The 72,089-nt window shown below is 30.7% G+C and overlaps 3 protein-coding genes and 2 pseudogenes across 3 annotated transcripts; 2 read left to right on the top strand and 3 right to left on the bottom strand.

Moving 5' to 3' along the window:
• Positions 1-23,980: 23,980 nt before the first annotated feature.
• On the top strand, positions 23,981-29,484 carry LOC120090749 (4-coumarate--CoA ligase 1-like). The gene is made up of 4 exons (XM_039048459.1): positions 23,981-25,067; positions 27,684-28,096; positions 28,195-28,297; positions 29,134-29,484. Exons 1-4 carry the CDS (start codon positions 24,069-24,071, stop codon positions 29,257-29,259), a joined length of 1,641 nt encoding a protein of 546 aa, XP_038904387.1. The 5' UTR covers positions 23,981-24,068; the 3' UTR covers positions 29,260-29,484.
• Positions 29,485-32,315: 2,831 nt separating this feature from the next.
• Positions 32,316-35,778, bottom strand: LOC120090750 (ACT domain-containing protein ACR11). Its single transcript, XM_039048461.1, has 10 exons — positions 35,340-35,778; positions 34,728-34,785; positions 34,505-34,630; positions 34,256-34,350; positions 33,704-33,788; positions 33,537-33,596; positions 33,150-33,205; positions 32,893-32,998; positions 32,739-32,807; positions 32,316-32,651 (listed from the first exon to the last, which is right to left on the bottom strand). The coding sequence occupies exons 1-10, from the start codon at positions 35,498-35,500 to the stop codon at positions 32,589-32,591; spliced, it is 879 nt and encodes a 292-aa protein (XP_038904389.1). The 5' UTR covers positions 35,501-35,778; the 3' UTR covers positions 32,316-32,588.
• A 3,159-nt stretch (positions 35,779-38,937) lies between these two features.
• Positions 38,938-40,258, bottom strand: LOC120090697 (annotated as a pseudogene).
• Positions 40,259-48,068: 7,810 nt separating this feature from the next.
• On the top strand, positions 48,069-49,292 carry LOC120091523 (annotated as a pseudogene).
• A 157-nt stretch (positions 49,293-49,449) lies between these two features.
• On the bottom strand, positions 49,450-51,590 carry LOC120091522 (beta-hexosaminidase 2). The gene is made up of 2 exons (XM_039049600.1): positions 50,762-51,590; positions 49,450-50,513 (listed from the first exon to the last, which is right to left on the bottom strand). Exons 1-2 carry the CDS (start codon positions 51,543-51,545, stop codon positions 49,564-49,566), a joined length of 1,734 nt encoding a protein of 577 aa, XP_038905528.1. The 5' UTR covers positions 51,546-51,590; the 3' UTR covers positions 49,450-49,563.
• Positions 51,591-72,089: the final 20,499 nt, after the last annotated feature.

Genomic DNA, 72,089 nt, shown 5'->3' with positions numbered 1-72,089 from the left:
ATACATACATACATACATACATACATACATACATGCATATATATATATAATTCTCCTTCCTCCATGCATACTCTCTCTTCCCCATGCACATTCTCTCTCCTTCATGCATATATTCTCTCCCCAATGATTCGTGCCAATTTCTTCCTCTTTCCTCTTTTTTCTCCTTCCTCCTCCCTCACTTTTTTCTTTTCGATAGTGTGAATTACAGGCGGGAGACGATGGTGTGGGGTGAGTAGATCCGACGATGAGAGATGACCTGCATGGGACGAATTGACGGTGCAACACGAGACAACACGAATAGCTTAGGACAAATTGATGACACAGATGGTATGGGCTGAATTGACGACGACGGGGTGAGTAGATCTAGTCGACAGTAGGGGAAAAGAGATTCATGGCGGCCATGGCTAAAGAAGAAGAAGATGTGAAGGTGGAGAGTTATGTGTTATAAACCCCCATATGAAAATGGACTTTGTTCGTGCCGCCTATATAGATCCGCTACACCAAACCAGGGAGTACTTTTCTTTTTCTTTTAAACCCTAAATATATATGTTATAAACCCCCAAGTCAATATACATTTCTTTGTTTGATATATGTGAATGATATAATGTGATATATACCTTTGTTTATTTGATATATACTGTGATTTATGTTGAACATTAAGTCAATATATGATTTATATACTGTGGGATAACTGATAAAGAAAATCAATTAAATAATATATACTCTTAATTTTGTATATTGTAATATCTACTCTTAATCTTGTATATTGTAATATCTACTCTTAATTTTGTATATACTATAAAGTAAATTGACAATGTTCCAAGGTATATTGACAATGTTTCGAGGTATATTGACATACATATTAGAATATGGGAATATATTACTATCACATGTATATATAAAAAACTGGTATATAAACTAAATAAACAATGGAATATATTACGTTAAAACAAATATACTAAAAAAAAATAAGGTTATGTATCACATAATATTAAAAACCAAACATGAAAAATGAAGAGCGAGAAACTGTGATGGAAAATAAAATAATGCATTTTCTCTCTCCAATTGAAAATGAAAAAAAAAATTATATTAAATATGTTTTTTCTCTCCAAATAAAAATGAAAAAAAATCATATTAAATTCATTTTCTCTCTTCATAATAAATCATGTATTTCTCTCTCCATTATTGAGAAAACTTCGAAAATAGAGAAATAAAGGTGGCTCATTAATGAAAAAGTATAATTATGCGATTAACATGATGAAAAAGGAAAATAAAAAGAAAATAGAAAAAGGGCAATTTTGTCCAAAAATAACACTAAAAGTATTTATTGAAAAAATTCAAAATTAAAGACATTTTTGAAAATATATGGCCAAAGATGGTTTCTTATATAAAAATCCCTTTCAACTATTATAACCTACAAAAATACTATTTGAAATCTATTTTTGCTTCCGTGTTTACTATTTCCTATTCATACTCTCTTTCTTTGTTACCGTATTTACAATTTTCTAGGTAGATTTAATAATTTACACCCCAAAAATAGACTATTATAACTCACATATTAATATAATCAACTTAGTGCTCCAAACCGTCCCTTAAATATGTAGAAAAATAGTTACAAATTTAAAAGTTGATATACTAGACTTACACTTTAAACATAGTTTTTTATGTTTTGTTTTTCAAAAAAAAAGAAAAAAAAAAGACTATTTTTTAAAACCTAAATTTCAAAACATGCCTTATAAACGTATTTAAAGATGAAAATAGACTATTCTATGTAAACTTATTTACAAGAAGTAGGTCCCACACATTTCAACCCTTTGATTTTGACCTTGTGGAAAAGCATGAGATTGATGATTAATTTTGTCAATTAGGATTCTATAAATATTTGCAAATATTTATCCCAAAAGTTTATTATTAGATACCATGAATATATCCGGTATTTATTATAATTTCAAAAGGAAAAACAATAGATCGAGTAATAATATTTGTATATATAGAATAAAAGATTTGAACTTTTAATCTTTGGGTCAAGATATACATATATTAAATTAAACTAAGCTGTCGTTCGTATTATGATGTTTAAAAATCGAATAGATTTTTTTTTGTCAAACATAAAATATTTTTAATTCATTTACAAATTATTGTCTCAATAATATCTTTAGAAACAAATAATACGACGGGTTTCTTTTTTCAACTTTGTTACTTTCATATTTATTTATACATCAATGCCCGTTTTTGAACAACTTATAAAGTTTTTATGGTAGTATCAAATTCCCCCATCACTATTTGTCCATAATTAAAGACATGACCTAAAGCTACTTGTCAATTAATTAATCTAAATATTGTAAGGACAAAGAGGTGCCTAAATTAGACTAGGGTTTGACTTTGAAAATACAAGAAAATACAAAATTAGAATAAAGTGTGGCATAGCTAGAATTGGAAGGAACCTAACTTGAATTTCTGTAGGAAAGGAAGGACATCAAAACTTGAAAATTTCCCATTTTTAGTCTATGGTTTGGTTGGTAATTAAAAAGGTTAGGTTGTTTTTTAAGTGACTGATTCAAGAAAATAGAGATTGCTACTATATGAAATAATGACTTTTGTAACAAGTTGTATACATTTGCCCTTTTTCTTCCTTTGTATTTTTGGTCCTATTTTAGTTGAGAACAAGAAATATTGTTGATTGGGTTCACTAAAGATGTTTAGGTCTGTTTGGATTAGGTTTGCAAGCGTAAAAAGTGATTATAGGAACTTTTAACTGTTTAAGTTGTTTGATAAAACAAATTATTTATGGCATGTTTTGGGGTGATTTTAAAATAGCTAAAATCATTTTTATCATTTTCAAAATCAATCTTAAACAAGTTTTTAATTATTCAAAACCAATTTTAATATATAAAAATTACATTAAAGAATATTAAATTAAACGTTAAATTAATTTTGAGTGATTAAAATCGTGTTTTGGAATGGTTTTCAATATGACAAAAGTGATTCTATTCATTTCAAAATCATTCTCAAAACATGCATATTAATTTATTCATAATCACTTTTTAATTTATTCTAATGGACAAAAAGTATTAGATATACCTACTTTTAAATTTAGCTTTTCTAAAAATTTGCTAGCTCCCTAACTTTTTACCAATAGTCTCATATTTATCATTTCTTATTAATTTCCCTTGTCAAATCTATTTTTAATTGATTCAATTTTTATAACATTTTTTAAAGAAAAACTTTTATCAAATCATTTAGATAAACAAGATCAGTTTCAATTCCAATCCTATGAATTTTTAAATAATTATATTATAATACATTATAAATTAAATATCAATATGAAAATAGTGGAAATAATAGTCTATTTTAGTTCATATAATCAAAGTACACAAATTTAGTATTAATTCACTAAATCCGTAACTAGTTATTTCTAATTTAAAATTAAAATTAATTAAATATTTTTTTACTTCATCTTTCTAAAAACACAACTACTAACAATTATTTTAAAAGCTACAGTAATCTTAAACTAGGTCTTAGCCTTTTAATTAAAAAGTTTTATTGAAGATTTGATTCTCACTTTGATTTTTGGTATGTTTGGATTGATTTTCTAAGTGTTTAAATAAGTGTTTATAAGTGCAAAAAAAAAAATGTTTACAACACTTAGAAAGTTCATCCATAAAGACTCTTAGGGGGTGTTTGACGCATAGGTTTTGGGGATTTGATTGGGAGGTTTAGGTAGCCTAGGTTTAAAAAAACAGTGTTTAGAGTGCAAGTTTTGAAAGTTTGGGTTTAAAAAGTCTGTGTTTGAAGTGAGCCCGGGAATGAAGTGCATATTTATAAATATTTAGTCTGTGAAATATTTTCTTGTATTTAATCACCGGTTAGATTTTAGATTAGTTTAAATTTGTTATTTTAATTATTTTAATATAGTTAAGTTTATTTTCTTTCTTGTATTCTTTCGTTTGAATGAAGAAGGATTACTCCAATCTTCGGTCACATCGGTCGCAGAATAAATTCCCTTTCTTGTGATGAGGAAGCCGGCCAATCAACCATGTAGACGAAGAAAGAGAAGCGGAACTCAATATTCAACCAACCTATGATCGATCCATTTATTGTTTCAACTTATTTTAAACTAAAAAAATTTAGAAGAATATTTAAAAAATAAAATTGAAATAGAATTTTTGGCTAAAATTATAATTTTAATAATTTGATATTTTAATCTTACTAGATTTTGAAATAAAATCTATTTTTGTCACTTTAACTTATTTGAAAATGATCAATTTTTTTTTACCACAATAAACTGACTTAAAATTGAAATAAACTAGTATTTTAATATTAAATTCAAGGATTGAAAATCTATACATTTTTTTTCTTATCAAATTATATTTGAGAAATAAAAAATCATAAATTTTGAGTTTTAGTTTTTATTTGGTCGCTAACTTGTTTTAAACCTTTTAAATCTTTATGTTTAGAAAATGATTCTAAGTCTTCGAGTTATTTAAATTGACCAACAAAAAAAATTAAAATGTTATTAAATTAAATTAGAGCTTTCAAACATATATATAGTTTTATACGTATAACCTAAATAAATATAACTATACAATTGCCGTCTATTAGCGTGTTTAGAATGGCATAAAAAAAATATCTTTCAAAAATTCATTTTTAATTAAACACTTTTGATAAAAACTCATTAAAATAAAAAAAAATACATATATTGCAATTCTTTCTTTAAAGTGTTTTTATATACAAATTTGTCTAGATTTTTATATATAGAGTATTTTTATTAGTGTTTTTCAAGGTTGGTTGGTGGCGGTCGGCCAGAGGTTTTGGGTAGTTGGAGGGTGGTCAACGGAGTTGGTGGCAGAAATTTTGCCAGTATGGGAGGTAGGTGGTTGCATGAAGTTGGTCAATGGTGGTCAAAGTTGGCCAATGGCGACTAGAGATTGGCCGACAACGTCACCAAGGTGGCAGCTAGAGTTGGTCGGTGGCGATCGCCGAAGTGGCCGATGACGATCGCAAGAGGTGGTGGATGTAGTTGGTCGGTGGCAGTCGCTGAAGGTGACGGTCGGAGTTGGTCGGCAACGTCGTCGAAGGTGGTTGCCGAAGTTAGCCGACATCGTTTGCTGAGGTGGCTGTCGGAGTTGGCCCGCGACGATTGTCGAAGGGAGGTGATCGGAGTTGGCCGCGATGGTCATCGAAAGTGGTGTCCGGAGGATGGCCTATGTACTTTCTAGATAAATGGAAAAAAAAAAAAAAAAAAAAAAAAAAAAAAAAAGGGTAACACATTAAGTTGAATAGTTTGAATAATAAACACTATTCAAACCCATGGTAAAATAATGTAAGAAGCAAGGCTTCCTAAATCCATGTCCCAAACAAGGGTTGGGCTTAGGATGCCTAACTCATCCTATCTCAACCCTTGAAACAAACACCCCCTTAGTTTCCTTTAACATAAAGTATTCATGTTAAGAATGGTTTGTTTACTATTATAGGTGGCTGGCATGTCTATAATTATAGTTAGCTTTCTATACTATCGATCTTATTCACATCATATTCAGATTAAAAATCACACTTTTTTATCACTATTATTTTGATAATATATAATGTAAGAATCGAACCTTAGATCTTGAGTTATTGGATAGTATAAATTTGGTGACAATTGAATTATGCTCATGTTGGTATTCACGATTTTAATTGTTGAGAGTACTTCATAATAGGTTGGATGCTTAATAAACTTGTGACAAGATAACTACGTTAGTGATACTCTTGTTATGATTGGACTATATTTTAGGTACCTTCTTTGAGAAAATGCACATGACTCTAGTACATGGTATATTATAGCCACTATCATAGGTGTCTACAAATGTACAGACACACGTATATATATGTATGTGTTGCTAGATTAGTGACCCTCTTGATCTAACTACTTCTTAGTATGATTGGAAGGCAAAATTGAAAAAAATAGATGAAACCAACCAAATTTGACTCTTTTTAATTGATTCTTTTTTTATCCATTGAATCATACCAAACTCCTCACATCAAGATCACATCTAGAAATCAACCAATTAAGAAAATTAGAATTCCACATAAAGGAAACCCTAACAAAATCTCAACGTGTCAAATCGATCATGAGCAATGTAATTTCAATTCTATTGCGCACATAGTGAAAGTTAACGGAATTGAACGAAGAAGCCAAAAAGTAAATATGCTCAATTAAATGACGAGCCTCCAAGTAAGGATTAATCGAACGATTAAGTAGGTTAATAAGTATCACGCAATAAAAAAAGTAGTAACAAAATATAGTTAAAGCATATAATTGAAAGGACAAAATATATATTTGTTTGATTCATGTAAATTTCTACTGCGCTAATCTGTTACTTGTTGTTCTAACTTATCGGAAGATTATTCTACTTCAACCAAGCTCCGTTTTTGTCGCCGTAGGAATTGCTTCCATCACTAACTAGTTTTGGCTGGTGTTCATTTTAGTTTTTTTTTACGGTCATTCTTTGATCAGGTTTCTATCCTTAATTCAACATATATATGTCAGTTTAGTATAGATGATCTCTCGATCCAATTTGTTTAGCCCTTTTACTCCTTTTAGACACAAATTTAAATATATTATAAAGAAAATTTTGGTCTTGTACATGGGTTAGTGGTAACTTTTATGAACAATAAGCAAATAAAAATTTCAAGAGTTTCTCTATGTTATGACTTCACACAAAGCTTAGCTTGCACAAGTTGGTGTAGGCCTTCCTTGGAAGAACAAGAGAACGGAAGAAAGAATCATTCTTTTCTATTTTTGGCTGCCAACCTTAGAAAGAGGGGAGAGGGAAAGTTTTAATTTTCTTTAAACTCTTGTGGGAGCTTTTGCTGCAAATATAGATATTTTAGCAAAATTTGTTTTAAATAAAATAATTATAAAATTTTAGGGTCGTTTGACGGCATACCTATACATGCTTATCCATTTCATCGTGATTATATTAACAATAGACTTATCGAATGAGATTGTGTAGAAATAGTTCTAACTCCCTCATAATTAAAATCAAGTCATATATAATCTTTATTTTTGAAAAAAAAAAAGTTTATTTTGTAAATTTATATTTATAGATTATAAAATAAAGGAATGAATATTTGAACTTACCATATACACAAAAGAAAGTATTTACTATATATGTTGTATGTTCTTTAAAGCCATTTTAATGAGATATTTTATTTATACTTATTTATCAATTACTATTTTTATAAAACAAGGAAAGGATTATTATTAATGGGGTTATGCTTTTTCTTTTTTCTTTTTTTTTTTACTTTTTTTTAAAATTCAATATATAGAGAAATCCAAAAGAAAAAATATCAATAATGGCTCAAAGCTTTGCTCAGCCTGACCTCATAGAGCCACTAACAAGGTGGGTTTATAAAGATTCTAAATCAAAGAAAATCAATTAATTTGTTGGCTAACCACCATTGATTTCATTTGTTTGGTACTATTAATTATCATATTTTTGAATAATGTCAATCATACTTTATAAAATGAGATCATTTTAACACTTATTAATTATTGTTAATTCCCATTCAGGATGGTGGCTTAGCTTTTTTGGCATGTGGCCAGGGATGATTTTGTCATGTAAATATATTATAAAAAATGATTAATTAAGTCATTAAATGAACATATTATTTGTATTTTGTACTTGAAAAGGAGATAAATATTACTAGGATTGTTGTTGAATTAGAAACATTATAATTTAAATGCTTTTTTGCAATTTGATTTAATTGATCCTCCCATTATTTTATAAATTGAAAGAAAAATTAATGATGGAAAAGAAGTTAAGAGAGAAAATTTCAGAATTAAACTTGATTAAAGCAGGAATAGGTTTTTTTGGAATATTATTTCAGATAACTTGAAAAAATGAAAAACAAAACTGTAAAAAAAAAAATTAGACAAAATTTTATGTTATAAAAGGAAAGTAAGAAATAAATTTTCATTTCTTTTTAGGCAATACTTGAGATTAAAACCTTAATTTTAAAATAAAATAAAAAAAACTAAATTTCATTAAACTAAAACCTAAATTTGAATAAATAAAGTTGATATAAATATCTTTCAACTATGCTTAGTTGGATAATTATATTTTCTTTTTTAAAAAAATAAATTAGTATCAAACATGCCAAAGAAACATTTTTTCTTCCAAAAATAAAAACAGTTAAATACAAATTTAATGTATAAACTTTGGTTTCTTTATTTATCAGGTCCTAAACTTTAGGAAATATCTAACTTGTTCAACTTTCAATTTTATGTCTAATATACTAGATTCTTAATCTTTAAAAAAAATAAATAAATTGTTAATCTTCTAATGTTGTGTCTAATATTAGTTCCCAAGCCTACACTCTATATTTTAAAATTAAAAACTCTATTTGACATAAATTTGAATTTTGAGTCTTTAATAGGACATTATACTTTTAATTTTGTGTCATTTAGTTCCAGAATATTAATTAGGCGAAATACCCATTGAAGCAAAAATAAAAGTTTCAAATCTTATCAGACATATAAAATAAAAAACTTAAAAATTTATTAGGTATTTTTAAAAATTCAAATGTTACACGAAATTAAAAGTTGGGAGATGGATTGGACATAAATTTAAAATGCACTCACTATTCTCTTCCTTTCTTTAATAAAATTAATTTAAAGAAATCATTATTTACATTTTCTAGATGATGAAAGAAGAAACACAAAAAAAATACCATTGGAAATGAGAGGTTCTCCTAAGTTGTTAGTGATGGCTAAAGGGTCAAAAACATCTCATTAATATAAACCTCTAAAAATGAGTTCAAAAGAAGTGGCTTTTCTTGAGTTTATCTTTGATTATTCCTTTAATAAGCCTTCTTAGTCAATTACCAATTAATTTGCTGGGTTCTGTGCCCCTCTTCTGTTACAGGGATTTAACATTTTATGTTTAAATTCTACTTTATATTGTATGGTTGGTTTTTTCCTTAATTTATTTATTCATTTCTATAGATTTTTAGAGGGGAAAAAACTCAAATCATAAAAATAAGGAAAATTTTCACAGAAACTATCTATAAAAATAGTAAAAAAAAAAATATTGATAAAGGTTGATATACTTCTATCAACGTCTATTAGTGATAGACTTGTATTAGTTTTTATCACTCAATGACACTGATAGACTTCTATCAGCCTTTATCAATGATAGACTTTCATCAGTTTCTATCATTGATAGACACTAATAGACTTCTATCAGTGCATATCTATAATGGACTTGTATCAAATTGATGATTTTATGCCCTTTAATTTTGGTTCTTGGAGTCTAAATTAAGGTAATTTGAGAAGTTAATTGAGTTACTAATTTGATAAAATCTTTGGAGATTTTGGACATATTGTGATAAAATATTTTATTTATCTTTTTAAAATTTGAAAAAATGAAAGAATTTGGATGTTTGAAATTAAAAGAGAGTGAAAAAAGGAAGAAAATCGGAGAGAAAGATAACAGTTCGGTTTTTTAGCGACAACTTCCACAAAATTTTCGATTGTCGGAGTTTGAATAGTTGGATTATGCTGAAATTTGGGGTTCGAGATATATAGAGTCTCGTTTTGAATGGTTGGATCGTTGTTTAGAGTACTAGTTTGTCCATAATCGCTACTGAATAAAATCTGTAAAATTGAAACTCTCTTTCTCTCTCACTCTCGCAAACCCTCCTCATGCAAGACCCTTACTACCAGCCACTGGTCTAAAAAAATTATGTCATCCGATAGCAACACCCGCCGCCCATCTATGGTTGTCGCTGTCGCCACCGCCGCTAATGCAATTGTCTCCGGAATTGATATTTCCGATAAGTTATTTGGTATTTTATGGGTTTTCTTGGAAGATCTTAAATACCCATCAAATTTTTGTTTAAGTTTTGGCTTACCCATATTGTGATGTTGAAATTGGGTTTTACATACTCTCAAGATGCTTTCCGACAAGATTAAAATTGTCCAATGTCCTTTTTTTGTAAGGTTTATGGGCTTTGTTGAGAATTTTTGGATACCAACTAAGTGTCGGCTTAACTTTCATTTGAATAGTGATTTTTGGAGGTTGGATTAGAAGGTCTGAAACTACTATTCATTAGAGTTAAAGGTCGATTTTGGTGATATAGTTGTTGGACCGTGTTGATTTTGAAGCTTCAAAGTGGTTTTGGATCAAACCATGTGTTGGGTAAGTTGTTTGGAGACATTCGGGTTAAGTTATGATTTGAATTGTGCCCTAAATGTTGGATTTAATTTTGGTTTATATTTTTGGATTTATTCAGGATTCAAAATTTTGCAAAGTTGAATTGCTAGCTATTTGGACTTAATTCCAAGGTAAGTATCGTACTACTAGAACCGCTTTTGTGTCGGACGATACCATTAGGATAATTTTAGAGAGAATATATGAGCATTATGATAATTCTGCTTGATGCATGTTATGTGAATATGCATGACCTAGAATTTTATGAAATATTTTATGAGGATGAATATGCATGAACTAAGTTTTATATGATATGTTATAAGGATGTATGAGCATGATGATATATTTTTATGATTATGGAACTCTGATTCTATTGCATGATATCTATGTTAGTAATAGTTGCCCCCTACCCGTAGTCGTGTACCTACCAAAGGTTGTGATTTCCTTGAGGATTTCACTAGAGGTTAGTGATCTCCTTTGGGATTTTACCAGGGGTTCATGTTTCCTTCAGGATTCACCAGAGGTTAGTGATCTCTTTCAAGATTTCATTAGAGATTTGTGTTTCCTTCAGGATTCATTAGAGGTTAGTGATCTCCTTCAAGATTTCACTAGAGGTTTGTGTTCCTTTAGGGATCACTAGAAGTTTATGTTTCCTTTGGGATTCACCAAAGGTTTGTGACTCCTTCAGGATTCACAGAGGTTGTGATTTCCTTCGAAACTTCACCAAAGGTTAGTGATCTCCTTTGGGATTTCATCAGAGGTTTGTGGATACATCTCACTTATGGTAGGACAAGTTCAATTATCCACTAGATGACCACTTAGGAGTCGTAGAGGTTTTTTTATGTCTCACTAGAAAATTTCATTTATTAGACATAAATGCATAGCCTAACCCCGGTAGTGAGGTTATTAACTGAGTATTTTATACTAATTCTTTATTATGTTATGTTTTCAGGTAGGATAAGGACACAACGGCGAATGACAGAAGAAATATGTGACTGCCCATTGGGACCAGAGAGATGCCTCCACTCATGTTTTTATGTTTTGATGTTTTAGATTTCATTCTTAATGTTTGAACTTAGAGTTTCATTGTTTGAAATTGTTAATTAAAACTTCGTGAAATTTATTTTTATTTCAGGGGGACCCCAACTATTTTCAGTTATTTAGATTTTACAGAAAAAAATATTTATTTAATAAAAATATTTTGATTTTAGTTAACATTTATGAGAGAGTCATTTTGAGATTTATGCAAGCATGTAGTAACGATCTAGTATAAGTCCTAGAAAGTTGGGTCATTACAGTTGGTATCAGAGTCCAAGTTTTTAAGTTTTGTAACTGACTTACATCGTAAGTCCAGAATGTCCCTATGGCTCATCAACGGATTCTTCATCATCGCCAAGTACGTCTGAGCAATAAAAATATTACCAAAATTTTTACATAAAAATATTTGTTCAATTTAATATCACAAGTTATGTTCTACTGCTTGGTAATGTCGTCTTTATAGAAGCTAGTATGAGATGATTATTCAATTATGACTTCAAAGAAATCGATAGATGTTAAAAGTTACTTAACATCATCTTATCTTATGAAAGGACTGCCAAAAAAGAATAGACAGTTTAAAGATCTTTAAACCTGATGAACTATATAGTGTTATGATATGACGTTGTAGATAGTAAAGGATGTATCTATCTAAGCCAGAAAATAGAGTAGTCCATGAGAATTTACTAAGGAACGGTGATATGTTTTGGCATTAGGTAATGAAGTTGGTTGTAGAACGAATAAATCCCTCTCACAAGGCCCGCACTCGAAGTATAAGATTATAGTAGCTTTATAAATAAGAAAGAGAAGAAGAAGAAATTATAGCTCTATTAAAGGCTACTAGATATTAAAGTCAAAATGTTTCAAGAGAAATTGAAAAGATTAATAGGTCATGATTGTATTTTTTTTTTTTTTTTTTTTTTTTTTTTGTGGTGTGGGAGATTGGGGGGTTGAGTAAGATGTTTTGTTTTGATTTTTCATGTAACGTGCCTAAAAGGAAGAAGAATTACTAGTTGGAGTTGTTGGCTCTTGATTAAAGCTTTTGATAGGTTATCATTGCTCTTGTGATATTTAAGGTGAATGGACTAAATAGGGTACCTTGGATTTTTTCATGTACTTTGCCTTGAAGGGTTGGAAAGGTTCGAGTTGGAAAGTAAGTGTACTTAAGTTGAAGAATATCTTCATAAAAGCACCTAGTTTAATTGATATGATTAAAAAAGAAAGTTATAATTTGAAAAGTACTTAAGACTTGAAGTGGAAAAAAAGGATAAGGAGAGATAATCGAAAGTGAAGTTCTTAGTAACGAAGATTGTCCAATATAGAATGTGCTATGAGTTTGCATTACAATTTTATTGTGAATAATGAAAGTTTGGGTGCAAAAAGGAAGTTGTGCCAATGTAAAACACGTGTCAAGCATGAAACTAAGGTTGTTGATGGATGGAAAAAAAAAGTGGATTTGTGAGGTTAAGGAATTGTAAAGGATTGAATTCAAGATACTTCAAAGGTGCTTATGTTTTGTCTATGCCTTTGTTGTGATGAAAGGACTCGAGTTTAATTAGCTATATTTTGGGCGGATAAGTATTTGGAGTTTAAAAGCAATGTTAACTTGTGGAGGATACTCTCTTCTAAAGTTTGAAGTTTGGAATTGAATTGTAGATAATCACATGACTTACTTGATATAGAGATTATATTTCACTTGGGAAATGGAAAACGCACCTTAAAATTTTTTGGTCTCAATAAAGATAACTGTGAAGAAAATAATAGTATTTAAGAATTGTTTTATTATATTGATAAGATAAAGAAAAATCATATTTTGAGATTAGAGACTATGTTTGGTTTGACTTTCTAAATTAAGAGTTGGATGTTTACGGGCTTTTGAGTTTGACTTGAATTGTCTTGGCTTTGGAAATTTGGAGATGTTATTTAAATGGAGAGAAGGTATAGATCTTTATGGGCAACTAAAGTTTGAAGTACTTATTCACTTAGATTGATGAAGCAATCCCAAAACAGGACAATGTGAGAACTAAGTATCAAAAGCTTTGTCAAGCTTTGAACTTTCGAGGATGAAAGCTTTAAAGGTGGGAAGAATGTAACATCCCTAGATAAATTGCGGATAATTATCTTAAATTGTTGGGCTTTAATTTCCTTTAGTTTTTAGATTTTGGAGCCAACTTAAAACAATTGAGGAGATAATTAATTTTATGTGGTTTTAAATTGATTTAAATATTTTGAAGGATTTAATTTGTATCAAATTAATGGATTTTATGCTCTTTAATTTTGGTTTTTGAGCCTAAATTACGATAATTTGAGAAGTTAATTGATTTATTAATTTGATAGAATCTTTGGAGATTTTGGAGATTTTATGATAAAATATTTTATGTACTTTTTAAATTTTGAAAAAAAAAATAATAATTGGGATGTTTGATATTAAAGGAGAGTGAAAAAGAGGCAGAAAATCGGAGAGAAAGACAGCGGTTCGATTTTTCAGCGACAACTTCCATAAAATTATCGATTGTCGGAGTATGAAGCTGAAATTTGGTCAATTTGTTCATGACATATAGGATCTCATTTTGAACAGTCGGATCGTTGTTTGGAGGTCTAGTTTGTCCATAATCACTATTGAATAGAATCTGTAAAATTGAAAACTCCCATTCTCTCTCACACTCTCGCAAACTCTCCTTGTGCAAGATTTACTATTAGCCGCTAGCCTAAAAAAATTGTATCATCCGACAGCAACACTCGCCGCCCATCTATGGTTGCCGCCATCACCATCGTCGCTAGTGCCATTATTGCCGGAATTGATATTTTCAGTAAATTATTTGATGTTTTATGAGTTTTTTTGGAATATCTTGAATACCATCAAATTTTGGTTTAGGTTTTGGCTTACCCATATTGTTTTGATGTTGAAGGTGCTTTACGACAGTATTAAAATTATTCAACGTCCTTTTGTTTTTTATAAGGCTTGGAGGCTTTCTTAAGTGTCGGCTTAACTTTTATTTTCATAGTGATTTCTGGAGGTTGGATTAGAAGGTCTAAAAGTGTTGTCTAAAAAAGATTCTAATATTTGATTGAGAATATATATTTAAAACAACAGAACTAGACACAAATTAGTCTTTTCGTAGTTGTCTTTTAATTTTTAAGATTGTTTTTTTTTAATTTAAAAAAAAGATTCTTTTTATCATCCATTTATGAAAATATTACTTTCTTTTTTTTTTTTTGTCTATGAGATCTTAGAAATAGGTTTATTTGGTCTTTATCATTTCAATTTAACCATTTTAGTCCTACAATTAAAAAAAATAAAATAAAAAACGGTTCTATTCTCTTTTACTGCATTTTATTAGATTTTTATTATAATACTAAAATGCAATATTTAAACTAGATGAAGAGCAAATGGCTAGAGGAAGAAGCCAAGAAGAGGATGAGAGAAAGTGAATATCTTTATGGTGATGTAAGAAAATAATAATAAATAATAATTCCAAATATCTCTCTCTAGTTTCTCTCAATGTGTTTGGGAGCCTAAGTTATTTTTCCTTTTTTAGTATAACGAGAACTAAACAAATATATATATATATGAAACATCCCTAGTAATAAACTTTGAGTCCAAAATAGCCAAATTTCATTTTGGATCATGAGTTACTAAGGATGTTGCAACAATATCCCTATTAACGATCATGAAAAAAAAAATTAAAAAAAATAAAAAAAATAAAAAATCCTTTTCTCATAAGTCTAGAGCCAAAAGTAAAAATGATGATATACAATTGCTAAGACAAGTCCAATATAAAATATCCGAACATCTCAAGATGCTCTTATAGAGAGCATTTAGAGAGTTTTGGATGTTTCCTTGAAACATAGGTTTTCTAGATTCTAGATTTGAGGACATCTATTTTTACTTTTTTTTTTTTTTTACTTTATTTTCATTTTATAAATAAAATAAATATTATCAACTATATATTTCACTCTCTTTGGTTATATTGTAGTTGTGTTTATATTTTGTAGAAAGATATTCAAATTTAAATCTAAATTAATATTTTTTTAAAAAAAATCTTAAATTAATATATATTATTTTATTGAGGAAAATAACAAACTAAAACGACAAAGTATATGAATTAAAAAGAAAGTCAAATTAATAAAAACAAACATGTTATATATAAGTTCAAATTATATTAAATTAATGATAGCCGTGTGAGCATATTCTTTGAACATTATGTAAATTTAAGAGGATAGAAATCCCACCAAACAAATATAGTTTTCCTCGTATTTCCGTATATCTTTAAAAAATATTCCTATAAAACAAACATGATTATCTAAAGATATCAGACATCTGATATTTCAGACATCAATAATTTCGAATATCTAAATATTCTGATCATCTACATTTTCAAAAAACAAACGACTCCCTAATGTTTTCTTTCTTCCTCTACAAGCCTTGTCATAAAATTCAATGGTTCTTCCGGCTATAATCTATAATGTATTGAAGGGTAAGTTATCTATAATTTAGATAAATATTTTTAAAAATACAGATATTATTTAAGCTGCCTATAGGTATTTTTAAAGTGAATAACAGTGAAAGTGAGGGAAAACAAAAGGAAAATAAATAAATATAAATACATAAGAAAATATACCAATTTTTCCGTTGGGATATAATTGCAAATACATGATGTACGTAAACCCTAAAAACAATGCAATTTTTTATAATCTTTATTATCCATTTTTTTGTATCTAACAACACGATTTAAAAAAGAAACAATAACAAAAACAAAAACAAATAAGGAAAATGAAACCGTTACTCATTCATACGTATTTTCAATAGTTGAAAAATGTGAAAATCTTTATTTGTACCCATAGCATAAAATTTCTATCGAAATATCGATATTTCCATCAATATTTTCATACTTTTTTTAACTCAATATCAATATGAGCTGTAAGTCATTATTTTCATTGTATCGTTGAAAAATCTTTGAAACATAAAAAAAAAAAGCCACAAAATGTTGTTAATACAAATATAATATAAATAATAAACATAAAACCATAAACTGTTTATTTACTAATTTGTTTTTTTATAATTTTTCTAGAAATATCTACTGAAATTGACATTTTATCGATATTTCTATTAAAATTTTCGAAAAATTAAGATTTCGATATTTTTGTTGAAATCGACATTTTAAATCTTTGTTGGTAACATTTTTACATTTGAGGCAAATCTCGAATTCATTCTTCTAGATAAAAGAAATAAATTAATAAAATCAACTTATATTGATTACAGAGAGAGACGCGATATTAGGAGCATGATACGAAAAATTAGATCAATTCTGATAATGTAAATAACCAAATAAAATTTAAATAAATGCCTTTGAATCTTGCATTTGTGTGGAAACTAAAAAAATACCCATGAAACTTTCGAAAATAGTTTAAAAAATACCTTATCATGTTAGTATTTTGTTTCAAAAATATACCTGAACTTTCAAAAATATCAAAAAATACCGTTAAACTTAGAAAATTTAAAAATATCCTTACTGTTAATATATGAACAGAAATGGTTAATATCTTATTGCAAAAATAACTTTATTTCAACAAAAAAAAAAAAAAAAATTAATTAATTGCTCCTTGTATAGTTATCAATTTGTTCAAAATTTTCTCTTGAGTTCCAAAAGAACCAATTTTAAAAATAAAATGTATAAATATCCTCATTATTTTGTATATATATACATACTCTCATTTTTCTCCTATTTGTCTAATTTTTACACCAATATCCCCAGGAACCAAAATAAAAACCAAAATTCTAAGTTAAAACATAAAATCCCACACAATTCAAGAATCAAAATCTCCTGTGAGACATGCCAAAATGATAAATAGCGTATTTGGTTATTAACATACACTCAACTACTAAATGCATATAACTTTGTTAAAAATATTTAAGTCCTAAGAGTCCTTGGTGCTTCCATTATTGTTTTTCTTCTTATTATAGTTTTTATATCATAATTGAAGTGGACAATTTTATTCATTTACTATTAGTATTATTATCGAGAAAAAAAATTATCAAGCGGTTAACAAACATGAGAGTAAGAGGATATTAAGAAAGAGAGTGAACAAAAAAGAGAGATAATAGATAAGTAATAAAGTATTAACTATTTCTATTCATATGCTAAAAGAAATGATGTTTTTATTTATTTTTGTTTTTTTTTAAAGTTCAAAAGTACGTTTTTTTACACAAAATACTAATGATTTTCATCCAAAAGTAACAGTAAAAGGTATTTTTTAACTATTTTAAAAGTTTGATATTTTGAAATATTTGAATGTTCAAAAGCATTTTTAAAATAAAGTATAAAGTTTAGCGAATTTTTTACCATTTACCCAAATTAAATATTTATAGATTTTTGGAAATTAGGATATCTTGAAAAAAAAATGGTCTCCCTCGCCCCAGTTTTAAGTCCAATTCGGGAATATGGGCCAATTGATTTCCGAATTGGGCCTGGTTTTAGTACGGCCCATGCAACATTTTTGTGAAAATGAAATTGAATTTTGTCATTTCGTATACTTCTTTTAGGCTGATAAAAAGTGTTTTTTTTTTAGTACAATTGGGTGTGGAGATTTAACATAAAATTACAAAAACAATAAGCAACCTACTTTTTTTCATATAAATACAAAGACATACATTATAAATAGTTAGGGTAAAAAATACTTTTCGTCCTAAACTTTCAAATAAGTAACAATTAGTCTTTAAACTTCAGTTGGTAATGATTTTTTTAGTATAATTAGTTACAATTTATCTTTATACTTTCAAATTTGTAATAATTTAGTATCAAAATTTTAATAAATAACAATTTAATCCCACTATTTTGAAATTTGTGACAATTTAGTCCCTATAAAAAAATCTATTCAAAATTAAGTATCAACTTTTATTATAAAAAGTTGTATGTTTTAGCTATATTAGAGAAAATTGTCTTTTTAATCCCTAAGAGCCTATTTGGGGGCCAATATCTTAGATGGGAAGATGATTATAGCTCCTATATCACTGTTTGACCGATTGTATACTATCTCCCCTTTTCACTTCCTTCAACATGTGCACAGTAACCCTCATTTAACATCTTCTTCAACTTCTCCACCCCCTGCACTTCCTATGTCTTTTCCCTTCTCATACCCGATCGTCACTCTCGTCACTCTCTTCTCCTTTCCTATGGCACATTTATGTTTTTATTTCTTTTCTTTTTCTTGTGTTTGTTTCATTATACTTCGGGTGTAATTTTTTGTCCACTATATCCATTTTATTAAGAAACCATGGTATTTCAATCTAGTTCCATGCACCCATTTTTTACCTTTAATTTATATACATCGTTTTTTTCTCCAGTGTCTTGTGATAGAATATATTAATAATTTATTATCTATAAATTATGTCATTCAAATTTTTATTTTTATTTGCTTGGTATATCAATTATTTATTTGTATAATGCCCACTAAAAAAACATAATATTTTGGATTAAATCTTTGTACAAAATTTCTCAAAAATATAAAAAAAAAAATATATATATATATATATATATATCTTCATTTACAACATCAATATTCAAAATATAGTATTAAAAAGCTCATTATAAAACCTTAATAGAAAACACATCCGTAAATATATATATATAAGAAAAACCTCAATCAAATCCCTAAAATCAAATAGAAGAAAAACTTTTTTTAAAATGCCTCACTAAAATATTTAAATGACCATTCATAACCTTTATTTCTCGATAGTTTTTAAAAATTAAATTTATAAATACTATTTTCACTCGTTTATTTTTATTTGTCTTACTTTTGAAGACTCCAAAATTCAAGTCATAATTGAAAATCATATATATTTGGTATTAAAAAGTGGAAAAAAAAAGTTTTTTTTAAAAAAAATTGGTACGTCCATCCCTGGTTTAGAATTAAATTTCGTATTTTTAAATGTTGGTATTTTGTTGACTATTTACAATTAATCTTAAATTTTGACTGAGTTTTTTTTAAACAATAATAATAAAGAATTATTTAAAAGACAATAATTGAATACAAAAAACTGAATTGATACAATAATTGAATTATAAAATTAAAAAAAATAGTGTCCATATATGCAAATTATTTTAGAGTACAAAAAATTGAACCAGATAGCAGTGACATATGAATTCTGCACACTCAAACACAAACATATGAACTCATACATAACAACTTTACACCCTAAATACAGATATCATAACTCTCCAGATATCAGAATATACATTTTTAGTATCTGAATTTTTAAGAATAGGTGTGTTTAGTTCATATATTTTCAAAATATACATTTTTAGTCCCTGATTTTTTTTTTTTTTTAAATAGATTTAAAAGGCTGCTGAAGTGATTTCTTTTATTATGTTAAATAATTATGACATTTTAAATTAAAAAAATAAAAATAAACATTTATCTCCTCTCTCATTCTATTTTCTCTCCTCTCTTGTCCCTCTCCATCCTCCTTTTCTTCATTTTCTCCTCCTTAAGAAAAAGAGAGAAATGAAAAGAAAAAACACTAAAATGACAAAGATTGTGAAGTTGATTAACCACTCATTTTGCTAAAAGAACAATTAATTTCTCATCTCTTTCCAAAGTAGGTGAAAAAAAGAGCTTTAGGTTTAGAATAGTAATTATGCTTATAATATGATCAAAGTTCACAAGTCATATTTTTGCTAAACTCTTTTTTGCAAAATCATGCATTTCTAGTTCAAATATCTTGCAAAAATTTAGAGGTTAAAGATTGAAGTCTAGAATAAGTAAAAAAGAGAGAAAATGAAAAGAAAGAGAATCGATAATTTTCTAAAAATTATGTTTCTGATATTTAGAATGTCATATCATTAATGAAAACAACAAAAATAAAATAAAATACTCTAATGACTTTTTAAATCTATTCTTAAAAACGAGTTATATTTTAAAAATTAGGAAACCAAACATACATCTTCCTCAAAATTTGAAAACTAAAAAGATAATTTTTTTTTATAATTATCCTAAATAATTTATATTTATTATTGTGTCCAAACATTAGGTTTTCGATCCGTCACAATCCACATACAATTGATTTGTGAATATTAATTGAAAGTGAAGGCAATGAATATGGCAAAAGTATGGGAAGATGAGATATGGATATATGGTATTTTATTTTATTTTTAATAAAGGAAAATTGATTTGAGAGCCACGTGGCAACGACCAACCCTCGTTGGTAGTAGGTAAAATGGGAATGGAACTTGATTTTGGAGCATGATCATAAAAAGTAGGAGAAGCACCACCTTTTTTTTCTTTTTTCTTTTTTTTTCTTTTCCCTATTTTCATTGTGATTATATTATATAAAAATAATGCTTAAAAAAATAAAAATAAAATGAAATAAAAAAAATAGTAATGGTTTAAGGCTTAGCTAAACCCACTTTGATAAAAGTAGGGCAACCAATAGCCTGAATTTGTGGGCCCACCATCACCTAAAACTCCCACTCTCACCAACCCCATCTTCTCACCAACCATTTTCCCCCTCAAAAATTTACCATCATATTCATATTTTTTTTAAACTGAAATTTATTAAAAACTCATCCATCATACATCAATCTCTCTCGAAAATAAAGGATAAAAAGAGAGGGAAAAGATTTTTTTCAAAAACGAATAAAACGATTGAAAGAAGATGTCAAAATTGATAGATTATAGACAATTTTATTTTCCTCTCTAAGAATTTTACCAGAGTTAGAAATATTAGCAGAAGGGGAAAAATAAAGAGTCTCTTTAAAAAATGACAAGTAAAGTTTCTCTGGGTGGGTTAAAAAATTATGTATTTTGAGTTTTATTTTATTTACTTTTAATTATTATTAATTTATTGCTGTTTTTTTTTTAAAAAAATAAATATGTTGACATTAGCGTTTTTTTTTTTTTTTTTTTTATAAATTTTGGAAATATGTTAACATATCAACTTATCTTACTAAAAAAATTATTATTATTACTCAATTGATTTTGATGAAGTTAAATTTGAAGGACTAAATCTCTAAATTTGGACATTAGTAGAATGAGATTGAACTAAAAGTTCAAGAACCAAATTGGTATTTTAATATATTAGTAATCAACTAATTAAATTATAAGTTTACAACGGGCAACATTTAGAGTTGTGTTTAATAGATCTCTAAATTCTTAGACACCATTTAAAAGTCTGTGCAATGTTTGATATGTTTATAATTTTTTTTAAAAAAATGTTGAATAAGTCAATGATTGAAAGTTTAAGAATTATATATATTTAAAACACAGACTTATGAAATATAAAACAAAAAATTTTTTGACTTGCTAAACAAATTTTAATTCAATATCTTATTATATAAAATTTCTTTTTTTGGTCCAACAACATGTTAAATCACAGGAATTCAAATTTCTGATATGTTGGTAGAGGGTTTATGTTTTTATTAGTTAATTAATTATTTGAACTTATTTATTAAAGACATTGGATTTAGCCTTGCATTTGTAATGTCACACACTTCTTACTTTTGCTTTAAAAAGGAGGAGTATAACTCAATTGATAGATATACTTTACAGTTCTTAAAATGAATAGTTTTGTCTTTTATTATATATATATATATAATTATATATATATATATATATATATATATATATATATATATATTAAAAATGCAATTTTAATGCATCTAATTTTGTTCAATTTCAATCCTTATACTTTCAAATGTCTATTTTAGTTTTTATATTTTTAATTAAATCTTAAATTTAGTTCATTCTAGTTTATTTTTATTGAACTTACTTTGATAATAATGATAATTTTCGGGTAATAATTTATAATATGTCAATATATTTTCAAAATTTATAGTGAAAACACTAATAGATAACCTAAAAAATTTGACAAAAAAGTAAAACAATAAACAAACATGTAGTAAGAACTAAATTTAAGATTTCTTGAAAATATATGGACTAAAATTGAACGAACTTCAAAATTTAAAGACCAAAATGATATTTTAATTTTTGTTTTTTGTTTTTTTTCATCTCACTAATCTCCTGATCTTACACCTACTTTTTTCTCTCCAAGATCTCACTTTTCAATTTCTTTTTCTAATGGATTATCTTTACATATTTTATACTCATTCAAATATTGCTTCTCATGCACTCTCTCTTACTTATCAGCATAGGTTTTTTAATATATAATTCCTCTCTATATACACACTTTCTCTCTTATTTTAATTTTTTAAATTTTGTTTGAAATTTCATTGCAGCTAACTATTAGTTTAAAATTTCATTTGGAAAAAATAGAATAATATTGACTATTGTTTTTTTTTTCTATTTACAATGAAAATAATTCATAGATTTCAATCTCTTCTCTCTTGAAAAATTAAAAAAAAGGTCCCATTTCCCCTAACATATTTGAAATACTTGTGTGTTTTGTTTTGGTTTTTTAAAATTCATATTCTATTTTACTATCTAAAATTTTATTATTTATTTATTTTTTAATAAACAAAGAAGAAGAAATTAACTTTCATCGTAAAAAACCAGCATGAACATAATTCAATTAATATAATATATAAACTATCGATCAATAGGTCACAGATTTAAATCTCTCACCTTACATATTATAGAAACAAATCATAAAGTCCAATCTAATGTGTTATGCTCAATTTTAAATTGACATTCTCTCTCTTTTTTTTTTTAATAAAACCTAATTTTAAAATTTTAATTTAAAAGAACCAACACCGATCCTAGTTCAATTGATTAAAATAGGAGTTTGAATCTCCGTTGAAAATAAAAAATTTAAAATAATCGTAATCCTTATCGTTAATTTACATTAACTAATCATTAAAGAAATCCTTAAGAATTAAACACGTATATACCACAACAAAGCTGACATACTTATTATTATTATTATTATAAAAACATACATATTTTATTAATGACATAAAGGATAAAAAAACTTTACAACAACCTCAAATTCCTATAAAATAGTTTACAAAAATGAATAACACTCGAACAATTTCCTTCATGCATCTACTAAAATCCATAATTTTGAAAACTAATGATTCAAAATACAATTGTAACAAATAAAATAATACATATATAAATTTTCAAAATTCCCTTTAAGCCTGTCACCAACCCCCATTTTCAATAATAAATTTTCAAAACAAAGGGGATTCAATCCATTTTAATCATAAGAGACCATATAAACATAACTTAACTCACATAATATAAACACTATTGATCAAAAGATCATAAGTTCCAAATTTTCACTTTATATGGCCAAATAATAATAATAATAATAATAACTTTGCTCAATTATCAAATTGACACTATTTTTTTAAGTACTCAAATTAACATTTAATTATTAAAATTTTCATTTAAAAGAAGCCAACACCGACCATAGTTTAGGAATTCGAATCTTCGTCAATTTCAAACTAAAAACTTGGATAGGTTCCTTTCATTCTTTTACATTAATTAATCATACTTGTTATTATTATTTTTATGAAAAAACTTACATATTTATTAATGAAATAAAGGATAAAAAACTTTATTACAACAACGTGAAATTCCAATAAAATACGTTACAAAAATGAGTAGTACTAAAACAATTTTGTTCATGCATCTACTATATCAGTAATTTTGAGAACTAATGATTATTAATACAAAAATAAAAATAAAATTTCAAATTTCCCATTTAGTCCCTCACCAACCCCCAATTTTTGTCCCTTCCTCAATCCAACTCCCTATATCTTCAACTCAAATTTCCCCTCTTTGAACTCAGAAGAACAATAAAACCTTCAAAATAAAAAAAATAATAATAAAAAAAAAAGTTTTATCTGTTCTTCTTCTTCTTCTTTGGGCATTGAAATGGGCATTGAAACAGTTCAGAATGACGTCATTTTCCGGTCAAAACTACCGGACATCTACATTCCAAAGCACCTTCCTCTGCATTCCTACTGCCTACACGAAAACGCCGCCAAAATCGGCGACCGGACTTGTCTAATCAACGGCGTCACCGGCGAATCCTTCACCTACAACGATGTCGATCTCTCCGCTCGCAAAGTCGCCGCCGGACTAAACAAACTCGGAATTACAAAAAGCGATGTAATTATGCTCCTCCTCCCAAATTCGCCGGAATTCGTCTTCACTTTTCTCGGTGCCTCATACCTCGGCGCAATTATGACGGCGGCGAATCCTTTCTTCACAGCACAAGAAATCGCAAAGCAAGCAAAAGGATCGAAAGCGAAATTGATCCTAACACACTCATCATATTACGAAAAAGTAAAGGAAATAACAGAGGAATTACCTGACGTCAAAATCATGACCGTCGATTCTCCACCGGACGGTTGTTTATGGTTCGGCGATCTAATTAAAGCCGACGAACGAGATATTCCGACGGTAGAGATCGATCCAGACGACGTCGTTGCGCTGCCGTATTCCTCTGGAACTACCGGATTACCGAAAGGAGTGATGCTCACACATAAAAGTTTGGTTACGAGTGTGGCTCAGCAAGTGGATGGTGAAAATCCGAATCTGTATTATCGAAATGAGGATGTGATTCTGTGCGTTTTACCGTTGTTTCATATTTATTCGCTTAATTCGGTTTTGCTCTGTGGATTACGAGCTGGAACTACGATTTTGATTATGCCGAAATTTGAGATCGGTTTGCTTTTACAATTGGTGGAGAAATATAGAGTGTCGATTGCGCCGATTGTCCCACCGATTGTTTTGGCAATTGCGAAGTCGCCGGAGCTTGAGAAGTATGATCTTTCGTCGATCAGAGTGATTAAATGCGGCGGCGCTCCGCTTGGGAAGGAGCTTGAAGATACCGTGAGAGCTAAGTTTCCTAAGGCTGTGCTCGGCCAGGTACTACAATTTCATAATTTTTAATAATTTTAATTATCGGATATTTTTTACATACATATTAGATTAAACACCCGAGATAGAAGAACCAAACCTCCACATACTTTTAATTATCGGTTTACTTCATCATCTTTTCATGTTGAGAAAATTTAAATTTTGTCTCATATATTTTTTAAATCTTAAATTTGGCGTGACTTTCAATTGTTCTATGATTTTATTAAAAGGTTTAATACAAATATTTATTTGACATTTTAATTTTAAAAGAGAAAAAAAAAAAAAAAAAAACTTCAAGCCCATCGTATGTTGTTCAAATTCCTTTTTATTATTATTATTATTATTAAAATATATTTTTCTCAATTTTTCTATATGTGTTGAAATGAGATGCAAAAAAGACGGGGGGGGTTACACACAAGTTTGACCCACCTTTTAAATTTTAGGAATAAGTTGAAAATTCTAAGGTTTATTACTATTTTTAAAGCTTTAACATTCATTCAATCTCTGTGATTTTAGTTGAAACTTAGTTATTATGATTTTATAAAATCTTATAAATTATCTTTATAATTTGATAAAATGTTCGTACATAATCTCTACCATATCAACTATTTATGTGTATTTTATCGAATCGTAGAGACTAAATTATAATTTTTTTAAATATTGGAAACCAAATTTATAATTTAAATTTTTTAAGTTAAAAAATATATTTAAAGGTTAGATATTAAATTTATAATTTAATCTTTAATAATTAATAGTATAGTTTAAGGATAATTTACATGTATTTATTTTATTGAAAAAGGACTCAGATTTAATCATGGAGATAGTGTTTATTTAATGTAATTAAGATTCTTTTAGTTGGTATTTAGTAAAGAAACATCTTTTTTTATATATAATGATAATTAGTCAAAATTGATGATGTGAAGAGAGACTTGACTAGAGACTAAATGACACCTAAGTCAAATCAAAAGACTCCATGTAATTTTTTTTTTTTTTATTTATTATTATTTTATTATTTTATTATTATTATTATTATTATTATTATTATTTTTGCATTTCCTTATTTGTACTTGAAAGGTTTCGTCCACCTAAACAACCACTCACCAACAACAAAAAGCAAAAATCAACTTGGTAAAGTTTTCACCTAAAAGCTTAGAATAAAAAATAGGAAGTTGAATCAAAGTACTTTTGAGTTTTAACACAATTTTTACTTGGTCAGAATATCGCTTTCATACGATGGGAGTTATTGGTTCAAATGTCTTTGCTTTCAGACGTTATTTACTAATAAGAATAGGAAAAAGATAAGAGTGGAGGTTCTAACATCTCTTCTGACATTGAGTTACACTAAAACTAATTTCATCTTCTTACGCCAATTAAAAAATATGATTGTTTTTAAATAAAAAAAAATATAACAAAATATTATTAGTAAAAGACCACAATAGACATATAGTGATAGATGTCTATCCTAATCCATCACTAGTAAACAATGACATACTTGAAAATATTTTTAAAAGTTTTACCATTTAAAATAATTACCCTAAAAATATATAACAAATGTGGAAATTAATAAGTGTTATCTTCAAATTAATTGTATGATTAATGGGGAAAAGTTTTTTAAAATTCATGAACCTACTAAATGAAAAAATTGGAAGATTAGAGTTCTATTAAACATAAAATTTAACTTTTTATCTTAATGTTTTAAAATTTAAATATGTAAGACTTATTAGACAAAAGACATTGAAATTTTAAATTCATTCAATAATGATTGGGTTTTTGGAAAGTATTTATAAATATTACTTCCATCCATAAATTTACGTGAGCCGCTTTTTTCAAACATTTTATAAATCCAATGATTTTAAAAAACTAAAAGAAAATTGTCATAAACTTAGGATATGTTCAGTAGAGAATTTGAAAATAATGGATTCAATGAAAAGAGTTGTATTTTATATTTTTAAATATATGTTTGATAGTAAATTCAAAAATTAGGTTCTAATTTAAATAATTGTTTAAATTTTTTTTAATATTATTTTATAAATCATAAAATTAGTCGTAGTTATCTATGTAAATATTAGTAGACAATAAATTATTATTAAATTATTTATGAACATATATATTGTATGTTAAAAAATTTATTTAATTATTATTTTGTAATATTATATAATTTACCATACATGATATAATACATATTTTAATTTTAAAAGATTAGTTAAGTTTATAATATGACATACTATATTTTTAAATGCTCATATATTTATTTAAAATAATTATGTGCTTTAAAATTTAAAATTTAAAATGTTGATACAACAAAAACATAAAAATGTTATCTTTAGAAATGGCATGGTTTGAATCACAATTTTCTATCAAATACATATTTCTTAAACTTTGAATCTAAAAGTATAAAACATAATCCATATATAACGAATGTAAAATTTATTGAGAGAAAACAAACCAAATAAAATTTATTGAACATTTTAAAAGTTAAGAACCGTTTAGACACAATTTAAATTTGGGAGGATTGAACTTTAAATTAATGAAAATTCATGTTTAGAGAAATATTTTTCAACGTGGCAGAATGGTAGTCATTGGATCATAAAGATTTGATATAGAGAGAAATTACGTTGATTGTAGGGGTACGGAATGACGGAGGCGGGTCCAGTACTAACAATGGGTTTAGCATTTGCAAAGGAGCCATTTCCGATGAAACCAGGCGCCTGCGGCACCGTCGTCAGAAACGCCGAGATGAAGATCGTCGACACCGAAACCGGCAGCTCATTGCCTCGAAACACGCCGGGAGAGATCTGCATCAGAGGCGATCAAATCATGAAAGGGTATCTCAACAATCCGGAGGCGACGGCGGCCACAATCGACAAGGACGGCTGGTTGCACACCGGCGATATCGGATTCATCGACGACGAAGACGAGCTCTTCATTGTGGATCGGTTGAAGGAACTGATAAAGTACAAGGGATTTCAAGTGGCTCCGGCGGAACTGGAAGCTCTGTTGCTGACTCATCCGGTGATCTCTGATGCCGCCGTCGTACCGTAAGAATCAATTGAATTTGGATTCCGATTAGTGAAAAGTCGTCCATGGGTTTATTTATTATTATTATTTTTTTTTTGGTGTGTGAATTGATTTGTAGAATGAAAGATGAACAAGCTGGAGAGGTTCCCGTTGCGTTCGTTGTGAAATTGAAGAATTCTGAAGTAACTGAGGATGAAATTAAACAATTTGTTTCAAAACAGGTACTATTCCTTTCTACTCAAGAATCTAAATTCTGTTTTTTTTATTACTTAAAACTATCATTTTTAAGTTGAAAAAAAAAACATTTAAAAATCAAAATAGTTACCAACTAAAATCTTAATAAATATTTGTTCCTTTAATATCTATACAAAAGTTGGTGAATCGACATTTCTATTACATCGTCAGAAAATCTGTAAAACATAACAAAATAAGCCACAAATTATTACTAATATGTGAATATAATATAAATAATAAACAATTAACCTAACGAAAAAATATAGAATATTTGTTTACGATTGAAATATTATTTTAATTATTTTAAAAAATGTTAATCAAGATCAATATTTTATTTATATTTTCATTAATATTTCTTCAAAGTCGAAACTTCCACATTTTCGTGGATATTGGCATTTTAGACTTTATTTGTCAACTAAATTTTGAAACCAAAGACTTTTTTTTTTTTTTTTTTTTAATGAATAAAACCAAAGATGTAATATCGTAACTAACTAAAATTTTTAAGATAGGGTTAGAGAATACTGGAATAAATTTTGAAAATTATAAAGTAACGGTAGGATATAATAAAATGAGATTATATATAAAAAATATATTTATATATTTCTTTTGAGGAAGATTCTTTTTAGTATAATTGGAGGTAGAGAAATTTGGATCGCAAATTTTATGTTACCAATATGCTCGAATGCTAATTGTACTATGCTCGATTTGACTTTCTAGATTGGGACTTAAAACTGAGTAAAGGGAGTAAAAAACTTATTCAATGATTAATAATTATATATTTCTGGAATATTAACGATGATTTATTTTTGAATAATACGTGCAGGTGGTTTTCTACAAGAGAATCAACCGGGTGTTTTTCATAGATGCAATTCCCAAATCGCCCTCGGGCAAGATCTTGAGGAAGGACTTGAGGGCAAAGTTGGCAGCTGCTTTTCCAAATTCTAATTAATTAATTTCTTTTTTCTCTTTTGCAATTTCACCCCCACACCAAATGATAATGCAAGTTTATTTTATTTTATTTTTATTTTCCCTCCCTTTCTCTCGTTATTACTTTCTTTTTTTAAAAAAGAAAAAGTTGTATTTTATATGGAAAATTGTTGTACTTGTATGAACTACCTAAAGCTCTCTACATCTTTTCATATAAATGAAGAAACTGATTTCCAGTTTCGACTCATGTAAATGTATTAATTACCTGTCTTATAATTTTTGCATTTTTTTTATGTGTTTTTAGAATTTAAGGGAAAATGTCAACATTAATAACTCCATAATCCCTTCTTATATTCATTTAGGGTGTATTTAGAATATATTTTCAAGTGTTTAATTTAAAAATTAAGTCATTTTGAAAAAAAAAAAAACGAGCGTTTGATAACCACTTAAAATAGTTTTTAAAATATATTTTAAACACTTTTTATAAAAAATATTTAAATAAAAGTGAGATTTTTTTAAAAACATTTTTTCTCAAATCAATTAAATTGACCCTTATTTAAATTATTGGATCTATTATAATTAAATAAAAAATTATATTTGATACCATTTAAATACCATAATAATAAAAAAAATATATGAAAAGTTGATTTCAAATCCAACAGTTAAAATACTAGACCATACATAACCGTTAAAATATGTATTTACTTTAGAGTTTATTCAATTTTAGTCCTTATACTTTTAATAAATCATAAATTTAGATTATCAAAATGGGTTAAATAGTAATAACAATCATCATGTAAAAAAAATACAATATATGAATTTTGTTTCTAAAATTTATAGTCAAAATGTTAATGATAATAACAAATTTTCAAAAAAAATCAATAATAAAATAGCAGTAGAGCTTAAATATGAAATTTGTCTTACATTTTTATGAAATAAATTGTCTTAAAAAATATAAATAATAAGAAATAACCAACATTTCAAATATATATTTCACAAATGTCCTTTTAGAAGAAAATTTTCAGCTTTCGTATTACTCAAAATCCTGCAGATCTTTTATTTCAAATTTACCCTCAAGTTGTTCATTTTATATTTTAATGGTATAATTTAATTTAATTTAATTTTCCATGTTTAGATATTCACTAAATGTATATTATTTTATTATTTAACTACGATAATAGACAGTTTTTCTTTAATCATCTCCTTGTGTAATTTTTACATATATGTTTTTTTTAAAAAATTATATATACGTTTTTTTTAATCTTGTGTAATTTACGTATATTATTTGTCTTTGCTAATTTCTGTATATATGAATTTGTGTTATATTGTATGCACTATTGGTTAAGTAAAAGTGAAATATTGAATGTTCAATTGTGTAATTAATATATATGTTGAAAATTAAATTGGATAAATTACAAAAACCACCCTTAAAGTGTAGCAATAGTTGCAATTATACGGTTAAACTTTCAATTAAGCTCTCAAACTTATAAGTGCTAAAATTTGGCCAAATTGGACCTTCAAACTTACATAATTGCATAAATTGTAATATTTATATAAATTTGAGAGTTTAATTTTTATCATTTATGGGTCCAATTTCTACAATTATTATAAGTTTAAGGGTCCAATTTCAAGTCTAGGAGCTTTATGAATTACTAACATTCTTACCTCTTTTCAAAAAGCCTCTTTCTTGCATGTTCCTCGTAGGTCCAATCCAATTCAATGGCTCATGCTTTGGTCCGAAGAGAGATTTGTGGATTCTTAAACAATTTTGGGGCTTTTCATAATAATTGTAGTTTTATATATTTCTTTAACAATTTTTTATCATAGCCTTTTTCTTTTATGTGTATTTTTTAATCCAACGTATATACTGTGCTTATATATGTGAATCAAAAGTTTTTTTTTTTTTTTTGAGTTATATAACTCATATTATTAAATATTCCACATTTAAGAAATATAAAAATGCAATGGAACAAGAATATATACCTCATATTCTTAAGTATATCATATATTTATGAAATATAAATATGGAATGAAATAATATTATACATTTTTTTTTATTAATTAATATACCATAAATTTATAATATAACAAATATATATAAAAAAATACAAATATATTGTAAAATTAAGAGAAAATTAGAGTAATTTTCTATTATGCTCATTGTTGTAGTTTTGTAATCAAAATTCGAGAAAAGGAAAAGGAAAAGGAAAAGGAAAAAGGAAAAAAATAATGTGTCATATTTTCTATAATTCTTGATTTTTCTCTCTAACGCTCTTCATCTTCCCATATATTCTATTAATAAATAAATAAATAAATTAGTAGGATTTCTTTTTATAATAACCAAACAACAAAAAGAGCCAGGTTTATGAAATCTAAACCTAGTATAGTAAACTTATGAATCTTTATTTTTTTCTTTATTATTAAAAGAGGACCCTAATAAACCTGTTTTTTTTATTAATATATATATTGAAATTTGCAGAGTTATAGAGAAAAAGTCATCAGTTACGAAAAATTTAACCCATTTAATTTTCCTTTTTCCAATTTTTAAACAATAGTGATTTAAAATAAGGGGTTTACAAAAAAAAAAAAAAAAAAAATTATTTACCTAAAATAATAAAATTTTAATATTTTTTATATAGAATCTATCAATACCTATATTTTGACGCTAATAAAAATCTATCGATTTTATTTTTTTGTATTTCAATAAATAGTTTGACATCTTTTCTATTTAGAAAAATTACCCTTAGTTCAAATGACTGGGCCATTGACCATATATAGACTAAAATTTTACAAGTCCCAGAGCATAATGGTACTTTAACTCATTATGCATATCATATCCTAGTAAATAAGATAAACTAAAAAAAAAAAAGAAAAAAGATAAAAAAAAAAGAGAGATCACTTGGTGAATAAAAATTGCAATTGTTTAATAGTTTTTATTTATTTATTTATTTTTGGTTTAGGTTTCCAGTATTGACAGTGATCTATCTAACAAGTCATCTTTAGGAAGCACTTTATATACGTGTGTACTATATATATATATATACAAGTTTTAGCAAACAAATTTTTTTTCTTCTTTCCTTGTTCAAAACCAAAAGATTTAAGATTTATCTTGCAATGTGTTCTGTCAAAGTATCAAACGATCAAAGTCGAATACATTGTGACATGGTCGAGTATTAAACAACAAACTCGAACATCTCTTGCGAATTCATAACGTGAATGTTGTGGTTCAAATCTAGTATGAATGAGCATGGTAAGGTATGTTACAACAACAACAGGGCGTAAATGGTACACCATGACTGCACAATATTTCTTGTAGTCTAATTATCCTGGTTTTGGTTTACCTCACTCGGCTCAAAAACTCGCCTCCTCTGTCGTAGGTCGCCTCAAGAAATATCGTAAACTATTTGAAATAACCTGTAAAATTCGACATAAATCCTCCATTGGTTTCAGTAACCAACAACATTGTACATCGTAAATCCGAAATCTAAATAGATTACCAACCTGCTGAAGAGGTTTGATGAGGGCTTTGCCCCTATAGCTGACATGAAACTTGGCCTTAGCCAACAATCCCTGTAGCCAGGACAAAGAAACTTGCAATTACCATGGAAGTTAAGTAACTTTTAAGGTCTGAAAATTTAATACTGAAAATAGTCACCTCAGTGTCGAATTCTCCAGATTCAACTGCAACATTTATGTCGGTGATAATCTTCACAAGATCCACTAATAATCCCGGTCGATCAGCTGTCTCCACATACAGTAAGCTGTAAAGAGAAGGAAAAGAATTGAAAATTTGTACTCACTTCATATATGCCGAATTGATAAGTTTGTAAGTGAATTAACGAAAATCATTCACATTATGCCAATTATTTTTTCCCCATTGCTAACAAAGGAAACAGACTAGATGAGCATTACCTTCGGTCAGGACCGTCGTCTTGTATGCTGATGTGTGTAGCAATGTCCACATCAACCTGAGAAATTATAACATATAATAAATCAGGCAAAGGAGCAAACATCATTTCAATCAAGTAACCTACCAAACGGATCCACGATTCAGTAACAATGGAAGTATAAAAGCTAGGAAATGATGAATATTAAATGTTGAAACAAATAGTTCGATCGAGTGACAGGACAAGCCTCAAGAAGTAAAACAGGAAAGCATACTCTTATCTCTGATACAAAGGGAAAATGTTCTGCAAGTTTCTACTCACTGTCCTATCAGGCAATCATGCAACAGCATATGTAGTATGTAGAAAAAGCTCCATAGTATAAGCAGTTTTGAAATGGAAAGTTATTCAAGACCTGTTGCTGCGGTGGCATGACTCCAAAGGCTGCTCCCATTGCTAACTGAGCACTTGATTCCTGAACCACCAACTTAAAATTTAGGGACTTACCAAAGCAGGTTTCTAAATAGAGATCCACCAAAATTTTATCTCTAGATCCAGGAATGAGTCTCGATAAGATCATACCGGATGATACTCAATCAAGTTATTTATAATTGTCAAACGAATTGCCTCGAGCAACTCCGGATCATCTACCTTTCTTCCAGTATCTCTGCATAGTAGCAAAGCAATCAAAAATCAAAATCACAATGAAACTTTAAGTCCAAATCTAATCCAAAGTATTGATGTTCACGTTTGGAAGGTCCACATAACCGAAGGGTTGCCTATGCCAATCCACTATTGCCGTATCATATTGATATACTACAAAGAGTTTGGAAGAAAAATTTATAACTATTTTATGACCTTACTTGAACATGATCTGTTATATTTTGTACACTGTCCTTGAGTTTTGAGGAGTATTTATCATTTTTTTAACACATTGCTCCAACTTTACCTTCCAACCAACTAGCATAGCCATGTATATAAAAACAATCAATGATGAATACAATAGTTTTTACCATTCTGATAGAAATTATAGACCATATTCAAAATTCTAGTAACCCACTACTATGACAACCTATCATTCAGTAATGTAAAAGACAGGCATGGAGCGTGTAAGTGTAATAAGTCAATACTTACGCTTTTGTGATGGAAAATCTGTTGTGTTTTCCAGAAGAATCCAAAAAGACATTTGCCTTGACAACATTCAGCCCCAGGTTTTTCAGAGCATTCATCTATAAACAATGCACTTTTAATGGGTATCATAGGAAATGACAACAAAACAAGACAACTCAGAAAGCTTATCCTTTGGTATCATAACCTACAAAGAAGGTCTAAGGAATGGAATGCTAAAGATGACTTTGGTAATATGAAAAATTAGCTTTTTACCGTGTCGAGAAGAGCTCCAAGCCGATCGCCAAAGGTTATCTCCACCACAGTTGCATCTTGATCAGAGTCCTGGTCTATTATAACTATGGGCGTTGGAATTGTATCAGTATCACCGTTACTTCCATCCTGTTGTGCAACCACTCCCAAGAGAGAGAGAGGTCCAACAAAAATTAAGAACAAGCATGCAACAATGGCAAATCATATGCATCGATACCTTTAGTACCTCAACAGCTGTAGCTGATGATGCTCGTGGAATGCTCTTCATGTTGGAAGAAGACCATCTGGATAAGGATCGGTAGCAAACTTATAAACATAACTTTACAAAAATGCAATCCCTCCACAACAAACGGAATAAAAGAAACCCTCTAGCAGGAATTAATGAAGAAACCAAGATACATTTTTCAAAGTGAAAGAAATCATAATAGTCTTCAATTTATCAAAACCCTTACAGCTGAAAATGCAATGACTAATAACCAATTAGCTTAAGATTTTGGAATTAATAACAAACTAACATAGTACTAACTAGAAGTCACTGTGTTCTAATCCTTGTTATGTAATTTTCTCCCCCAATTGATTAACATTAATAATTCACATAATTTATCTGCTTCATCTTAAAATCTAGTAGTGATTTCACATCAACAACATCTTAGTTAACAGAGAACAACTGGGTCTTGTTAAATTCTACTAACTAACCAGCGAGAAATTCAGAAACGTATTATTGTTACATGCAATGGGAAATTCAAGCATGAAGCAACAACCCAAATATCATCAATTGAAAAGGATATGATAAAATTAAGCACAGAAACATAAAAAATCAAGCAATTGAAAGTAATACCTTCCCCTTTGGAGTAGGCAGAAACATTTGGTCTGAAAAGCAATGGAGGTCTTGGTGAAAACCCCATTAGAAAAACGGGGTTCAGAAGATTTGAGGGTCCAAGAAGTGGAAATGGAGTGAAACCCAGAAGTCCAAGAAGCCATAGCAACAGCCACAGTCATGGGGAGGTTGAGAAGAAGAGAGAGAAACGAAAACCCAAAAGCAAAAACAGAAACGAATGGGGAAAAGAGAAGAGGTTAGAGAGAAGGGAGTAGGATGAAAGAAGGGAAATCAGAGAACATTCCGAGATCAGAGAAGGGATCAGAAAGAGAGAAATGGGTGCTGAGTAAGAAGAGATTGGAGAAGAATACGACCCATCTGGACCCGAGTGATCTCGAAATATCCGCCATTGGAGATGGATAGGCAGATACCTCACTCAATTTATCTTCTTTTTCCATCACTCTTTTCTTATTGCCTTACTCAAAAAGCTTTTCTTCTTCTTCTTTTTTTTTTTTTTTTTAATAAATAAAAAAGAAAACCCAACCATGACGTAGGAGGGAAAAGAAAAGAAAAGAGAAGAAAAAAGTAAATTTCTTTTTACGTTTCTTTCATAATGAATATTGAATAATTTTGGCTAAAAGAAAAAAAGAAAAAAAGAGAAAGAAAAGAATATTGAATAATTCACAATGATTTTATATTTAGGATTTTTATTTGAATACTTTATTGTGAAAAATCCAATTTTAATTGGGACCAGCCAGTTGGTCGCTAGTAGCTTCCAATTATAGCGACGCGTTTGGCTAATATAATTCCGTTTCTCATCCGCTACTTCCCGTCCTCTCTTCCCTAACTAAGGTATTAAATGATGGTACACTATTTTCATATGTTCATAGTTTAATTTTTTTTAGATGTATTGAATTACAATAAAAAGGAGAAACTTTATAGTTAGAGGTCAAGACACAAGAAATACTACACTCAAAAGAGATGACAAAAAGAAAAAAAATCAAATGAAGGAAAAAAAAACACAACTCATGGAAAAATGTGAAGAGCCCTCTTGAGTCCCCTCCATAAAAGTTCCAAGTCAATTAGAACAACAAAGAAAAATCGTAAATCGTGTAACCTAACTAAACACTTGGGGAGGACATGAGGTAGCTTCATGAACACAAAGATTGTATCTATCAAGTATGATAGATAGTAACACACTAAGTGATCTTTTAGATTTTGTATCTCAGTCTATCACTTGCACTCAAGTGACAATCCATTTAAACGTATCTCAATGAGATATCTTATGGGAATATCCTCTCCACAATAGCAGCATGTTGCCCTAAATAGTTTGACTAGGCAATAAAAGAATAAATGGCCAAATCTAACTCCACCAATACATAGGACAGATACTCTATGGATATTGAAACACCACCACCTAGTACGATCATGCATCTACAACCAATTATGAATAGCAAGCCAACAATGAAAGAATATTTGAAAATGTAACCTCTAAACCATGGAAAGTTGGACCAAGGTACCACGAGATGCATATAACGCAAAGACTATCAGACACTAATTATTGAAAACAATCCAAAATAACAAGGGAGTCAAGTCATTCGATCCTCTATTCTAACCTCAGGTACACTCATTCCTGATTTGATATTACATTTTTACTGTATAGTAAAAAAGTTTACTATGACAAAATACCAACAAAATAATCTTCATAATAAAAGAAATCTTAACTTATTTACGAAAACATGAATGCTTATTTATTAATATAAATATTTAATATTTTTTTAAAAAAATATCCATTGATATTGACATTTTATCGACATTTTCATAAGATTGAGACTGCGACCATTTACGTTTTCATTTAAAACCTTGTCTTTAAATATATTTTTGTTTTTCTTTCTTCATCCTTTTTTCTTCTCTCTCTTTTTCTTATTTTATTTTCCCATTGGTGAAATAACAATTTGCCTCACTTTTTTTTTTTTCTTTTGAGTTCAATAATGGTCAAAAGGAGATATAAACCTTTTAGTTGAGGTTATAATGTCTTAACTAATTAAGTTATGTTCAAGTTAGCAATAATTTGTCAAAGCGAGCATAACTAACTCGTATATGGATGTGTTAACAGTCAAAAGAGTCTATGGTTTTAATCCTACTATCCTGATTGTACAAACAAAAAAAGAAAAGGAAAAAAATCGCAATAATTTGAAACAATCCAAATAGACATCGGGTCTAAATTTCATGGATATAAATGTATTTTGTGCAAAAATAAAAGATAAATGTACTATTAACATTGAAGATAAATGTTTGATTCCTGAGGGTTTTGTATGGATGACCCTTTTCCAAGTGTGCTTATGATTGATGATCCACCCCTACAAATATATGAATTCTAACCTTCTACTTACATCAAACCCCACTACCGTTTTTCATAATGTATCGCGTAGAAGGCCATATCTATTGTAACTCTAATGCGATGACTATCCATATCACGGTTTCTAATTTCTTTTATCCAAACACAACAACTTGTGAGAAAATTAACGAAAACACAACAAACTAACTGTACACATTCTAATGTATAGCATTAGGGATGGCTATTTTTAGCTCTAATGCGATCTATCCTTATCACGATCTTATTTTTCTCACCCAAAAATACAAGAACCTTGAGCAAAATAAGGGAAACACAATAGAAAAATGGAGATCGTGATAGAGATGACGTTAGTACTACATAGATATGGTCATCCCTAATGCGGTACATTATAGAAAAGCGATAGTGGGATGTGACGTAAACATAAGATTATAATTCAATTCATGAGAGGTGGGTCATCAATCATAAAATCACTTTGAAAATGGTCATTTATATAAAAACAAACTCTTTGATTCCTCCTATATATACATATATACATATATACATATATACATACACACACACATATATATATAAATAAAGAAGAAGAAGAAAGAAAAAATGAAAAAAGAGAAGAAAAAATGACGGATCAATCTCCCATCTCCAGATTATATATATTTGAAGTGTATATTTATCCAATGCAACATGGGTACAAAAATTATATTCTCAGCTATAATAGAAAAATAACTATGAAGTACATATTATAAATATATGAATTTACTAGTCAACGTGAGCTTAGTCCAAGGATATTAACATGGTTTTCTCTCTTGAAGTCAAAGACTCAGTCTTCTATCTCTACAATTGTTGTAATAAAAAAGAGATGAAATTAGAAGGGGAGAGAGTATTTAACAAAATTTGGATGATTGAAAGTAGAGCCCAAAATGGTATTTTGAACTATTTTTTTTTTCTATCTTTTGTTTTCTCCATTCATCTTCCTCTTACTTCTTCCCTCTCTCATTCTTCATGGCATGGTACTTTGTTAACTATTTTATATCCTTTTTTCCCATTCATCTCCTCCCCCCCCCGGTCCCCGTTTATTCTCTCTTTTTATAAAAAACAAGATCTAAATGGAAGATTTTTGTATAGATATAAATAGCTTGGTACAACACTAAAATTAGCTAACAAGAATCTCCCAACAAAGCTCCACTATCTAACAAAAGGACACTTGACTTTGCAACTTGAAAATCCTAACAAAAGTAGTTTACAATTTAACATCTTCCCTCAAACTCAAGGTGGGAGGGTAGAAACCAACTTGAGTTTGCACAGTAGCTGAAGAAAACGTTCAAAAGGAAGGGCTTTGGTAAAGATGTCGGTCGGTTGCTCAATTGTAGGTATTGATTGAAGGCGCAGAGTAGAGTTTTGAAGATGATGGCGGACAAAATGGCAGTCAGTCTCTATATGCTTTGTCCGTTCATGAAAAACATCATTATGTGCTATCTGAATGGCACTATGATTGTCACAGTGAAGAATAGTGGTAGGAAGATGATGGCGGACAAAATGGCAGTCAGTCTCTATATGCTTTGTCCGTTCATGAAAACCATCATTATGTGCTATCTGAATGGTACTATGATTGTCATAGTGAAGAATAGTGTCAGAATTTTGAGGAGCCCTCATGTCAGCCAAGAGCCAGCACAACCACATGACCTCTGAGGTTGCATCAGTAAGTGCACGATACTCCAATTCAGTGCTGGATCGAGAAACAACCGTTTATTTCTTACTCCGACAAGAGATAAGAGAATCACCCAAATAAAAATAGTAACCTATGGTAGACCATCTATTCGTAGGATCACCTACCCAATCAACCTCAGAATATCCAGACAGAACCAAAGAGGATTTAGAGGAGAATTGAAGTCCATGTTCTAGCGTAACTTTAACATAACGCAGAATACGAAGGACAACTGTGAAATGGATAGTGCGGGGACTGGACATGAACTGACTGACAATATAAACCACATAGGCTATGTCTGGACGAGTTATTGTTAAATATATAAGGTTGCTAACCAGTTGTCTATACAGTGTTGGATCATGGAGGGGAACACCATCAAAAGAGGTTAGACAGACATTGGAATCCAACGGTGTCGGTGATGTGGCAGAATCAATGATTCCTGAACGGGCTAACAAATCTGATGCATATTTCGCTTGAGATAGGTAGTATCCATTAGAGCATGATGAGACCTGAAGACCAAGGAAGTAACTGAGCGGCCCCAGATCTTTCATCTCAAAATGTTCTCCTAGATAGCGTCGAAGATCTGAAATAGCCTGAGGATCATCACTAGTAATGATCATATTATCCACATATAACAGAAGGATAACAAGTCCACGAAAAGTTTTTCAAGTAAATAGAGCGGAATCAAACGCGCTGGAGGAAAGTCCAAGCAGTAACTGTAGAGTTGAAGGTTGCAAACCAGGCACGAGGAGCTTGCTTGAGCCCATATAATGCACAGTGAAGAAGACAGACCTTGTTTGGTGGAGAAGGTACGCCAGATAGTGGCTGCATATACACTTCCTCAGACAGTGTGCCATTGAAGAGGGCATTCTTAACATCCATTTGAAGAAGGAGTCACTGCCTGGTAGCTGCTACGGCTAATAGACTCCAGACAGATGTCATTCGTGCAACTGGAGCGAATTTTTCCTTATAGTCAATACCATATTCCTTTGAATACCCTCTGACCACCAGACGAGCCTTATAACGTTCGACAGATCCATTAGAGCAGGTCTTGATTTTATAGATCCACTTACATCCAATAGGTTTCTTTCCAGGTGGTAGATCAACATACTCCTAGTGCGAGTCTTGTCTAATGCCTGAAGTTCCTCATCCATAGCTTGCTACCAAAAAGGGTTAGTACAAGCCTTACGATAGGACTGTGTTTCAACTAAGGACATAGTAGTGGGAAAACAATGATAGTCCTCTAGATCTTGTGGAGTTTATCTTATCCGAGAAGACTAACGAATAAGTGCAAGATCATGATCAGCATCAGAGACAAATGATAGGTCCGAAAGTGCAGCAGACAGAGAAGACTGACCAAGCTCTGGGACGGGTGGGATGGAAGACACAAGTGATCATGGGCTCATGCTTCTTGGCCAGGACTTCAGAAAGGCTAGTCAAGATATATGCTCCAGCCTTTTCATTTACCTTTATCCAACGTTCGTATGCCTCTCGAACATTTTAAGTGGCATTTTGAGCAAGAATAGAAGAACAATCCTCTATAAGGACAAAACATAGGTCATCGATAATCAGTATTGTGTTGTTGTGTTTTTCCACGTTGTATAATTTTTTCCGGTAAGTTTGTCAGCAGCGAGTAAGTTAAGTGTCGTAGAAGTCATGATTTTAATTTGCTGAAACCATACAATTTATTTATATTAGTAATCTATACATTAACCCATTTTCAAAACCAATAAAATTTAGTAAAATAATCTAACGTACCTTAAATGACATCTATTTTGCAATGATGCTTCAGTGAGTCAAGGACAAAAGCCACCATAGGGTGATCAGGTGTCCCTTCACTGAAATGAGACAATCTCAACTAATTGATAGAACAACTCCTTGTTACTGTAACTATCAGTCACATTATTTGGTCTAAAACTTATTAAACTCGCTTAACATTTCTTGTAAGTATAACCCTTCATTTTAGATTATAGAGTTTTGCCCTAATAAGTTAACCATAGGGAAAAACCGATTGGGGCAAAAATTAAAGTAATCTTATTCATTTCTTGAGTTGGTAAAGAATCATGCAAATGACATTCGTAGGGGGACACGAGCAAAGGTGCCTCGAAGCCGAGCATGAAGCTTTACTACAATCTAATGAGAGAGACCGTGGGATATATTGACACATGTCCTACTCCCACTTACTATAAACACCTTCTCCATTCACCTTGATATTGACCTATACAAACATCATCAGTAGAGGGACACAAGCAAAGGTGTCTCGATGTCGAGTATAGATCTCATGATGTGAACTTTTAGGGAGAAACGTGAAAAGGTAAAATGAAGTATCATATACTCTATTTTCCTCCTATAGAGTGTTAGCCCTATGGTTATTTAATTTTGGAAAATCCAGCTATTGATTTTAAACTAAGTGTTTGTTTAATTTTCCCAAAAGTAACACTTACATTGGATGGTTAAACAACTTTGATTAATGTTTATTAAACTCTTTAATAAACTTCAATCAACCATTACATGCTTGTCATAAATCTATCTAATTTACCTTTCTAGGTAACTTCCCAAGTAGGGGTATTACGTTTCCGTCAACTTAAATACCCCAGCCTAGATAAAACTAACCTTAGATAAAAGGTCCCTTATAGATACATTGTTACAAATTTAATATTTTAATTATGAACCAATTTAATCCTATTAAATTGATTAAAAGATTAAACTTAATTTCTAATCTTATTAGAAAAGTGATCTTAGGTCTATGTGAATCATATTTTAAAACTATTTTAAAAAATGATTTTAACCTAAGGTCTGCATGCAGTTATGAATTATTGATTTTAATTTCTAATTTCATTTAATTATAACTTTTATATAAAAAAATGAAATACATTAAAATCATACAATTGTATTAATTGACATACATAGTAAATTATAACAATTATAAATTATCTAAGGTAGTGTCATGCTTCATGCAATTCCATTTCATTACTAACCATATATAACACTTATATAATAAGGTAATGAAATGATTAATAATATCCATCCATACATACATTCAACTATATATAATATAAATGATGCATGACTATGTTATTAATGCATGGAAACATATACTATAACATTTATATTATATGATGCATGAGCATGCTATAAAAATTAAATCATGCAACTATATATTATAACATTTATAATATAAATGAAGCATGAATAATGCATAACCTATGGTGGGATTTTCACTATATGACATACATTATGGCATATATAAAATTAAAACTAAATCATACATCAAATGCATAATTTAAAACAATTATTGGACCGGGATTGGAATCCTAAACAATTAATTAAATTAATATGACACTTATATTAATTTAATAAATAAAAAATAACTATTTATTACAAAATTATTGGTCAATCGATTCAAAATAAGCAAACCAGGCCTTGAACTGCACGAATCGAACCACCCAACACTCATACCAGTCAAGAATCGCTCAAACAAACCGAACTGGACAGGAACCAGCCGAGCCACAAACCAAACCAGGCGAGAACCAGATTATTCTTTCTATCTCGCAGCGTTGCAACACTGTGACCTAGCATTGCAACGCTACGAGTAGAATGTTCTGTTCGCCTAATCGCAATGTTGCAATGCTACTGTATAGTTGCGATCTTCTTAGAATATCCTTCAATTTTGGGCTCGTCTTCTCCAAAATTCGACCGGAATTATAACAAACAACTCAACACAGACGAAATAAAGACTCTATAACAAAAATTATGCCCAAAACATGAGCCCTTAGAAATCAAAATTTGCAAAAATAGAGGTTGTAAAACTAGATCCAATCCCGAAAACATCCATAATTATAAACAATACATTTCATCCATTCATCAACTATGAATTTAATACAGAATGCAAGAAATCCCACCATGAAACCATAAAATTCATTCTGAAAAATTGGAAAAATTGGGCCAAACCCCCGCTCTGATACCAATTGAAGGAATCGGTTAAGGTTTGAAGCGGAAGCGGGGATCAGTCCCAAATCCTAAATTTTACAGAACGTGAACTTTATAGAAACAAATTAGAAACATTATGCATCAAAATAAAGTTTTACAACATGCTTATTATGAAAAAGAGAAAAAATATTAGGAGATACTAACCCTTGAAGATCTGATCTTTACGTATGATTCCTCTTCTTGAAAAGATCACGATAAAAAATGTAAACCAAATTTGGCACGAACTCGAAACCCTAATTTGGACATCACCTAGAGCCTTTTGTATTCTCTGGAATGAGAACCACAGGAGTTCGTGAGCTCTGTGATTTTTGGAGAGGTAAAGAAGAATTGAGAGAGGAGAAGAGAGATTGGGAATTTTCTCAAAACCTATTATGTGTCTACTCTCCTCTGTCAAAACGAAGAAGAAAATGAAAACCAATCCCAACCACCCACTCACACTACTGAGTTACGAGAGAATAGGGGAGGGATATATATATATATATATGTTATATCATATATAACATATAACCTATGGTTTAATATTGTATCACATACAATATAACCTACAATTTTAATTCTCTCAACAATGATATTTAATATAAATCTCATTTATATTAAATTTATTTATATGAATCTAATTCACATAATTAATATTTGAATCATATGCAAATATTTATTTTCTCTTAAATAAACTTTATAATGTATCAAATACATTATAGTAATTATATCATATATAATTAAATCAAATTAATTATATCACATAATTAATTCTCTAAATTAATTGGAACAATTTAAATTAATCCAAAATTGATTCTCATTCAAACCCTGTTGAGCTATAGAGGGGACTTCATGGACCCGTAGATTGAAGCTTGAATGGTACTTGAATAATTAATTAAACTCCTTTAATTAATTCATTCAACATCCATTAACTATCGGGCAATCTACTAAAGACCACAACTGCACTCTTCGCACTACAAATATATTTCTGTGTCCATTGGATATAACTGTCAACAGTACGATGACTCTTTAAAAATTGCTCATAAATACAGTTAGGAAAAAATTACCGTTTTACCCCTATAATCACATCTAACTCCTTAAATACCACTGATCCCTTTAATGAACAATAAATCATAATCCAACTATGACTAAACCCCTCTCGGGCCAGGAAAAGATGTGGCGCCATATTGTTCAAGCTTCAGAATTAGCTCTTAAAGGAGTAATTTATCTACTTACTCTGACATTGGGGAAGGAGTGAATTCCTTCTTGTATAGTTGTGTTCCAAAGCTCCCAAATCAAACGAATTCCCAAAATGGTAGGCTTATTGAGTCGGCGATCTTGTCACTTTCACCCATACAAATCAAAGGATCACCTTTATATGTAGAAGTTCACAACTTACTCAGGATTCATGTCATGTCACCTATGGTCATCCTGGTGAAATTTAAGTCTTTATTATGAACGACGTAATATAATGAGACTAGTCATTTCATGGTCTGATTTTATACAAATTTCTTTGTATAGAATACCCCTACTCACATGTCTCCACTTGAATGATTAGATCAGATCATTTGTAACACTTTACAATAATTGTAACATCTACAAAGCGGGTCATACTCGTAGTATCACCAGGATAAGTTATCCAGCCTTATCTATCTACTGCAGACCATTTAGGTTATTACTTAAACATGATCTACCCATATGTCTCCACATACATGTTTAAGCTACAAAAGATAACCTTGGATGTTAGTATATTGGTTTGTGGGTTTAATGCTACTAAATGTCAAATAAAACATCTCATATTTTATTAAATAAATAAAATATTTTACAATACAATTACAAACTACAAAACCTTACGAGATTTAGGGCATCAACCTGAACATGTCTTTCTTTCTATTCCCAAGATAAAATTTGAGAAGGAGTTGTGGGCTCTTCTGTGAATTACGGTGAGGGAATCTAAGTTTCTTTTAGGAGAGAGTTCTTGTTGGCAGATAGTGAATTGCATAAAGAAAAATCATGTTTCATATCATCTCTTTAACTTCCTATAGTATATTATAAAAGAGAGGAGAGATGAGTTATTCAAATACATTAAAATTTTTTTTAATCTAATTAAATTAATTTTTTTATATTAAATCATATTTAATATAAGTGTCACATATTTGAATCATATTCAAATAATACGCTCTCTCGTAACCTATAGTTTTTAATATGAATCATATTCATATTAATTCTAACCTGTAGTTTTATATGAATCTCATTCATTTAATTAATAGTTGAATCCTATTTTAATATTTATCTTTCTCATAAAACTTTATATTGTAACGTATCTATATATATTATATTAATTGCATCTCATACAATTAATTTCCTTGATTAATTTGAACATTTAATCCAAAAATCAGTTGATTCTTATTTAATCCTTAAAAGCTAGCAAGGGGACCTTGTGGACCTATAGATTAGAAGCTCTAATAATATGAGATTAATTAATTAAACTCTTTAATTAAGTTTTTAACTAAATTAACAAACATACATTAACTATTGGTCATTTCATTAAAGACTGACAGCTGCACTCTTCATACTATAGATATATTTCTATATCCATAGATGTAACCAATCAACACTAAATTGACCCTTTACAAATTACTCGTAATTACAGGTGGGTCAAATTATCGTTTTACCCTTGTAGTTGCATCTAACTCCTTATGTACCATTGATCATCTAATGAACAATTGGTTATAGTCTAACTATAAACTAGTCCCCTCTTGCATTAGTGAAAAGGTGAATTGCCTCACTGTTCAAGACTCAAAATCAGCCTTGAAGGAAGTAATTCATGTACTTACCCTGACCAGAAAAGAGAGAATTTGGTCTTGTGTAGCTGCATTCCCAGCTCTCCACTCAGACGAATTCTCAAAATGGTAGACATTTTGAGTCGGCGAATCTGGCTACTCTCACCCATACAAATCAAAGAATTACCCTCATAAGCAAAAGTTCATAACTCACTCAGGATTAAGGTCAAGTTACCTATGGTCATCCTAGTGAAATATAAGTCTCTTTAAGTAACAATGTTATAAAGAGAAACTAATCATTTCGTGGTCCAGTTTTATACAAACTCTTTGTATATGATACCCTTACTCACATGTCTCCACATGAATGATGAGGACTAGATCATTTATAACACTTCACAAAAATCGTAACAATTACATAGTGGGTCGTATTCGTAATATCACTAGGATAAAATACCCAACCTTATCCAAATACTACAGATCATTCAGATTATTACTCAAACATGATCCACTTGTATGTCACCACATACATGTAGTTTATTGGATTTGGGTTAACGCATACTAAATGTCAAATAAAATAACACTTTATTTTATTAAATAAATAATTTGTGTCAAATAATTTACAAACTACGAAACTCATGAGATTTAGGGCATCAACCCCAACACAACCAATATGGGTTTTTTGCCGAATTTTTAAAATAGAGGAGGAAAATCAATGAACACAAATAGAATCAATTGTATTTTTGTTGATTTTTGCACACCTTTGTGTGATCATGGTTTAGTTTGTTTGGTTTGATTACTAATAAACTTCAGCTAGAGTTAGAACTAGAACTAGAGCAAGGCGAGAGCTTAGTTAAATTAATGAGAACATAAAATGACATTTTGGTAATCATCCATATTTCTTTCCCAATGCAAATGGAAGTAAACATCACCAATAGGTTTTTCGATTCCAACTGACTTCTTGTAAAAATAAGGAAACTACATCAATCGAAATATCATTACGATTCTAGCCCATTCTTGTTATGATTGCATTCAATATTTATTATGAATCGATAATGAATCCTAGATGGTTACCAAATAAGACTTAAAAAAATTAATTTTCAAAATGTAGTTTTTGTTTTTAGAAATTGACCAGGATTTTAGTACTCATTCAACAAAGATGAATATCGTAATTAAATACTTGGAAGAAAGCAAACATAAATTTCAAAAATAGAAAACTAAAAATAAATTCATTATCATATATAACGAAGTTTGTATTGGACATTTTTTAAATTATTACATAAAATCTAACTCCATATAACACAATTTTTTAATTTTTTTTAGTTCAACAAGATACAAAGTGAGAAAGAATTAACCAACCATGCTATATTCAAGTTGACTTTCTTAATTAATGCATTTATAAAATTTGTGATCGGCTACTTATTAAAATTATTATCCTTTTTAACCAGATACACTTATCCCTGAAATTATTATATTCCGAGAAAATTATACCATAATCAAAGTGAACTTATAATTGACATGTAATCCATCTTGAAATAAGATATTCAATCTATCCTTATAATTGTCGTACTGAAATAAATCTTCATTAGTTTATCGATTGAGTACTTACACTAATTGGCCTAAAATAAATACAAGCTCGGTTTGAGAGTTTTCTCTCTCTTAAGAGAGTACTCAACTTAAAAGTGTAATTTTTTACTTTTTGGCAAAAAGTTTAAAATTTAAAAATAGATAAAGAATTCTTTTTCTGAAGCTATTCTTTCCATTTTTGAAATCTAGATATTATTTCAACATGGAAATATATATAAACAATATGAGAGGTAAGAAAATCAAATATCTAATCTTGAAGTCGATAATACAAGTTTTATGCCAATCAAACTATTCTCATTTTAGATTCAACATATCTTTTCATAGTGAACTAGAACCCAAAAAAAAATTAGGAAATAGGTATAGTTTTCGAAAATAGAGCAAAAAAAAGGACAAAAAATGGTATAAAATGGTTTATAATACACATCAAGTCATAGAATTAATAACAAATACCAATTAACCATAATTATATCATGGGATAATAGAGTGGTTAAACTAATCATAAAATGGTTTAAAGGGCAGACAATTAATAATTTCTCTCTACTAAATGAATATAACACAACTAAATTTCTTGTCAAATTTTGCTTTAAGCAATGCAGTTCTCCTAGTGCATAATCAATAGAAAATCAGTAGTAAACTCCAAGAATTGGGAAACTAATTTCTTCCATTGTTGGCAACCTCAAAAGCCTTGCAACTCAAGGATATTTATGTCTCATCCAAAATTCTCAATTCAACACACATAACACAAAATGAAGAACCCATCATCAGCTTCTTCCTTAATTTTCCTTCTCCTGTTTGTGTTGTTTTCTTGTCTTGGAATCTCAGTAGCAGATTCTAATAATGTCTTTGACACTTGTCCAACAGCCACAAACAGAACTGAGTTCATCAATGGCTACCATTGCAAAAGCTGCTTGTTACAACTTCTGACTTCAACTCAGCAAAGTTAACCGGACTGGTCAACTCCGATGATCGGCTCAACTTGTTGGTGAAGATTGTCACTGCTGCTGATTTTCCTGGTCTGAATACATTGAGGCTTTCTATTTCTAGAACTGATTTGAGTACAGACGCGATCATTTCTCCTCACTCGCACCCGAGAGCCACCGAGATGTTCTTTCTGAACCAAGGTAGGTATGCTCAAAATACTTAAATAAGATTCAATACGCCAAAACCCATCAACTCAAACTTTTAGTTCCAGTGGTGATCTAACACGATTTCAGAGTCGGTCCCCTGTTTGCTCTCATCTCTTTTGGGATTTATGATTCACAGGTATTGTTTTAGCTGGATTCATTGGCACCAAGAACCAACTGTTTCAGACCATTCTAAAAGCAGGCGATGTGATTGTATTTCCAAAAGGATTGTTGCACTTTTGTTTGAATTCAGGTTACAAGCTTGCCATAAGTTTCTCTGTGTATAATAGTCAGAATCCAGGAGTCGTGAACATCAATGGCGCCATGTTCGATCCTGCTGATTCAAGTCATTTCATAGACAAGTTCCTTAAGAGACTAAAAGCTCTTTCTTCACAATCAAATTCAAATTCAACCCAAATGTGACTCTTCCCAGATACACAAGTTTGTAAAACTATTGACCCAGTTGGAAAGAAAATGCCTCTACATGGATGAGTTATATCCAAGATTGGCTTGTGAATTTCAAATCTTAACATTCATAATTTAAGATCTAGAAAGATTGTGGTAAATAATCTCATACTATTCTTGATTCTGTCATCCTTCCCATCGGATATGTTCCTACAATAATAAGATATATATATTCCATTGACAAATATATCAATTGAAAACCCACAAGTTTTTCAAATTGTTAGGCTCATTTGAATTGAACATATTGTTCATCAATTTATGACTATTAGATCACTTGAACTGTATTACACATGCCGGGGTTTCGAATGCACCAGAGTGGCTGAATTGGTTCAGCTCCAATGCCTCTATTCACCATTCTGTATCTCCATTCATTCAAACGATCTGTTGCCTCCGCATATCTCTTTTTACCGGTTTCATCCCGATTCCCAGACCAGAGGGCCTCCGCCATTGCTGAAGCTCGAGGCCACAGCCGTGCATCCAAAACCGTTGGGTCTGCTTGCTCAGACCACAATGCCACTTCTCCACCCAGCACCAATCTAGCTTCCTCTTTACTCAATCCATAAGTTATGTCATAGTTATATACAGTTTCCCACGTCTTGAAAGGTCCACACCAGGACCCTCCATTTTTATATTCACCATTTGCCTGTTCGTCATACTGACTATTGTTTCCAATAAAGTCACCATGGCCACAGTCCAAATAATAATATTCAGAAGATGACACAATTGCTCGATATCCTGAAGAAACAATTTTTTTGGTATTGTCAACGCCATTGTTCCAAGTCTGCAAGATGGTATGCTCTTGCGGGAGAAACTCCGGTCGCACCCTAACAATGTCGTCAAGCAATATGTCTTCCCAATAGACAACCGTACGGTTAAGGGAGCGAATGTAAGGAAAGGTTGTGTTGACAAAGATCTCAAGAACTTCACTAAGAGTACCACCATTTGATAAGAAAGATCTTATCAAAGGATCGGCCTTCCAACATCCTGGGACAATCTCATCCACTCCTGAGTGGTAAAACGATTCGGGAAAAAGAGCAGTAACATCCCGAATGACGTTTTTAAGGACTTTGTAGGTCTTGGGATTCAAGGGGTTCAAATGGCCAGTGCCAGGTTCTGAAGCCAGCCGGTCTTCCCATTTGTACCCCGCAGGCAACCAGAACATGTTTGCACATGACACTATTTCAGGGTAAGCCAGAGCCCATGATCCAGTATGTCCTGCAATTACACAACAATTCTATGTATGATTATGCCAAATTCTTCACAAATAACCGATTAATTTATCATTTTCCAGCCATTGATAAACCAATGGAAGATAGAACCCGACTCCATACATGCCAAAACGAAAATTTCATACACACTAAAACAAGGTGAAGTAAGAGATTTTCAAGCAAATAAACAGAACCAGACAAATCATGATCACACAACCAACAACCCAAGTGACCAATTCAGATTTTGAGACTCACCAGGGGAATCGATTTCCGGCAAGACTCTAACACCATGCTCCATTCCAAACTTGACAATTCGTAGAACATCTTCAGGGGAATATTGCATATCATCCCCATAAGCCCCCTTGGCGGCAAGCTCCGGCTCCGATGGCACAACAAGAGGGAAAGAATGCGAATCCGTTATATGCCAATGGAAAACATTAAGCTTATTCATACTCATTGCTTCAATTGTCCGCAAAATATCCTCCACTCCATAGTAATTCCTCGACGTGTCAAGCATCAACCCTCTGTGCTGAAACAATGGATCATCCCACAGTGAAAACCCTACCGGAACCCGCAATGGGTCGCCCCAAACAAGCTGAGAGAACGTCTCGAGACCTCTCATGGCGCCCCACGCCGTTGCCGCCACTAAACTGGCGGAGCCGGTGACAGAGATGTCGAGAGTATAAGATTCGTTAACGCCACTCTGAAGTGGGGCAGAGAGATCAGCAACTTTGACGATGAGTTTCTGCAAGGGGGAAGCAGAGGAGGAGATGTTGACAGAAGGGTCAAGGAGGGGGCGGTGATTCTCGGTGAGGATGCGGCGGAGATGGCGGTCGACGGCGGTGGAGAGGTAGTGGCGGTGAGGGGAAATGACGGTGAAATTGGGGGAAAGAAGAGCGGCTTGGGGATGAGGCCAATTGACGACTCTAGGTTTTGGCCAGACATTAATGGAGAATTGAAGCGATGAAATTGGAGAAATGAAGAAGACGACGACGACTAAGAAGTTGGTAAAGTTGTGAGTCTTCCATTGAAGAGCCATGATTTTGTATTTTTCGCATCACACAATGGTTGGCTGTACTTTATATACACTGTGGTGCACTGGGAACCTCAAGAAAAATTACTTCTTTTCTTCCATTTTTATTTTAAGGAAAAAAATTGCATTTTTATCCTCATATTTAAAAGTTCTTCCTTCTTTGTACCATCTTTTGGATTTTTTTCCTATAGAAATTACATAGATTTTGTCAATATGTGAATGTCTTATTGTTGTTGTCATGAAATCTCCCTCTCTTCTTAAAACTACATTTGCCAATTTCTCAAATTAATAATAATAGATTTTCTTTTTGGTGTTTAGAAATTGCAGGCCTTCAACTTCAAGAGGTTTTGTTGTTTGTTTGGTCACTCTTTGGAGTTATGTACCTAACAATTCAATAATTTTCAAAGTTAGGAATTAATTTTACTAACTAACTATATATTTTAGTCCCTCCAATTTGAATGCTTTTACAATTTAGTCTTTGTTGTTTAAAAATGATATAACATGACAACGTTGTATATCATTTAAATTTTCGTTAATTAACTAAGTATTATATCATATATGATAATTACAATAAGTTGCATTTTTAGGATCAATAATTAGGTGCACATCAACATTTTTAAAGAATTGTAAATATAGAAAAATCTATCAGTGGTAGACTCTAGTCTACCACTAATAGACTATTATAACTGATAGACTCTTATTATCAATATGGTATATCATTGATAAACTCTGAAAACTGAATCTAAATTTTGCTGTATTTACACATTCTTTTGCATTGTGATATATTTGTTAATACTTTAAACCTAATTACTATATTTACAAATGTTCCTATAATAAACATTTATGATAGTAAGGGACACGGACTAAATTAGAAATCTTAAAACATGAGAAAGTAAATTGACATTCACAAAATTAAACCACTAAAACATACATTTAACCCAATCTATAAGGTATATAAAAAGGGCCATGGAGAATCTTTTCTCTTTTCTCCATACATTATCAATAAATGTATATTTAGGCCTTTTTTTTTTTTTTTTTTTTATGACGCAATTATATGAATCTAAGTATCTTTAAGTTAATTTGCACTTCATTGATAGAACATGATTGTTCAAATATAAGTGTCTTTGATGCTAGCAGGATGTGTTAGTTCGGGTAGAAGCAGTTACATATTTATGTATGGGTACAATACATATATAATTTTTTCTAAAAAAAATATCAATACATACACGAGTCCATCTAAAAAAATAGTAAAAGTTAAATGGAAATTTGAAAGGCAATAAAATTTGGAAATGTTACCGAAAGTGCCCATATAAAAAAAATCCAAAACTGCAAACAACAAGGAGTAATTGATTTATTGATGCACTTTCATATGTTGTTTTCCTCAACTCTCACTTTTGATGTTTGACTTAATTTTTGCTTAATTATTTGTTATTTAAGAATTATGATACATGTGTTTTGTTATGGAATCGAAGTTTTGAAGTGGTATTACAAAATAACACATTTAAACGAGAATACAAGAAAATTCAAAAATATTTTCACAACTATGATGCTTTTTGACTTCCCTCCAAAATTTATATTCTTCATCAATTTCATTTAATTTGATATGGTTATATAACCCATGTCAAAAAAATATTTTCCTATCTCATATTGTTTTTTTTAAGTATATTTGGGATGGATATTGGATAGAAGAAATTAACTTTGATGATGTCTTAGAAACGTAAAAAAAAAAAAAGAAAAAGAAGAAGAAGAAGAAGAAGAAAAAGAATATGCCACAAGAAAGGCAAAGTTTTAAACAGACAAATATTTAGTAAAAAAAAGAGAAATTATTTAGAAAGAGAAACAAAGAAAAAAAAGAAAAAAAAAATCTGAAGAGAATATAAGCAAAGGTTTATGATAATAAAAACTGAGTATAGATAATTTTTTTTTATTATAACATGTAAAATTAAATATTTTTTTAAAACTTTAAATTAAAAATTAAAACTTCCCTATGCTAAGGCATGTTCTTTCAAAAAAAAAAAAAAAAGAAAAAGAAAAAACATGATAAGGCTTTTTTTTTTTTTGATAATGGAATTTTGTACTATAAATATTAAAATGATGGTGATTTTGAAATTAAAGAAAATTTTGTTATGGGTTTATTTCGTAAAATCAAATTTGAGCCGAAGAGGAAAGCCCCAAGCAAGTGAAGGCCCAACACATAAGTTGGGCCATACTCGAAGCTCGCCAAGCCAAGGCCAATCGGTCCTAGTGTGGATGAATCCCAAACAAAGGCCTACCCAATAAAGCCCAAATCGATCAGACTAAGCGGCTAAAATCCGCCAAATTGACTCAAATTTAGGACATATTTTCAAGAAAGTAGCGAATAAGTTTTTTTTTTTTTTTTTCCTCACAAAATTTGTCCATAATTTGAAGGAGATTTCTCAAAAATAGAAAAATTAGGAAAATTATTTATACAAAATAGTAAAATTTAATATATTTTTTTTATATCTATTAGTGATAGAAATTAATAGAAATGTATCATTGATATTATGAGTCTATTAGTATCTACCAATATTTTTTTGCTATTTCTGTAAATAATTTGACATTTTTTCTATTTGTTAAAATTTTCCTAATTTGAACGTATTAAAATACCTTTATCATAATTAGTCATTATCTTTTAAAAGGAACAATATATATATATGCACTTTCTTCTCCAAATTTTTTTTTTTTTTTTTGATCCTTAAAGTTTTATTCAGGTTACATTTGAGTCTCTAAGTTTTCAAACTCGATATTTTAGGGCCCGTTTAATAAGGTTCCTATTTCCTTTTTTTCTTACTTCTTATTTTTTAAGAATTAGAAACAGAAATACATTTGATAATATTTTTTTCTCATTTATTGCAAAAAAAAAAAAAAAAAAAAAAAGAAACAGAAACCTATTTGATAATTATTCCTTGTTCCTTGTTTTTTGTATTTTTCCCTCTAAATTTTCTCCTAATTTATGATTTAAATATAATTTAATTATGTAAAATATAAAATATACAACATGCATTAAGATATTAAAAAATTATAAAACATTTACATTATCAAATACACACAAATCTCAATGAAATTAATAACGATTATACAATTGTTTCTATCATTCATATGTTGCTAAATTTAAATTTTCATATTATTTCTCACTTCAAGTCATTTATCTTAAATGATGTCGACTCAAAGTCAACTCAACATCATGGTTGTAAAATATTAAAGTCAACCTAAATGAATGTGTCGTAAAAAAAATTTATATATTGTAAATTCTAATAAAAAAAGAAATATAAAGCTAAAAATAAAAAAATAAGACTTAGGAATTTAACCAAGATTGTAAAGCCCAAAGAAGGGCTAGGGCCCACTTGCCCCTATTCCATTCCTCGTTCCTACGAATTTTCCACAAGGAACGGGGCGAGGATTCCTCACGGGGATTTTGTGGGGATCGGGTTTTCCATGTAAAAATTTTCCACAATCATTTTTTTCTAACAATTTTTTTTATTCAATTAAATATATATTTTTTAAAAATTTCTTAAACATATCCAATACAACTTTCATTTAAATAAAATAATATCAATTTTGATAATAAAAAAGTTAAAAAGATATAATTAAAATGCTAAATTCTCATAATTTTTATAAATTAAACTTCAACAATTAGAACATCCTATCTTAAATATTACATCTAAGGAATTAAAGTAATAAAGTCTTAAACTTAAATAATAAAACCTTCATAATTATTCCTAACAAAGTCTACAAAAATATATATATATATATATAATATATATTATATATATATTCTAAATTTATAATTTATATACAAAAATCGGGGTGTGGAGGGGACACGCGGCGGGGTTAAGGTCGGGGTCGAGGAATATATTCCCCGTCCCTGGCCCTGAATTGCAAATGGGAAAAAAAATTCCCCACTCCTCCCCCCTCCCTCCAATTCCTTGTGTATTCGGGGATTTCGGGGTAGGTCCTCGCGGGGCCCCGACCCTATGGATTTTTTGGACCTCTCTACTACCAACTAATCTAACATTAATTTTTGAATCATATTTGGAACACATTTAAATAAAATAGGAACAGAATAAGGAAAAACTATTTTTTTGTAGTTTTTCAATTTTGACCCCCATTTTCATAAATGTTTCTCAAATTTTAGAAACAAGAAATAGGAACGATTATCAAACAAGTTGGTTTATTAAAAATGAGAAACAGGAAATAGGAAGTAAGATTGAGTGCACAAAAATGTGTTATCTTGCTCTGCTTAATTCAAAGTCATTACTTGGTTTTATGACTTTAATGATTTTACAGCTATCAAGCATCAAAGAGATAGAATCGAGCATTAGGAAACAACGCCACAACGCTACATGCGAAAATAAAATCTGCAACTTGATTTTTAGGTCATATCTTTTGATCCAGGTAGTGTTTTGAGCGAATGACCACCTGTTTTCTTTAGTTTTTTTTTTCTAATCTTTTATCTATCTACAATATTAGTTTAAGTTTTTGAGTTGTATTTCTCTATAATTGGGCTAGAAGATGGTGGGTTTTAGCTTTATCATCTCAATGGAAGGTAAGGATCCCCAATTCTTAGTTTTTGAAGTTTTCTTCAATTGTAACCTTATGAGACCTATGCTAAACTCTTAACCTTGATTGTTTCTATTTTTTCTTTGGATTCTTTTGCTATTTTTGCATGTTTATGGTTGTATTTTTACTTGAGGATATACGATAATTAGATAGGTATTTGTTACTACAGTGTGATTGCTAATTTTATTAAAGGACTGCAATATGGTTGGCAGATTTTATTACAAAAAAAACTTGAGCAACATGTTGTGCAACATGTCAAAGACATTGTTATGTTTTGTAGCAGATTCTGCAGAATATCTTTTCCATATCTGTCGTGATTTGCAGATTTTTGTATCTTCCATCTTTATTTTCTGCAAAGAATATTTATCCACTCAAGAAATATATTCCCATAGCTAACCTTATTTATATTGTACTCTTATTCATTTTTAGGGTTAGCCGCCTTATAAGAAATAGCTATCTTATTAGAAAAGTGTGCATCGAGAGTTTTGATCTTAGGGTTTGTCTAAGCCTTGACCTCCATGTATTGTTATTGAGAATCTTTGTATTTGTTGGTGAGATTTTTGGTTCGGCAGCCATTGTAGAATTGAGGAGGAGTTTGATTTGATATTATATTTAGAGGGAGCCTAAGTACGTTGAAGATAATGAAAACTTATATTTAGGGGGAGCCTAAATATGATGAATGTGAAGGGATTTCACTCTTACGTGTGTCTAGGTATGTTGTATTGAGAGGGTCTCAGAAAAAGCTTGAAGAACCATTATTGTGGAAGTGAGAGGAGCTCAAACTTAGGGGGAGCCTAAGTTGAAACTAAAGAGGAAGCTATACGTGAGTCAGTAAAGAGGGAGTCTATCAGATAAGTACTTTTGTTGTAATTACTAAACTCTTTATAGTGAAGCTTTGTTCTACTGAACACACTGTTGTCTAAATGTAGGTGTTGTCATAGTATAAGGTAATGGGCAAGTCCATATTTGGAACCATTTCCAAATCGCTTAGGAACTTCCTGAACCAAACTGCTTCATTTGCTGCTTCACAAGCAGGTACATATTCAACCTCCATAGTGGAATTTGCAGTGCATCCTTGCTTGATACTTCGCCATACTACAGCTCCCCGGTTCAGGGTAAACACGAATCTTGATGTGAATTTTCTAGAATTCAGGTTAGTTTGAAAATCAGAGTCGGTCTATCCCGTAAAGATCATATCCTTAGCTCCATACGCCAATTTGTAGTCCCTTGTTCTCCTAAGATACTTGAGGATGTTCTTAACCGTAGTCCAGAGGTCTGACCCTGGATTGGACTGGTACCTACTGACTATTCTCACTGCATAACAAATGTCTAGCCTAGTGTAAAGCATAGCATACATTAAGCTACCCATAGCTGAGACATAGGGAATACGTCTCATATCATCAACTTTTTGAGGTGTCTTAGGATACTGTTCCTTAGACAAGTGAACCCCGTGCCTAAAAGGTAATAAACCCTTCTTAGAGTTTTGCGTCCAATATCAAGTCAACATTTTGTCGATATAAGTTGCTTGAGACAAAGCCATCGTTCTGTTCTTGCAATCCCAAATGATTTGGATCCCAAGTACACACTGCACCTCTCCCAAATCTTTCATTTGTAATTGAGCTGCCAACCATTCCTTAATGTTAGTAAGGTACCCCACATCATTTCCAATGAGTAGGATATTGTCCACATAAATTACTAAGAAAACTATTTTATCATTGATGATTTTCTTGTAGATGTAAGGTTCATCAACATTTTGATCAAAACCAAAAGATTTGATCGTTGTATTAAATCTAATGTTCCAAGATCTGGACGCCTGTTGCAACCGATAAATGGATCGATTCAACTTGCAAAATTTTTGCTCTTGACTTTGGGCTATGAACCCCTTGGGCTGAGACATAAGATGTTCTCTTCAAGATTTCCACTAAAAAAAAAAAAAGTCTTGACATTCATTTGCCATATCTTATAGTCATAATATTTGACTATGGATAAGAGCATTCTTATAGACTTAAGCATAGCAAGAGGGGAAAAAGTTTCCTCATAGTCAACCCTTTCCTTCTGGGTATAACTCTTTGTTACAAGTCTAGCTTTGAAGGTTGTACCTTTCTAGCTACATCTCTCTTTCTTTTATAGATCCATTTACACCCAATAGGTTTGACCCCTTTAGGTGGATCTACAAGCTCCCATACTAAATTGGAGTACATAGACTCCATTTTTCAAGGTCCATGGCTTTGACCCATTGATCCATGTCTACACCATTCTTTGCTTATTTATAGGACAATAGATCCTCAACGCCATCGTCTGGTATGACAACCCAAGTTTCAGTTAAACCCAAGTAACGATCAAGTTGTATCACAACCCTCCCACTGCGTCAAAGTACTTACAATAATTGAGAAGGACGAGACTGACCTGAAGTGCTGGCTTCTTCATTAAATCCTTGATGAAGGACCAGCTGCATCAACAACCCTTGTTGATTCTTCAGTAGCTTCACTGTATACTATTTTGCTATGTGGTTTATGATCTCTCATGTGGTCTTCCTCCAAAAGTGTAGCATTTGTCGATATATACACCTTATTTTCTTAAGGGTCATAGAACAAAATATTGAGGTTGATGCCGTAAATCTCATAGGATTCTATAGTTTGTAAATGTTTTTTTAACAAACTCATTGTTTATTTAATAAAATATATGATATTTTATTCAATATTTTAGTTGCATTAACCACAAACCAATAAACTAACATCCAAATTTATCTTGAAGCTTAAACATGTATGTAAAGACATACAAGTGGATCATGTTTAAGTGATAACCTAAATAGTTTGTAGTAGATGGATAAGGCTGGGTACCTTATCCTTGTGACACTACGAGTATGACTCGCTTTATAGGTGTTACAATTATTGTAAAGTGTTACAAATGATATGATCTTGATAATTCATGTATAGACATGTGCATGAGATTATTCTATACAAAGGAGTTTGTATATGATCGAACCACGAAATGTTTAATCTCATTATATAAAGCCGTTCATAATAGAGACTTACATTTGACTAGAATGACCACAGGTAACATGACCTAAATCTTGAGTGAGTTGTGAACTCTTCCCTATGAGGGCGATAATTTGATTTGTATGGGTGAGAGTGACTAGATCGCCAACTTAATAAGCCTACCATTTTGGGGATTCGGCTGATTGGGGAGCTGGGAATACAACTACACAAGAAGGAATTCACTCCTTCCCCGAGGTCAGGGTAAATAGATAAATTGTTTCCTTAAGGGCTGATTCCGGAGTTTGAACAATGTGGCGCCACACCCTCTTCTGGCTCGAGAGGGGTTTAGTCATAGTTGGATTATGTTCTATTGTTCATTAGAGGAATCAGTGGTACTTTAGGAGTTAGATGTAACTACAGAAGCAAAATGATAATTTTGGCCCAGCTGTACTTACGATCAATTCGTGAAAGGTCATCATACTGTTGATTGGTTATATCCAATGGGCATAGAAATATATTTGTAGTGCGAAGAGTGCAACTGTCGGTCTTTAGTGGAGTGCTCGACAGTTAACGAATGGTGAATAATTTAATTAAAGCATCTGATTAATTATTCATGTACCGTTGGAGCTTCAAACTACTGGTCTATGAGGTCCCCTTAGTAGCTCAATAGGATTAAATGAGAATCAATTTTTGAATTAATTTGAATTGTTCCAATCAATTGAGGGATTTAATTATATATGATATAATTGAGTTATTTTAATTATATATGATATAATTATTATAATGTATTTGATACATTTTAGCATTTGAACGAGAAAATAAATATTTGAATAAGATTCAAATATTAATTATATGAATTAGATTCATAATTGTTAAATTTAATATAAATTTGATTTATATTAAATGTCATATGAGAGAGAGAAAAGGTTATTGTATAGGATACAATATTTAAACCATAGGTTATAAGTTATATTTGATATAACATGTAGTTTAATATGTATATTATGATAAGTTAGTTATCATATTTATATATATTAAATATTTATTTCTCTCCACCCACATAAGTGGGTTGATGTTTTTATGGGCATTTGATAGGAGAGATTCTCCTTCATCATGCTGCAAGAAAGGAAGTCAAACCGATATACGTAATTGAACAGAGAAAATAGTGCTCTCTGTAAGTTTTTGAAAAATTCTTTTCCCTCATCTCTTCTCTCAAACCATTCCTTCACTATTCCAAAATAGTCAGAACCCACCACTCCTGGGTTCTATAACTGAGAATACCAAGGTCGCCATTGTGGTAGTGCCCGTTGTCAGTTCGAGGGAATCTTGAAGTTTTGTCTTTAAAGGTAAGGGTTAGAAACCTTTTTATTTTATTTTATTTTATTTTATTTTTTATGAGCATGCTATAATTTATGTAAATGTATAATTTATTCTTTCTTTTCTGTAAAAATGTTTCTTTTATGAAAAATGGGAATTGGGATGATCCCACTTCCGCTCAAGGTTTTTATCAACGAGATCCTTCACAAACCACCTCTCGTTTCCTTAGAGTAACCAACAAATTGGCATAACCTTGAACAAGGTTCCAACTTCACAGGATTTGTCACTAACACATGTGCAGGACAACCCCAGATTCTAAAGTAACGTAAACTCAATTTATACCCCCTTCATAACTCAAAAGGTATTTCAAAAACACTCTTCGAGGGAACATTGTTCGAGATGTGAATTGCAGTCTCTACTACATACCCTTAAAACGAGTTAGGCAATTGAGCATAGCTCATTACAGAACGAACCATATCTAATAAGATTCTATTTCTCCTATCTGATACACTGTTCTACTGAGGTATATCAGGTGATGAAAGTTGGCTTTGAATTCTTTGTTCTATGATATAGTCCTAGAATTCTAAATCCACGTACACTCCATCCCGATCAGATCGAAGTGTTTTAATCGTTTTACCTAATAGGTTTTCAACTTCAGCCTTATACTCTTTGAACTTTTGAAAGTCTTCAAACTTATGTTCCATTAGGATTCACATGGAGGTAATGAATCATCTTCTAACTTGCTTAGATTTATGTGACCTAATCTCAAATACCAAAGATATGTATTATTGTTACTTAGATAAATTCTTCACCTTTTTGTTTGAGTAATCACAATTTTAAACATCTCATGATTTAAAAGTGCTTTTGATTCAGTTAGTCTTAATATGTATAAGTTGTCTTCTAGTTTAGCTGAACAAATAGTCACACCATTCTTCATAATGAACAATTCATTAGATGAAAAAGAAATAGAGTACGATTGTTCAATTAAATAAGAAATAAAAACAAGGTTCCTCTTTATTTTAGGAACAATGTGAGTTTTCTAAAAACAACAACGAAATCTATTCAAAAAAAAAAAAAAAAAACTTAGCAGCTTCCACTGCACGAGCTGAAATGGTGTCTCCCATTCCAATTTTTGAGCGTCATTTCACCCTCCTCGAGCTTTTTGAAGAAACTTAATGCCATGTAAAGAAGAACAAGCGTGATTAGTGGCTCCCAAATCAAATATCCAGGCATTATGGTCATTTTCCACTAAATAAGTTTTCAAGACTACTAAATCATATATACCTTTCTTTTTTTCTTCTTCTTCTTGACGAGGTACTTGGGGCAGTTGCATTTCCAGTGACCATCCACATTGTAGTGGAAGCACTTGCCCTTTTCGACCACCTTGACCTTACCTTGCCTTTCTCAGCAGCGGGAGCCTTCCCTTTTCCTCCCTTCTTTTTCTGGATTTTCTTAGAACCAGAGGATGAAGGAACAGACTTGGTTTTCGAGAATGAACCCTTGTGGAACTTATTGGAATGGGTACCATTTGCCTCTTCTTCTATCGGTCTCTTACCTTTCATAAGGGACTGATATGTATGTAACTCATTCAGAAGGGTAGTTATGGTGTACTGTATTTTATTCATAAACACATTGCTATGGAATTGAAGAAAACTCTTTGGAAGAGATTCTAAAATAAAGAACATCTGACTTTGCTCGTCGATGACAGCTTCATTCATCTCGATGACATTGAATTGGATCATTAGGTTGAGAACATGTTCTCTCACTGATTGCCCTTTCTTCATACGCAAATTATGAACGTATTTGAGGGCCTTGTGTTGGATATGAATGGATGGTTGTCCAAACATCTCCTAGATAAACTCCATGATCTGACGTGCAGACATCATGGCCCCATGCTTCTTGGTAAAATTGTCAGATAGAGTGTCCAAGATGTAGACTCAGACCTTGTCATTGGCCTTCGTCCAACGGTCATAAGCATCCCTCAATGCTTGGGATGCATTGCGAGCGAGAACTGGAGCACATTCCTCTGTTAAGACGAACTGCAGATCATTAATAACTAGAATCATATTCAGGTTAGATTTCAACGTCACATAGTTTTCACTGGTTAATTTTTCGTTTTTAAGCAAGAAAATGATTGTGGAAGACATGCTAAAACGAATAACAAACAATTGACCATATTAGTTATATTTGTCTTAACCCATTACTTAATTATCCAGTCAATTTAGCAAAAACACATGTAATCATAGAATCTTAATTAAACTATTGATTTAGTTTTTGCAACGATACTTTGGAGGTTTAAAGCAACAACCACTAATGCCATAATAACTCTTATATCAACTACTCCTCCCCTAAATTGAGACAACCTCAACTAATCACTAATGCCATAATAACTCTTATTCCTATAGTTTTTAGGTACCATTTTTCGGTCAAGGATTCTTAACTAGCTTAATTCATCCCCTAAGTATGATCCTTTCATTTTCGGATCTCAGAGGTACACTTCGACAGGCTACCGTAAGGAAAGACAACTGTTGAAGATTAACCTAAGAAACTTTATCCATTGCTGAAGTTTGCGTTGTTCCGACTCCTATGATCAGACCCTTCGAAGAGATGGTCACTCTAAGAAAAAACGCAGGCGAACCGTAGGAATCTCATGGTACAACTAATGGAGGAGACTGTAGGATACGTTGACACGCGTCCCTCTCCCACTTACTATAGACACTTTCTTTGTTCACCTTGCTATTGACCCATGCAAACACTTTCTGAAGGGAGGCCGTGTCAGGGCGACACGAAACCGAGCATGAATCTCATGGTATGAACTTTTTGGGACATGATGAGGGAAATCTAAATATAGAGATCTAGTGAGCAGAAGCGGATCGTTCCAAATCCCATTCATAATGAACACAAACAATTACAGTCTAAATGAAACAATTATGCATAAATAGTAAATTACAAGCATGCTTCTTAAAAGAATGAACAAGGGATAGAGTATGCATATATTTAAAGAACCTTTCTTCAAGTATCCCTCGATCAATCTCCAATGCATCAAAAGAAGAATACTCGAATACAACGATCAGACAGCCAACAACACAAACAGATGAATCCTCGATCACTATGGAGTCCAACTCGATCCTCGACCCTCAAACTGAACAAGAACACCATCACAAGTGTTACCTTGGTATTCTCGATGTGAGAATCCAGAAGTTGTGAGCTCTGTATGACTTTGGATAGAGGAAAGGGGGAGATAGACGATCGAGTAAGTGGAGATGTATGAAGTCTATCATATAGACTAGATACTCGATCGTTTAGTAAATGGAAGCCTATCGTATAGACTTTGCTACTCGATCGTATAGTACCGAGTAACTATCGTATAATAAACTCAATACTTGATCGTTTAGGCTGTGAGACACCATCATTTAATAAAACGTTTTTACTTGATAGTTAATCCTTTTGTCAAATGACATAAAAATGAATCATCATCTGATTTTGGAAAATGATTTTCCTTTTATCTCACAGTTACCATAACCGTGTATAACCTCCCACTCAAGTTGGTTATTAAAGAAAAAGATTAAGTAATTATCATATAATTAATATATTATAAATGAATATAACAACCAACTTATCATATTATATTTATAACCTATAGTTTTAATATTTTATCATATAAAATATATAAACCATAGTTCTTTTTCTATGTTATAGTATTTAATATAAATCATATTTATATTAATCCTCCAATTTATGTATCTAATACATCAAATAATTTATATCACATATAATTGAATTAATTTAATTATATCACATATAATGAAATTTCCTCTTGTTAATTTGAACACTTCAAACTAACCCAAAATCTGATTCTCAACTTGAACCCATTGAGCTACCAAGGGGACTTTATGGACCTGTAACTTGAAGCTCCAACGGTACGTGAATAATTGACTAAACTCTTTAATCACGAGATCCACCATTCGTTAACTGTTGGTCACTCCACTAAAGATTGACAGTTGCACTTTTTGCACTACAAATATATTTTTGTGTACATTGGATATAACTAGTCAACGGTGATGACCCTTCACAAATCGCTCGTAAGTACAGCTGGGTCAATTTATAGTTTTTCCTCTGTTGTTACATAATTCCTTAAGTACCACTGATTCCTCTAATGAACAATACTTCATAGTCCTACTATGACTAAGTATTCTTTTGTAAAGAGAGGGTATGACCACTATATTCAAGACCCGGAACCAGCCCTTAAGGGAGAAATTTATTTACTTACCCTTGCTTCAGTAAAGGAGTGAATTCCATCTTGTGTAGCTGAGTTCCCAGCTCCCCAATCAGATGAATCCCCGAAATGCTAGGCTTGTTGAGTTGACAATTTGGTCACTCTCACCCATACAAATCAAAGGACCACCCTCATGAGCAGAAGTTCCCAACTCACTCAGGATTAAGGTTATGTCACCTATGGTTATCCTAATGAAATGTAAGTCTCAATCATCAACGGCGTTATATAAAGAGACTAATCATCTCGTGGTCTGGACTTATACAAACTCTTTGTATAGGATACCCTCACTCGCATGTCTCCACATGAATGGTTAAGATCAGACCGTTTGTAGCATTTTACAACATTTGTAACATCTACAAAGCGAACCGTATCCATAGTGTCACAAGGATAAAGTATCTCTCTTTTATCCTTATACTACAGACCATTTAAGTTATTACTTAAGGCATGATCCATTTGTTTGTCTCCACATACATGCTTAAGTTACATAAAATAACCATGGATCTTTGTTGGATTGAGTAAATGCTTATAAAATAACACTTATTTTATAAATAATAATATGTTCAAAAAGTGTTTACAAACTACGAGACTACCAGGAGATTTAGGACACCGATCCCAACAATCTCTCACTTGTCCTAATGCCTTGGGAGACTAATGTACAATACAAAAACAGTACAATATACAATAAACTAGGACATACTCTATACCCCAGTATCATCTCCCACTTGCCCTAGGCAAGGTGTCGCATATCCTGTAGATCTAGACTCTCCAGATGACCCTCGAATACTTTAGCCGTGAGAGCCTTTGTAAATGGATCAGAAACGTTGTGCTCCGACATCATCTTCGTGATAATCACATCACCGCGATGCACAGTCTCCCTGATCAAATGATACTTTAGTTCTATATGCTTGCCTCTTCTTCCTTGAAGTGAACTGCATCCCCATGCTTTGAAACTTCATCACGAATGATTTAAAACTCTTCAAACACTTTGAATACAGACTCGATAGCAAGTTAATTATCCCAAAAAACACAGGGGCCCTTATAAATTAACTTTCAAAAATAAAAGAAATCATTAAAATAGAGGCCATCATCCCGAAACATCCGTCAAACCATCCACAAACATACTTAACACTTAAATACGTTGTAGAACAAACTTAAAACCCACCAAGACTGTAAAATAAAGTTCAATACAACAATGGAATTTGGAATATCAGAACAACCTGGCTCTGATACCAATTAAAGAAAATCTAAACATAGAGATCTAGTGAGCAGAAGCTGATCGTTCCAAATCCCATTCAGAATGAACATAAACAATTACAGTCTAAACGAAACGATTATAAATAAACAATAAATTACAAGCATGCTTCTTAAAAGAATGAACAAGGGATAGAGTATGCATACCTTTGAAGAATCTTTCTTCAAGTATCCCTCGATCAATCTCCAATCCGTCCAAATAAGAATACTCGGACGCAACGATCAGACAGCTAACAACACGAACAGATGAATCCTCGATCAATGTTAAGTCAAACTCGATCCTCGACCCTCGAACTAAATAGGAACACCACCACAAGTGTTACCTTGGTATTCTCGGTGTGAGAATCCAGGAGTTATGGGCTCTATGTGACTTTGGATAGAGGAAAGGGGGAGATAGACGATATAATAAATGGGAGATGTATGAATTCTATCATATAGACTAGATACTCGATTGTTTAGTAAATGGAAGCCTATCGTATAGACTTTGCTACTCGATCGTATAGTACCGAGTAACTATCGTATAGTAAACTCAATACTTGATCGTTTAGGCTGTGAGACACTATCGTTTAGTACAACGTTTTTACTCGATAGTTAATTCTTTTGTCAAACGATACAAAAATGAATCATCATCTGATTTTGGAAAACTATTTTCCTTTTATCTCACAGTTACCATAACCGTGTATAACCTCCCACTCAAGTTAGTTATTAAAGAAAAATATTAAATAATTATCATATAATTAATATATTATAAATAAATATGATAACCAACTTATCATATTATATTTATAACCTATAGTTTTAATATTTCATCATATGAAACATATAAATCATAGTTCTTTTTCTATGTTATGGTATTTAATATAAATCATATTTATATTAAATCCTCCAATTTATGTATCTAATACATCAAATCAATTATATTACATATAATTGAATTAGTTTAACTATATCACATATAATTAAATTTCCTCTTGTTAATTTAAACACTTCAAACTAACCCAAAATTTGATTCTCAACTTGAACCCATTGAGCTACCAAAGGGACCTTATGGACCTGTAGCTTGAAGTCCTAACGGTATGTGAATAACTGACTAAACTCTTTAGTCACGAGATCTACCATTCGTTAACTGTTGGTCACTCCACTAAAGACCGACAGTTGCACTCTTCGCACTACAGATATATTTTTTGTGTCCATTGGATATAAACCAGTCAATAGTGTGATGACCCTTCACAAATCGCTTATAAGTACAGCTGGGCCAATTTATCGTTTTGCCCCTGTAGTTACATTTAACTCCTTAAGTACCAATGATTCCTCTAATGAACAATATATCATAGTCCTACTATGACTGAGTCCTCTCTTCCAAAGAGAGGGTGTGGCCACTATGTTCAAGACTCGGAATCAGCCCTTAAGGGAGCAATTTACCTACTTACCCTTGCTTCAAAGAAGGAGTGAATTCCATCTTCTATAGCTGAGTTTTCAGCTCCCCAATCAGACGAATGCCCAAAATGCTAGGCTTGTTGAGTTGGCAATCTGGCCATTTTCACCCATACAAATCAAAGGACCACCCTCATGAGCAGGAGTTCCCAACTCACTCAGGATTAAGGTCATGTCACCTATTGTTATCCTAGTGAAATGTAAGTCTCAATCATCAATGGTGTTATATAAAGAAACTAATCATCTCGTCGTCCGGTCTTATACAAACTCTTTGTATAGGCATGTCTCCACATGAATGGTTAGGATCAGACCATTTGTAGCACTTTACAATACTTGTAACTCTACAAAATGGGCCATATCCATAGTGTCACCAGGATAAGGTATCCCTCATTTATTCTTATACTACAGACCATTTAGGTTATTATTTAAGGCATAATCCACTTGTATGTCTCCACATACATGCTTAAGTTACATAAAACAAACACGGATCTTAGTTTATTGGATTGAGTAAATGCTTATAAAATAACACTTATTTTATAAATAACAATATGTTCACAAAGTGTTTACAAACTACTAGACTACCAGGAGAATTAGGATACCAATCCCAACACGTGAGAGCTAAAATTTGATATATCTCATATACCAATTTCTCCCACTAAAGTATTCTAATATTTTTAGGGTTTCATTATATTTAGTTACAAACCGGCTAATGAATTCATCTAAGTCCTTTTAATTTTCTCAATATAACATTTATATTAAATAATTTAACAATACTTGATTTAATTTATTAAACTCTTTAACAAAATCAATAATTTATTGCATGCTTATAAAATATTTGCCCAACTCACCTTTCAACTCGATTCCCAGGTGGAGGTGTTTCATTTTCGTCAGCTTAAATACCCCGCCTAGACAGAATGTTCCTTAGACAAAGTCCCTTATGGGCAATTATTTTATAAATTTAATATTTTAATGGAATTCATTTTAATCCTATTGAAATAAATTAAAAGATTAACATGTTTCTAATCTCATTAGAAAAACTTCTAACATAAGTCTAGGTGAATTAATTTTAAACCATTTGAAATTAATTTGGACCTACGTTTGCATGCAACTCTAGATTATAGATTTTAATCTATCTCATTAAAAACATAACACTTATATTTTAATGCTTTATTAAAACCTATAAATTTGCATAATGAAATTGATTAAATACAACAATTATATTTATCTAAGTAATGTCATGCTCAATGCAAATTTCATTTTCATTTGATAAATAAAACACTTATATTAATCATACATGAAAATCAAGCATTCACATACATCATTCTGCCATTCATTGTAACAATTATAACCTAGCATGATGCACGAACATGCTTAATGTGATCATACATCTTTATAACATAACATTTATATTATGATGCATAAGCATGCTAATTTAATCATGCATCCATAAAATATAACCCTTATATTTAATTATGATGCATGAACATATTTATCCTAAGGTGGGAATATTTGAATCTATATAAAATAAAATATGTAATATTAATTCAAACATTAATCTAAACATACATCCAATGCATAATTAAATTAATTTAAATAGCAAAAATTGAATCAATTTGATTCAATTTTTGTACCATAATGCAAAATTAATTAATTATATTCATATACATTTATATAAATTTAATTAATTAATCCTAAAATTAAATTACAAAGTAAATTAGGTAAAAAACTCATCAAAGCTTCAACTCTTCTCGCGCGTGCCACTTTTCTCCATTAAAACTTTGTAATGTCGCAATACCGAGGGGCCCTTACATTTTAATCATATTTAAAGTAATCTAAGTGCCAAAATTGAAAACATCCAATCTTGCAAACCTTCATTCAAAATGCAGATTCAAAAACCCACCTTTAAACTTATTTTTGTTTAAAAAAACGAAGAACAAAGATGCAAGCAATTGGTATCAAGCAAAAGCGTGTGAATGCCTTGCATTTCATTTTTTGGTTTAATGAAACAAAATCAACACAAAAACTGAATAAAATAGGGGATAAACACATAATAAACCAACATGTTAATTGAAGAGTAAAAAAGGGGAAGAAGAATTAACATATCTTCGTCGATTATCTAACTCTTCGCGATTTCCTCGTCGTCTTCTCCAGAACAATTCTCCAACAAACAACGAACACCACCATAAGTGAGACCTCATTATTCTCTTAGGAATCCAAGGGTAGAAGAATGGTCTCTACACCATAAGTGAGACTCAATAGTAGCCACTCTCACCCATACAAATCAAGGGATAATCCCTTGTGAATAGGAGTTCATAATATACTCAAGATTAAGACTAAGTTGCCTAATTCATCCAATTAAAATAGGAATCAAACTAGTTAACTACGGTACATCTAGTGATTACTATTTCGTGGTTCGGTCGTATGCAAACTCATTGCATAAGATACCCCCACTCGCATGTCACCTACACGAACACATTAGATCTGATCAAAGAAAGTCAAAGTGGGCTAAGTTAGCTTTTATAAGTAGGAAAATCTCGATTGTTATTCTAAAATATACTGAGATTGTCAGTTTTGTGTTTAGTTTGCCCTAAGTTATGCATATTCTACTTTTTATTTCCATGGTGAATTATTTTCAAGATACTCGGGCTTCTGAAAGTAAAATGGTTAATAGATCAGTAAAGAAAAAAAGGGATTCAAGAAGGGTCATTTTCCATCAAAAGTCAATACCTATGGTGTTCAAGTGCGAGGTCTTTTTTTTCTCTTTCAGTGATGAGCCTACGATACATAGTAAAACTAAGAAGGAAAGATATTATGTTAAACAGGTTGTCCTAACAATGAAATACCTCATAAGTCATGTCATTTAGTTCACCAAATATGTGTTTATGGATACGTCATATCACGTATTTGCTTCCATCAAAGATCTTGAAGGTTACACATCTACTGCTAAATCTTATTTTTCTATTGAGATGTCTAAAAATTTAACTTTTCTTGACTTGCTTGTGTTTACTGAAGAAACTAAAGTTGAGAGTGATGATCAAGTTAGTAATAATGTTGATAATACTGTGATAGATATTGTGTCTATTGTTGATCATGTTGAGCTGTCTGATGTTTTGATTATTGCGTCTATTGAACCAACTGATGAGAATGTTGATCTACTTGTTTCCTCAGTTACTGATAATATTGTTCTGGCCAAACCTTTTGTGCTAACTTTTGTTGTTCATACTATTGTCCCCACAAAGCTTGTCATTGGAAGTATTGAGATTAATTATGTGAATTGTATTGACCATATTACTTCTATTGAAACAATGATGGATCATATCGTTGCTGCTAAGACATTTGTTGAGCCTCATATGTTCTGTGATGAGGTTATTAATAATGGTGCTCTTGCTGAATCTCTAGGTAAATCATTATGTCTCTTAATATTGTTGTTGAATATGTTATTCCAACTAAAAGCATTGTAAATGTTAGCCATGTGTGCATTGTCTTCTCTGAATATATTGCGAATGATATGTCTCTGAATGTTGATCAAATTGAATTCACTGCTTCTATTGCTATTGTCATTGATTCCTAAGAAACTGTTGATCTTACTTTTTTTGAGAATGTTATACGAATGTCATGTCTGTTGTTGATAATGCTTTCGTTGGCATCGTTTGTGTTTATGAGGTTAATAAAGTTATTGATGTTGCTTCAACTAATCAGTTGGTTGATTATTCTGAGATTGTGTTGAAGGATGACATTACTTCTACTGATGTATTTACTAGTGTTGCTACTATAAATCGACCTGCTAATTTGAATGTGCTTGAGAAAATGAATGTTGATAGTGTTCTGGTTGATCAAACAGTTGTGAGTTATGATGGTCCAAATGGTGGTAAAAATAGCTTTCATAAAGATGTATCTGTTGATTTTATCTTTGAGGAAGATATTCTTTGTTAAACTGGTCCTATTATTCCCAATCTCCTTTTCTCTGATATGAATATACATAAAGATATTTCAGAGTTGAATGCTTGTGGCAATGAATCAATTGTGGAAAAGGTTGATATTGATTTTGTTATCAATAAAACAGTTTCAGATTTGGACATAGAAAATTTAGGTTCCAAGGGGCTTAAAGAAGTTAGTATATCTAATATACCCACTGTTGGTCATGTTGATGTTGAAGTTATTACTGTTTCTATTGTTCTCAACGTTGAGGATGACATGAGGGAAACATCCTCTAATGATACGTCTTCTTTTCAGCCCCCTCATACTGACTAGTTTTAATCATGGAAAAGGGGGGGGGGGGGTGGAGGAGATTGGTTGGTTGCGATCGTAAGACGGAGATTGTGTTTTATTGTGTTTGGTTTGTGTTGCTGCTTTGGCATGGTATGGGGGTTCTTCTGTGTTGGTTTGTTTGGTATGGTTTGTTATGGTTTTGGTTGGCAGATAATATTTTCCTATTTATCTTGTCGGACCTTTTGTCTCTAGTTTTCTTTCCTCATTTGTTTGTAGATCCATTGAGCTGATTCTTTTCGATTGTGTTCTTGTTGAGTCTGGGATATTCCTTCCTTTTGTGTACTGAATTTAGAGGTGTTATCGCTTTTGGTTTTAGGATAAGCTGCATATTGTTGTGCAAGATGTTCTACAAAATTTTATGTGACAGAGTCAGGCTCTATAAAGGTGTTCATAAGCATTGTCGGTGTTACTTTTTGGTGTTAACTGTTTCAGGATATCTTGTGT

This window comes from Benincasa hispida, chromosome 11, assembly GCF_009727055.1.
Source record: "Benincasa hispida cultivar B227 chromosome 11, ASM972705v1, whole genome shotgun sequence".
Taxonomy (NCBI): Eukaryota; Viridiplantae; Streptophyta; class Magnoliopsida; order Cucurbitales; family Cucurbitaceae; genus Benincasa; species Benincasa hispida.
The sequence above is the reverse complement of the archived record's forward strand: the minus strand, read 5'-3'. Positions and strand labels throughout refer to the sequence as shown.

What these genes read in the sequence shown, in the direction of transcription:
- LOC120090749 (XM_039048459.1), top strand. Translation starts at nt 24,069, where the DNA reads ATGGGCATTGAAACAGTTCAGAATGACGTCATTTTCCGGTCAAAACTA. An exon ending in CTAAGGCTGTGCTCGGCCAG is followed by an intron (nt 25,068 to 27,683) that starts GTACTACAATTT and finishes CGTTGATTGTAG; the next exon opens with GGGTACGGAATGACGGAGGC. An exon ending in TCTGATGCCGCCGTCGTACC is followed by an intron (nt 28,097 to 28,194) that starts GTAAGAATCAAT and finishes ATTGATTTGTAG; the next exon opens with AATGAAAGATGAACAAGCTG.
- LOC120090750 (XM_039048461.1), bottom strand. Translation starts at nt 35,500, where the DNA reads ATGACTGTGGCTGTTGCTATGGCTTCTTGGACTTCTGGGTTTCACTCC. An exon ending in CTGGAGAATTCGACACTGAG is followed by an intron (nt 32,808 to 32,892) that starts GTGACTATTTTC and finishes TCCTGGCTACAG; the next exon opens with GGATTGTTGGCTAAGGCCAA. An exon ending in TCATCAAACCTCTTCAGCAG is followed by an intron (nt 32,652 to 32,738) that starts GTTGGTAATCTA and finishes CGAATTTTACAG; the next exon opens with GTTATTTCAAATAGTTTACG.
- LOC120091522 (XM_039049600.1), bottom strand. Translation starts at nt 51,545, where the DNA reads ATGGCTCTTCAATGGAAGACTCACAACTTTACCAACTTCTTAGTCGTC. An exon ending in GCCGGAAATCGATTCCCCTG is followed by an intron (nt 50,514 to 50,761) that starts GTGAGTCTCAAA and finishes GTGTAATTGCAG; the next exon opens with GACATACTGGATCATGGGCT.